The following is a 71,389-nucleotide window of genomic DNA, read 5'->3' as shown; positions in this document are numbered from 1 at the left end:
TCTGTTCGGTTTCCCGAGCTACATCCATAGCGACCGGGGATCCTCCTTCATGAGTGATGAGCTGCGTCAGCACCTGCTCTCTAAAGGCATAGCCTCGAGTAGGACTACCAGCTACAACCCCAGGGGAAACGGACAGGTAGAGAGGGAGAATGCGACAGTCTGGAAGGCCGTTTTACTAGCACTACGGTCCAAAGGTCTTCCAGTCACCCGCTGGCAAGAGGTCCTCCCTTATGCACTGCACACAATTAGGTCACTCCTGTGTACGGCTACCAATGCCACCCCTCATGAGCGGATGTTTGCTTTCCCTAGGAAGTCCTCCTCGGGGATCTCACTACCATCGTGGCTGACGTACCCAGGCCCGGTCCTGCTCCGGAGGCATGTGCGGCCCCATAAGTCGGACCCCCTGGTCGAAAGGGTCCAGCTCCTCCACGCCAACCCCCAATATGCCTATGTGGCGTACCCCGATGGGCGGGAGGACACGGTCTCTATCCAGGACCTGGCGCCTGCGGGTGACCCGGAGCCCACTATGACCCCCACCCCACACCCCTAGACCCCTCTGTTGTTCAGGTAGCACCAGGTCCGCTTACTTCTCTGTCCCCCGTGTGCAGCTCGCCTGAGCCCCCGGAGTCACCACGCAGTACCCGACCAGAAGGGACGACGGCGGACTCGAGCGGATTCACCCTGCCACCTGAAACAACACCACAACCGGTACTACGGCGGTCGCAGCGACGGATCAAACCGCCCGACAGGCTGAACCTGTGAGGTGTCGACATCTTACTTCAGCCATGACTTTTGTATATATTCCGTGACTTTGTATATATTGTTCCACCCATCTCACCCCCGCCGGACTCTTTTTTTAAACGGGGGGTGAATGTGGTGACCCACTGTAACTACGTATTATATGCCTGGACACACCCCTGCTGCGTCTGACCCGAGACTCCTCCCTTTCCACCTGATCGAGGTATAAAGGTGGTGGTTCCTCCCCTCTGCCGCAGTCTGGACCAAGCTAGCTACAAGGGTGTGTTCCAGTTCTTTGTGATTAAAAGCCTGTTTTATTTCACACTCGCTATAGTCCTTGTGAATTGATGGTGCATCACTGCAGGAACCCGGTGACCTTCCTTCCTGTAATGTTGCTGATGTGGAGATGCCAGCGTTGGACTGGGGTAAACACAGTAAGAAGTTTAACAACACCAGGTTAAAGTCCAACAGGTTTATTTGGTAGCAAAAGCCACACAAGCTTTCGGAGCTCCAAGCCCCTTCTTCAGGTGAGTGGGAATTCTGTTCACAAACAGGGCATATAAAGACACAGACTCAATTTACATGAATAATGGTTGGAATGTGAATACTTATTCTATTGTATAAGTATAGAATACTAATAATAAGTATAGAATACTTATTCTATGCGAATAAGTATTCTATACTTATTCACATAGAATAAGTAGAATAAGTATTCTATACTTATTATTAGTATTCTATACTTATACAATAGAATAAGTATTCGCATTCCAACCATTATTCATGTAAATTGAGTTTGTGTCTTTATATGCCCTGTTTGTGAACAGAATTCCCACTCACCTGAAGAAGGGACTTGGAGCTCCGAAAGCTTGTGTGGCTTTTGCTACCAAATGAACCTGTTGGCCTTTCACCTGGTGTTGTGAAACTTCTTACTGTAATATTGCTCCCAAAGCAGAAGGTGGTGATAGATCACTATGTTTGAGATGAATTCAGTGCAAAACTTCAACAGCCAAATGCTGTTATTAAACTAGAAAATAGAAGGAGCAGTTAAAGAAACAAGTGAATTAGTTTAAAATAATTTAGAAACATGAAATTATTGTTGTCCTTTTTATTTATACCTTGATGCAGACTCTGGATCCTTAAATTCTCCACACACAATTCAAAGGGACTGATTTTTAAATTTCAGCCCCCTGTTCTAAACTGAATGATACTTGGGGCAGCATCGTAGTACAGTGGTTAGCACTGCTGCCTCACACTCCAAGGAGCCGGGCTCAATTCCGGTTTTGGGTCACTGTCTGTGTGGAGTTTGCACATTCTCCCCATGTCTGCGTGGGTTTCCTCTGGGTGCTCTGGTTTCTTCCCACAGTCCAAAGATGTGCAAGTTAGGTGGATTGGCCATGCCAAATTGCCCTTCGTGTCCAAAGACATATCGGATATGAGAGGTTAGTGGGGTAAATACGTGGAGTTAGGGGATAGGGTCTGGGTGGGATGCTCTGTTTAAGGGTTGATGCAGACTTGATGGGCCAATTGGCCTCTTCTGCACTGTAGGGATTCTATAATGATGGTTTGCCTGGAAATGACATTAAAATTTACCTTGGTCCTTTAATTTTTACTACTTTGGGGAAGATCCTCGGATGGCCGTGGGAATGAGGGACTCTTTTGGGGGAAGCTTTATAATGTGCAAACCCAGAGAGCCGTGATTCTAATTTTAAAAATACTGGGTGGAGTTTACATCACATTAGCGGAGAAATTCTAGTCCTGCATCTTTCTCTTATCTCTCAAACTGTCTTCTTTCATTCTGCTGTCAACAGAATGATAAAAACAGACTCCTGACATCGGTTAAATTTTGCTTTCTGATTTATATTAAATTTAACTCGTGTCCACAGCTTTCAAATCCATTTCTTATTCTTTCTTCATTGAAGTTTCAACATTTTATGGTGAAACTTTCTTCAGTCCTGGTTTATTGATTTTTCCATTTTTAATCTATTGGGGAAACCCATCTGTCGGACGTAAAGATTGAGGTCAGCGTTTCTTAAAAATGCATCAAATGGAATAATCAGAGGAGTGTTGTGAGTGCTGCAGAAGGAGGCCATTTGGCCCACTGTGTCTATACCAGCTCTCCAAAAGGAGCATTGTGACGTAGTGCCATTATCCTGCCCTTTTCCCCTACCCCTGCACATTGTTTCTATTCAAATAATTATCTAATGCCCTCTTGAATGTACTGATTGAACCTGCCTCCACTCCACTTCCCAGGCAGTGCATTGCAGATCCCAACAGCTCTTTGTGTGAAAAGATTTTTTCTCACGTCACACTTGCTTCTTCTGCAAATCACTTTCTACCTGAGCCCTCTCTTTGATCCCTTTACAAATGGGAACAGATTCTCCCTATTTACTCTGTTCAGCCCCTTCATGATTTTGAACATCTCCATCAAAAATCCTCTTCGCTTTCCTCTCTCCAAGAAGATCGGTGCTTCAGAAATAGGTTTATTATTTGATAACTTTCTTCATTAATTATGTGAATATTAAATATTCAGCTGCAGAAAATAACAGAAACATTTCCATCTGCCACTTTATAAAGTTGCTCAGTATTTGTTATTCATTTGTGGGACATGGGTGTTGCTGGCTGGCTGGTATTTATTGATGTGGAGATGTCGGTGTTGGACTGGGATGAACACAGTAAGAGTTTTAACAACACCTGGTTAAAGTCCAACAGGTTTATTTGGTAGCAAATACCATCTTGCTACCAAATAAACCTGTTGGACTTTAACCAGGTGTTGTTAAGACTCTTACTGTATTTATTGCCCATCCCGAGTTGCCCTTGAACTGAGAGGCTTGCTCGGCCATTTCAGAGAACATGTCAAGTGGAGTCTCAGTTGCTCCAACATTCTCCTAATACAGACAAACACAAACCTGTCACAACAAGTGAGTCGCTGACATTCAGCAGAAGGAACTCACTCAAACTTGCCGGATGGGAGAACAGGGATATCTAAAGTTACATTCTGAACTCCGGCCAATCCGCTTCTCCCGTCTCGGAAACCCGCCCTCCTCACTCTGAGTGACAGCCGCTCTGACCAATCCGCTTCCCGGGAGGCTCGAAGGCCCGCCTCTCTCATCGCTGAGTGGCAGATGTTTTGAGCAATCAGCTTCCCCTCAAATCCACCCCCATATCTTAGTGACAGGCGCTTTGACCAAACCGCTTCGCTGTAGCCTCGGAAACCCGCCTCCCTCAGTCTGAGTGACAGGCACCCTGACCAATCCGCTTCTCCAGAGTCTCGGAAACCCGCCTCCATCATTCTGAGTGATAGGCCTTCCAGCCAATCCGCTCCCACAGGGACCTCCCCTGGAAAACTGTCTCTATTCTCATTAGAAAAGGACATTTTCAGACCATCCAAATCTCTTTGAAAACAATGTTTCTCTCAGTGTTACAATGTAGGAATTGTCAGCAATCTTTCCAGCTCCAGATTAGTTTGTTTGCAGCTGGAGAAAGTTTCTCTCAGATCTTCACTCTTTCGTTTGCTAATTAACTGGAACCCAATTCCATCTTGTTCTGGAAGCTTCCAGCAATGGGAACAGTTTCCCATCTCCTCAGTGCAGAGCCCTCAGGGTTTTGAAAACCTGCAGCAAATCTCCTCGGAACCTCTTGTCCAAAGAAAATCAATCAATCTGTGAAAGGGAAGTTTCTCAGCCCTGGGACCAACCTGGGGAAACTTTCCTGTCTCTCTCTCTGATACCTTCACACATTTCCTGAAATGTGACACTCTTAACTGGACACAATTTTCCAGCTGATGTAGAACCAATCTTATACAGAAATTTAACATGTTTTCCTCGCTTTTCTACTGTAAGCTCCTGTTAATAGTCTAAGGTTTCTAAGATAGGTTTTATTAATAGCTCTATCAAACTCCCCATCACATTCCTTTATCCACAGATATACCCATGTCCTCTGCTCCTGTACCAACTTTAGAATTGTACCCTTTGCTCAATATTGTCTCCAAAATAAGAGCACCCAGAGGAAACCCAAGCAGACATGGGGAGAAGATACAGACTCCGCACAGTTACCCAAGGCTGGAATTGAACCCGGGTCTCTGGGCTTGTGAGGCAGTATGCTAACCACTGTGCCACTGTAAATTCCTGTAAATGGAATACATGACCGGTTAATACAGTGGATGACTTTAGAAATGAAAATGCAGCAGACAAAAACACTCAGCAACAAACGACAAAGAGTGAATGAAATGAATGACCAGTTAATCTCTTTCTTCAGTGAGATGGGGTGAGGGATGAACAAGCAGCACGTGAAATTCAATACAGAGAATTGTGAAGTGATTCACTTTGGTAAGAAGGATATAGAATCTGTATAGTGCTGAAGGAGGCCATTTGGCCTATCGTGTATGTGCCAACATTTACCCAGACCCAATCCTCATAGCCCCATGTATTCACCCCGTTAATCCGCCTTACCTGCATATCTTTGGACACTAAGGGGCAATTTATCATGGCCAATCCATCTGACCTACACATCTTTGGACACTAAGGAGCAATTGAACATCACCAATCGATCCAACCTACATACCTTTGGGCTGTGGAAGAAGTCGCTGCTGTTTGTAGCTTCCTGAGACTTGCCCAGTTTATTAATTTGCAGAGATACAACGCCTTTGCAATTCAATCAAGGCCACATTAAGCTCAAGTGGATGTTTCACATTTGAGAACAACGTGGAGCAAGAAAATTCTCTTCATCCCTCACCTCATCCCATTGAAGAAAGAGATTAACTGGTCGTTCGTTTCATTCGCTCTTTGCAGTTTGTTACTGAGTGTTTTTGTTTGTTGTATTTTCAGATCTAAAGGCACCTACTGTATTAGCCAGTCATGTATTCCAATCACAGGAAAGGTCTGGAATAAAACAGAAGATGCTGGAAATACCCAATGGCATCTTTAGAGAGAAAAACACAGTTGATTTCCCATATTTTTCTTCAGCCATTTCATTTTGTTCTCGAGGACTTAAAAAATTTTAAGTCGCAGATATTAAGCAAATACAGAGACAGGGAAAGCAGTAGCCGGGAGGGGAGTGTATTCTTTCCACAGTATTTCAGAGGTGATAGTATCTTGCTGTATTGCAACTAAAATAGAAACAGCCACACTTTTTCTATGGTTCACGGATGCTGGTTTTTCCTGTGTAGATATTCCTAGAAGTCTATGAAGTTGGAGAGGAGGATATCAGTGGGAATATATTTTGAATGTACTCCTCCTCCTTCCATGTACCGAGTGGTGATTTGTCAGGAAATGTCTGACTGTCCTTTTGCACTTGCTGATGTGTTCTGGTACATCTCCGGCTTTTAACTGACTGAGTTTGAATCTTGTAAGAGCCTGTCTCCAGGCAGAATTGTCTCTGTAAATTTGGACCGAGGTATTCCCAGCATTCCTTACCTTTTGTCCAATTTCTGTGTCCTGTTTTTTTTAAAATTTTAGCTGCTGTGCTTGTATTTCTTTTTATGGTTGTAGTTGGTTCATTTTTAATGATTCTATTTTACTCGAGCAGTCACAGGCTGCTACAATATGCTTTGTGGGCCAAACAATGAGGGAGGCAGTGGCGTAGTGGTATTGTCGCTGGCCTAGTAATAATCCAGAGACCCAGGATAATGTTCTGGGGATCCCATCATGGCAGCTGGTGAAATCTGAATTCAATTAAAATCTGGAATTAGAAGTCTAATGATGACCATGAAACCATTGTCGTAAAAAAACCATCTGGTTCATTAATGCCCTCTCAGGAAGGAAATCTGTTGCCCTGACCGGGTCTGGCCTACATGTGACTCCAGATCCACAGCAATGTGGTTGACTCTCAAATGCCCTTGTGGATGGGCAATAAATGCTGACCCAGCCAGTGAAGCTCACATCCCATGGATGAGTTTTAAAAAATCAACAGATGCAAAATTGAACAACATCTGGCCTCAATTAGGGTGACCAGATCTGTACACAGCTATTATAGAAAGGATATTATTAAACTAGAAAGAGTGCAGAAAAGATTTACTGGGATGCTACCAGGACTTGATGGTTTGAGTTATAAGGAGAGGCTGGATAGACCGGAACTTTTTTCTCTGGAGTGTAGGAGGCTGAGGGGGGAATCTTACAGAGGTCTATAAAATAATGATGGGCATAGATCAGTGAGATAGTCTTTGTCTTTTCCCAAAGATAGGGGACTCTAAAACTAGAGGGCATAGGTTTAAGAGGAGAGGGGAGAGATATAAAAGGGTCCAGAAGGGCAATTTCTTCACTCAGAGGGTGGTGAGTGTCTGGAACAAGCTGCCAGAGGTCGTAGTAGAGGGGGGTACAATTTTGTCTTTTAAAAAGTGCTTAGTTACATGGGTAAGATGGGTATAGAAGGATATGGGCCAAATGCGGGCAATTGGGACTAGCTTAGGAGTTTAAATAAAAAAAAGGGCGGCATGGACAAGTTGGGACAAAGAGCCTGTTTCCATGCTATAAACCTCTATGACTCTAATTAGTTTCTGCTCATCTTTTGCGTATCCTTGGAGTTCTGGCCAATATTTTTCCTTCAGTAGGAAAAGTCACCATAGTCTCAGATGGCCATAGGCTGCTCTCCTCTTTGAGAGAGAGCGCAGACTGGTGATGATTTAACCTGAGGATCACCACACCTCAGCCAGTACGGGAATTGAAATCACGATGTTAGCATCACTCCACGTCATGAACCAGCTGTCGAGCTAACTGAGCTAACCAACCTCTGATATTGTCCTTCAATAAGCATTAGTCATACAAATTATTTGATCATCATCATGTTGCTGTTTTCTACATTTCAACAATTATTCTACTTCAAAACTGCATCATTTGCTGTGCAACCCTGAGGGACATGGGGTTGTCACAGATTCTGGATAGCATTGTAAGTTCTTATTCTTTTTATATTAATATATATTCAAATTAGTCTTATTTTTTAAAGTTGTAATTGTATTTCAGAGTTTGGTTTTAAATGTTGTATCCTGAAGAGTTTAATAGGATACAAAATGTATCATTGTAATTCCCTATTGAAAGTGTTGAATGTTTTGAGATGCTGTTTCCATTTTGAAATGTTGGCAAACATTAAGTAAACATTATGATTCAAGATTGAACAATACTGGTGATAATGATGAAACTTTATTGAGGATTAGTGAGATTTGAAACAGTATTTGATCATTTACTTACATTGAGAATCATATCACACCATTTATGCCTTGAGTAAAAGTCACGTTGATATGTAGCTGCACCTCTGGCCTAAACCCCTGGCTCATCCTCCAATAGTCTCGGAGTTTTCTACACTGATGTAAGAAGGAGCGTGGACTCTATTCAGGACAATTTCTACAAATCAAAACAATTGCATTGACTTATAACCTTCAACTTTATTATCCAAAGGTAGGATTCACTCAGGATTTGCCTCTATAAACCCTTGAGAATATTTGTTTTTCTGAGGTTGGATCTCTTATCAGTACAGGTGGCAATGCCAAGGGACATATTTTACACTTGTCGATGTGTGGTATCCATGATGGCCTAATGATTACTGCCAGAAGCTCCCTCCTCCAATTTCCTTGAACCGAGTCACCAATTCTCTCTAACTCCTTATCATGCTTCAATTAATGTGTCTGGTCTATGTTTCCATGGCAATGTAGCTACCTCTGCTTGCTGCTCTGTCCTTATTTGTCTGCTGTTATATACCATTGCAATGCAGACTGAGGCCATTCAGCCCACTGAATCCAGCTGGGCTCTTTGCACAGCAATCCACTCAGTTTCATTCGCCTCTTCACTCCTGCCTCACTTTGAAATTGAAGGTTTTGAGGGTTTTCCCTTTGGGAAATTTTATTCCCTCAAATCCTCATCCAAGTTCCTTTTGAAATCATTAACCATCTCCAGTTCCACAACCATCGTGAGCAGCCAGTTCCACGTTATTACCACTCACTGTATAAAAAGACCTTCCTCGTATCCCCCCCACAGCCCCCCGGTATCTCGAGCCTTACACTTAAATTTGTATCTCCGAGTGCTTGAACCAATAGCTAAAGGGAACAGACTTTCTTTGTATTGCTAATATAAACCTGTCATAATGCTGCACATGTTTATAAAAGCTTCCCTCAATCTCCTTTCGCCAAAGAGAACAACTCCAGCTTCTCCAACTTAACCTTCAGATAAAATCCTTTATCTCTGGAAGCATTCAGGTAAATCTCATCAGCCCTCTTTCAAACACCTTCCCACCCTTCTTAAAGTGTGGTGGCCAGAACTGGACACAATACTCTAGTTGTGGTGTAAATTCAATTTGATGAGACACACTACTGATTATATTGTATTTACATGTTCCGCTCCTCCTACTACCCTCCCACTTTGCTACAGTTTACACAACTGCAAGGCATAACGGTCTATTAGGTTAATACAGAGGCAAAATAATACAATTGGAAATATAAAACAACAACTTATATTTGTGTAGCTCACTTAAAGTGACAATGGTCTCGCTCGGGCAAAATCCCTGCCCGGGGTCAACGGAGATTTCCATTGTCGGACCCTCGCCTGCGCCGATTCCGCGGCTGGCGAGGCGGTAGAGTTCCACCAAAATGTTTCAAAGCACTTTATTTTAACATTATAGAACAAAACATAACATTGAACCAGACATAAGTGATCAGGGTACAAGATGTATATCTATGTACAGACAGTATTCGGATTGCATGGCATCTCTATTTTAACAGGTAAGCTTTCGAATTAAACATTTATCCTAATAAGCAACTATAGTGAATATCCTGGAAGAATCTCAGATACACTAACATCTTACATACAGAAATAAAAGCCCGTGTTTCATCTGTCTGAATTCTCTGTCTTCATCAGAAGGTGGTATCAGAATGGCCGAGCACTGCCTGGTGTGATCACTGAGACATACAGACCAGTCTGGGCTGGATTGTTACTGGGACACTCTATCTGAAGCAGGGTGACAGTGGAGGTGCAGAGATGGGCCTCAGTGTTGGCAAAAGAACCAAAGCAAGTGAATATCTGGAAAAGACTGCCTGAAGGATGGGGTGAGTTGTTTCAATAGTAACTTTCAGAGGATAATTGACTGACAATGTTACAGTTAAACCTATTGCAGCTCGACTGCAGTGGGCACTGGAGAGGGTGGAAGCAGTGGGTGTGGACCCAGCTGGCAAGTCAATTCATCGAGTCAGAGCAGGCAGCCAGACTGAGTGATCGTATGATTCAACAAGGCATCCCATCTGCACGAGGGGGTCTTACCCAGCACCCCTAATGTGGTGATGCCGCAGTGTCAGTGTAAACATTTGCACCATTTTCAGATTCCTGTCCCTCAGTTTATCAACATCCTGGGGGTTACCATTGACCAGAAGCTGAAGTGGACGAACCATATAAATACTGTGGCTAAAAGATCCAGTCAAAAGATAGAATCCTGTGGTGAGTAACTCACCTCCTGACTCCCCAAAGCCTTTTCACCATCTACAATGCACAAGTCAGGAGTGTGATGGAGTATTCTCACTTGTCTGGATGAGTGCAGCTCCAACAACACTCAAGAAGCTCAACACCACCAGGACAAAGAAGCCCGCTTGATTGCTACCCCTTCCACAAGCATCCACTCCCTCCACCACCGCGCACAGTGGCTGCCCTGTGTACCATTTACTAGGGACTTGCCAAGACTCCTTAGGCAACACCTTCCAAGCCCACTGTAGGAGTGAATTAATCGATTTATTAAGAGGGGGGATAGATCCTACACCCCTGTATGAGAGTAAGAGAATATGCTCGTCAAAGCTGATATCTCAAGGTTCTAACATCAGCAGAACTCACCAGCAAGTTTTTTTAATTGTTTGAAGAACAGACGGTTTCTCGATTACAAACCAGCTTTTGGGTTAAGGTTTAATTATAAATCTACATAAGGAAGATTGGAATTTTAATACAATGTTCAATGTATAACTAACTGTAAGCAGTTTGTATCTGTGACTTGGGAGCGAGACATATTAGAATGCTGTCCCTGTGATTGCTGTGTTAAAGAGATGTGTTAGAGCTGTGACTTTGAGCTGTGACAGTGTATCACAGGAAAGTGCTCTTCCAGAGGTTGCTCTGGAGTAGTTCTATTTAAATGATCTGCAAGCAGGGACAGAGTGTCACATAGAAAAAATTGTGGATGATACTAAAATAGGTGGGAAAACAGGCAGTGAAGAGGAAATAAAGATTTTACAGATGGATATAGATAGGCTCGGAGATTGGGTCAAAGTTTGGCAGATGGAGTTTAATGTGGATTGTGTGAGCTTATCCATTTTGGCAGAAAAAATAGAAAAGCAAATTATTATCTCAATGAAAAGCAGATTCGAAATGCATCTTGGGAGAGGGATCTGGGTGTCTTTGTTCATGAACCATAGAAAGTCGGTATGCAGGTACAGCATGGAATAAAAAATAACAAATGGGATGTTGGCATTTATTGCAAAAGGACTGGAATAAAAAAGTAGGGAAGTGTTATTGCAATTGTATAGGTGTTAGTGGGACCACATCTGGAGTACTGTGTCCAGTTTTGATCTCCTTATTTGAGGAAGGATGTGGTGCCATTGGAGGCAGTTCAGAGAAGGTTCACCAGATTGATTCTGGGGATAAAGGGGTTGACGTATGAGGAGAGATTAAACAGTTTGGGCCTATACTCACTAGAGTTTAGAAGGATGGGAGGGGATCTGATCGAGGCATATAAAATACTAAAATGGATTGATAAAGAAAACATAGACCAAATGTTTCCTCTTATGAGGTAATCTAGAACAAGAGGTCACAGGTATGGGTTGAGAGGCGGTAGATTTAAAACTGAGATGAGGAGGAACCACTTCTCGCAGAGGGTGGTGAATTTGTGAAACTCGCTGCCCCATAGCGCGGTGGAGTCTGAATCATTGAATGGTTTCAAGAAGGAGATAGATGTATTTCTAGTAAAAAAAAATGGATTAAAGGAATATGGGGAACAGGTGGGGAGGTGGATTTGAGACCAAGAAGAGATCAGCCATGATCTTATTGATTGGCGGAGAAGGCTCAAAGGGCTGAATTTGCCTACTATTGCTCCTCATTCCAATGTTACCTCTGTGCTGAATCATGAATAAACTATTGTAACCTGTCCCTGGGTCTCCTGTGGTTAGTTGGAATAAATTCACCATAACACCAGGACGACTACCATCTAGAAGGACAAGGGCAGCAGATACCTGGGAACACCACCAACTGGAGGGCCCCCTCCAAGTCACTCACCATCCTGACTTGGGGATATATCAGCCATTCCTTCACTGTGGCTGGGTCAAAATCCTGGAGCTCCCTCCCTAACAGCACTGTACCCACATCTTGGACTGCAGAAGTTCAAGAAGGCAGCTCAGTGCCAGCTTCTCAAGGGGCAATGAGGGATTGACGAGAAATGCTGGACTAGCCAGCGACACACACATCTTGTAAATGAATTTTAAAAATTATAATTGGGGTCAATGATTTTGGAATTTTCTTTTTAAGAATGCAAAAGCTAGAGCAAGGTAAAAATAAAGAAAATAGTATTGCATTGTGGTATTGAGATCTATTGAGGCACAAATTGTGTTTTAAGAGCTGTCTATTGTCTGAGACTCTTCCCCATCAGTTTACAGCTGGCAGGAGGCAGGGAGACGGTGTGAAATTATGGGATGGATCTGTTAGTGACCTTTAACCCCGCAGATTGTCAGTGGGGCCGAGTTTTTCCCACCGCCATTTGATCCTGTACTGAAGTAAGGAAAGATTCTTTCAGTGAAAGTGTGGGTGAAAGTGTGGAGATGGGACATGTTGTCCGCATTGTAAAATGACACCTGTCCACCCTCATAGTCCAGGAAAACCCCGATCGTCTGGGGATTCACTTTAGAGACACATCTGGTAGCAAAGTGGGCGGTAACAAATAAATCTCCATTTCTGATCCACACAATCCAATATCCAACCTCAGGGCTTGTATCAATTTTCCCTTTTCTTCTGACAGACTCTTGGGCCACTCCAATCTCCCAATCAGTCCTCTCCCCCACCTCCACCTCCCAGTAATGTCTCCCTGATGTGAATCCCTCTGATCCCAGGACACTGTGCCAGTAATCAAACCTCTGCGGGGTGTCAGGGAGCGGCTGCTGTTTGTCTCCGAGTTTCACATTGGTCCGGTCCTCAGACAGGATGAGCCGGGGATTCGCTGTGTTCGGATCCAGAGTCAGAGAGGCTGGAGCTGCGGGAAAGTTAAAATAACAGTCAGTGATTTAGAGAGAGGGGGAAATCGTATGGGGCAATGGGGAGGGTGGTAAAGAGGGAGGAGGAAGAGTGGGCAAGAAGGCGAGGAATGGGAGAACTGAGGGAGGAGGAAGAGAGAATAAGAGGGAGAGGTGAAGCAGGAAAGAAACCAAAGGATAAAGAAAGAGGGAGGTGCAGGGGCGTTCGATAAGGTCCCCCATGCAAGACTTCTTGAGAAAGTGAGAGGGCATGGGATCCAAGGGGCTGTTGCCTTGTGGATCCAGAACTGGCTTGCCTGCAGAAGGCAGAGAGTGGCTGTGGAGGGGTCTTTCTCTGCATGGAGGTCAGTGACCAGTGGAGTGCCCCAGGGATCTGTTCTGGGACCCTTGCTGTTTGTCATTTTCATAAATGACCTGGATGAGGAAGTGGAGGGATGGGTTGGTAAGTTTGCTGACGACACCAAGGTAGGTGGTGTTGTGGATAGTTTGGAGGGATGTCAGAAGTTGCAGCGAGACATAGATAGAATGCAAGACTGGGCGGAGAAGTGGCAGATGGACTTCAACCCGGATAAGTGTGTAGTGATCCATTTTGGCAGATCCAATGGGATGGAGCAGCAGTATAAAATGAAGGGTACCATTCTTAGCAGTGTAGAGGATCAGAAGGACCTTGGGGTCCGGGTCCATAGGACTCTTAAATCGGCCTCGCAGGTGGAGGATGCGGTCAAGAAGGCGTATGGCGTACTAGCCTTCATTAATCGAGGGATTGAGTTTAGGAGTCGGGAGATAATGCTGCAGCTTTATAGGACCCTGGTTAGACCCCACTTGGAGTACTGCGCGCAGTTCTGGTCACCTCATTACAGGAAAGATGTTGAAGCCATTGAAAGGGTGCAGAGGAGATTTACAAGGATGTTGCCTGGATTGGGGGGCATGCCTTATGAGGATAGGTTGAGGGAGCTTGGTCTCTTCTCCCTGGAGAGACGAAGGATGAGAGGTGACCTGATAGAGGTTTACAAGATGTTGAGGGGTCTGGATAGGGTGGACTCTCAGAGGCTATTTCCAAGGGCTGAAATGGTTGCTACGAGAGGACACAGGTTTAAGGTGCTGGGGGGTAGGTACAGGGGGGATGTCAGGGGTAAGTTTTTCACTCAGAGGGTGGTGGGTGAGTGGAATCGGCTGACGTCGGTGGTGGTGGAGGCAAACTCGTTGGGGTCTTTTAAGAGACTTCTGGATGAGTACATGGGATTTAATGGGATTGAGGGCTATAGATAGGCCTAGAGGTGGGGATGTGATCGGCGCAACTTGTGGGCCGAAGGGCCTGTTTGTGCTGTGGCTTTCTATGTTCTATGTTCTATGTTAACACGGGTCAGTATGGTCGGGGAGGAGAGGGAGCATGGGACAGAGGAGAGAAAGAATCTGGAGAATTGAAGAGAACAGATGCAGAGATGGAGAGATGAGTTAGAGAGCGAGTGGAAGACTGGAACTGGAAGGAGATAGCAGTCAGTGAGGGGTAAAGGGGGAGCACAGGAAGAGGAATAGAGAGCAAGAGATAGTGATGAAGGAGTGAGAGTGAGAATGGGAAGAGAAAGAGTGAAAGAGTTTATGAGAGTGGGAACGGTGAGACAGGAGAGGAGGGAAGATGAGGGAGAGCGCGAGAGTTTTAGGGTGAAGATGTTGAGGTGATGAGAGAATGATGCATGAGATTGGAAAGGGCAGTATGGAGAGTGGAGAGGGATTGCAGGATGTGGAGGAGAGAGGAAGCAGGGAGAGCAACAGAGAGAAGAGGTTTTGTAAGAGAGAGTGGAAGGAAAAGGGAAGAGATGGAAAAGATAAAAGAGAGAGCTGGTGTGGGAGAACAATGGCATTGGGTGAGAAGGAGAGAGCACTGATCAGGGGTTGAGAGAGTGCAGGACAGGGCAGGGAGTGTGAGAGGATAAGATAAAGGGTAAAGAGAGCGCACAGCGAGAAAGGGAGAAATAGTTCAGGGAAGGAATGTAAGATGTGGAGAATAGGGAGGGGACAGCGAACAGGAGGGGGAGAGAAAGTGCTGCATTATTAGTGAGGAAGAGAGAGGGAAAGGGAGGGGAGAAAGGGGTAAAAGAAATGCGAACAAGACTTGAGGTGAAAGTTACTGCCCTTTACATCAAGCCATCATTCGATCAGTGTGGTCTCACTGTGCGCTGACAAATTTGAAGTCAATTGGAATTGGGAAAGTCTCTCTGCTGGTTGGAGTCAGACGAGCACAAAGGAAGGTGATTGTGGTTGTTGGAGGTCAATCATCTCAGTCCCAGGACATCACTGCAGGAGTTCCTCAGGGTTAGTGTCCTCGGCCCAACCATCTTCAGCAGCTTCATCAATGACCTTCCTTCCATCATAAGGTCAGAAGTGGGATGTTCACTGATTTTTGCACAATTTTCATTACAATGTATAGACACTGAAGCAGTTCCGTTCTTATGCAGCAAGACCTGGACCAACAGTACAGCATGGGCTGACAAGTGGCAAGTGACATTCATCCCACACAAGTGTGAAGCAATGACCATCTCCAATAAGAGATAATCTATCTCACCATGACATTAAGTGGCATTAACATCACTGAATCCCCCACAATCAACATCCTGTGTATGAACATTCACCAGATTCACTTTGGAAGGAGTAACAGGATTACAGAGCACTGGGCTAATTGTAAGATAGTTGGTCGTGTGGATGAGCAGAGAGATCTCGGTGTCCATGTGCATAGATCCCTGAAAGTTGGCACCCAGTTTGATAGGGTTGTGAAGAAGGCATACGGTGTACTAGCTTTTATTGGTGGAGGGATTGAGTTTTGGAGCCATGAGGTCATGTTGCAGCTGTACAAAACTCTGGTGCAGCCGCACTTGGAATATTGCGTACAGTTCTGGTCGCCACATTATAGGAAGGATGTGGAAGCATTGGAAAGGGTGCAGAAGAGATTTACCAGGATGTTGCCTGGTATGGTGGGAAGGTCTTATGAGGAAAGGCTGAGGGACTTGAGGTTGTTTTCGTTAGAGAGAAGAAGGTTAAGAGGTGACTTAATAGAGGCATACAAGATGATCAGAGGATCATATTAGGGTGGATAGTGAGAGCCTTTTTCCTCAGATGGTGAAAGCGAGCATGAGGGGACATAGCTTTAAATTGAGGGGTGGTAGATATAGGACAGATGTCAGAGGTAGGTTCTTTACTCAGAGAGTAGTAAGGGCGGGGAATGCCCTGCCTGCAGCAGTAGTGGACTCGCAAACATTAAGGGCATTTAAATGGTCATTGGATAAACATGTGGATGATATTGGAATAGTGTAGGTTAGATGGGCTTTAGATTGGTTTCACAGGTCGGCGCAACATCGAGGGCCGAAGGGCCTGTACTGCGCTGTAATGTTCTATGTTCTAGAACCTGAAGTGGAATAGCCATATTTATACAGTGGCTACTGGAGCTGGAGTCTCTGTGGTCACTAAATCGCTCGCCTCCTGACTCACCCAAACCTGTTCACTGTCCACAAGTTAGAAGGCTCCACTTGCTCCAACAACCCTGAAGAAGCTCAACACCATCTGGACCAAAACAGCCGATTTGATCAGCACCCCATCCACCCAGTTGCAAAGTAGCTGTGTGTACAATCTACAAGATGCACTGCAGAAACTCACCAAGCATCTTTCAACAGCACCTTCCAAACCTGAGACCTCTATTAATGAGAACAAGGATGGCAGATAGATGAGAACACCACCAGATGGGAGTTCCTCTCCGAGCCACTCACCATTCTGACTTGGAAATATATCACCATTCCTTCACTGTCACTGGGTCAAAATCCTGGAACTCCCACCCTAACAGCATTGTGGGTGTACCTACACTTCAGGGACTGCAGCGGGTTCAAGAAGGCAGCTCACCATCACCACCTTCTCAAGGGGCAATGAGCAATAAATGCTGGTCTAGCAAGTGATGTCCTCATCACATGAAAAAAGTTAAAGAAAATCACAGATGCCAGTCTTTGCCAAATCAATTATTCCACAGGATATCCACAAACACTGAACACAGTGGATATGGGAAAGGCTCAAAACACTGACAACACCCCAGGTGTAACAGAAAAGACTTTTGGTCAGAGGAAGCTGTACGGATAACCATGCAGTTCCACTGCAGAAACAGCAACTGCCAAACAGCGTGAAAAGTTGCCCAGCTTTGTGCTGTCCACAAAAATCAGGACAAATCCAATCCGGCCAATTACTACCCCACCTGCCCACTCCCAGACATCAACCTCCTCAGCAATAATCTGTTGGCTGGTGCTAATTTTGGGACCCTCCAGGGTCACTTGTCTCCAGTCCTCATTACAACCTTGGTCCCAAAATGAACAGAATTTCTGAATTCTGAAAGGGCTGCATTTTAACCAAATGTAGCACAAAACAGCTCTAGTGAATGGTTGTCAATGGTAACCATGGGAACCTCTTCATAGGGACATATCTAGATAAAGAAGATGGTTGTGGTTGTTAGAAGCCAATCATCTCAGCCTCAGGATATCACAGCAGGAGTTCCTCAGGTTGGGATCCCAGACACAACTATCTTCAACCGTTTCTTCACTGACCTTCCTTCTAACATGAGGACAGAATTGCTGATGATCACACAATTCCTCAGTACAATTCCTAAACCCTGAGACACTCAATCACATAGTCACTGGGGGCTGCACGTGGCACAGTGGTTAGCACTGCTGCCTCACGCACCAGGGACCACAGGGACCCGGGTTCGATTCCTGGCTTGGGTCATTGTCTGTGTGGAGTTTGCACGTTCTCCCTGTGTCTGCGTGGGTTTCCTCCGGTGCTCTGGTTTCCTCCCACAGTCCGAAAGATGTGTTGGTTAGTTGCATTGGCCATGGTAAATTCTCCCTCAGTGTACCCGAACAGGCGTCTGAGTGTGGCGACTAGGGGATTTTCACAGTAACTTCATTGTAGTGTGAATGTAAGCCTACTTGTGACTAATAAATAAACTTTAAACTTTACGTTGAGTACGCTGTAAGGAAAAGCTCGACAACATTCAAATTTGGGCTGACAAGTTGTTAGTCAAATAAGAGGCAATCAAATGCCACGCAATGGCCACCTCATAGAAGCATAGAAACGGAGAAGATAGGAACAGGAGGAGGCCATTCGGCCCTTCGTGCCTGCTTTGCCATTCATCACGATCATGGCTGATCGTCCAACTCAATAGCCTAATCCTGCTTTTTCCCCATAACCTTTGATCCCATTCGCCCCAAGTGCTATATCCAGCCGCCTCTTGAATAAATTCAATGTTTTGGCATCAACTACTTCCTGTCGTAATGAATTCCACAGGCTCACCACTCTTTGGGTGAAGAAATGTCTCCGTCCTAAATGGTCTACCCCGAATCATCAGACTGTGATCCCTGGTTCTGGACTCCCCCCACCATCGGGAATATCCTCCCTGCATCTACCTTGTCTAGTCCTGTTAGAATTTTATAAGTCTCTGTGAGATCCCCTCTCATTCATCTGAACTCCAGTGAAAACAATGCTAAACTGGTCACCTCACTATAAGAAGGATGTGGAAGAGCTGGAAAGAGTGCAGAGGAGATTTACCAGGATGCTGCCTGGTTTGGAGTGTCGGTCTTATGAGGAAAGGTTGAGGGAGCTGGGGCTGTTCTCTCTGGAGCGGAGGAGATTGAGGGGAGACTTAATAGAGGTTTATAAAATGATGAAGGGGATAGATCGAGTGAACGTTCAAAGACTATTTCCTCGGGTGGATGGAGCTATTACAAGGGGGCATAACTATAGGGTTCGTGGTGGGAGATATAGGAAGGATATCAGAGGTAGGTTCTTCACGCAGAGAGTGGTTGGGGTGTGGAATGGACTGCCTGCAGTGATAGTGGAGTCAGACACTTTAGGAACATTTAAGCGGTTATTGGATAGGCACATGGAGCACACCAGGATGGTAGGGAGTGGGATAGCTTGATCTTGGTTTCAGATGAAGGTCGGCACAACATCGTGGGCCGAAGGGCCTGTTCTGTGCTGTACTGTTCTATGTTCTATGTTCTATAAACTAGTTAATCTCTCCTCATACATCAGTCCCACCATCCCCGGAATCAGCCTGGTAAACATTCACTACACTCCCTTGAGAGCAACAACATCCTTCCTCAGAAAAGGAGACCAAAACTGCACACAATATTCTAGATGTGGCCTTATCAAGGCCCTGTATAATTGCAACAACACATCCCTGCTCCTGTATTCAAAACCTCTCGCAATGAAGGCCAACATGCCATTTGCCTTCTTTACCGCCTACTGCACCTGCATGTTTACCTTCAGCGACTGGTGCACAAGGACACCCAGGTCCCGCTGCACACTCCCCTCTCCCAATTTACAGACATTCAGGTAGTAATCTGCCTTCTTGTTTTTGCTTCGAAAGCTACTTATCCAAATTATACTGCATCTGCCATTGATTAGCCCACTCACCCAACCTGTCCAGATCATTCTGAAGGATCTCTGCATCCTCGTCAAAGGTCACCCTCCCACCCAACTTGGTATAATTTGCAAACTTTGAGATGTTACATTTGTTACCTCTTCCAAATCATTGATATATATTATGAATCGCTGGGGTCCCAGCAACAATCCCTGTGGCAGCCCACTAGTTAGTGCCTGCCAATTTGAAAAGCACCCATTAATTCCTACTCTTTGTTTCCTCTCTGCCAACCAGTTTTCTATCCATCTCAACACACTTCCCTCAATCCCATGCACTTTAATCTTGCATGATAATCTCTTGTGCGGGACTTTGTCAAACGCTTTCTGAAAGTCCAAATATACCACATCGACTGGTTCCCCCTTGTCAACTCTACTCGTCACATCTTCAAAGAATTCCAACAGATTTGTCAAGCATGATTTCCCCTTCGTAAATCCTTCCATAACTAATAATCTACTTTTGAAACTGAGGGCATCATCATCGCTCAATCCATTCCCATCAACATCCTGGAACTTATATTGACCAGAAACTTAACCGTTCCAACCAAATAAATAATGTATCTAAAAAGCCCTCAAAGTTATATATCGGAGTATCGAGTATAAAAGTTTGAGTGTTATGGTAAGGTTATATAAGGCATTGGTGAGGCCAAATTTGGAGTATTGTGTACAGTTTTGGTCACCTAGTTACAGGAAGGATGTAAATAAGGTTGAAAGAGTGCAGAGAAGGTTCACGAGGATGTTGCCGGGACTTGAGAAGCTGAGTTACAGAGAGAGATTGAATAGGTTGGGACTTTATTCCCTGGAGCGTAGAAGATTGAGGGGAGATTTGATAGAGGTGTATAAGATTTTGATGCGTATAGATAGAGTGAATGCAAGCAGGCTTTTTCCTCTGAGGCTAGGGGTGAAAAAGACCAGAGGGCATGGGTTAAGGGTGAAAGGAGAAAAGTTTAAAGGGAATATTAGGGGGGGCTTCTTCACGCAGAGAGTGGTAGGAGTGTGGAATGAGCTGCCGGATAAAGTGGTAAAAGGGGTCACTTTTAACATTTAAGAAAAACTTGGATGGGTTCATGGATGAGAGGGGTGTGGAGGGATATGGTCCAAGTGCAGGTCAGTGGGACTAGGCAAAAAATGGTTCAGCACAGACAAGAAGGGCCAAAAGGCCTGTTTCTGAGCTGTAATTTTCTATGGTTCTATGGTTCTACATCATCCTGGCTGAAAACATATCGCTCTTCATTTGTTGTCATTGGTCAAATTCACAGAACTTTCTTCCTAACAACACTGTGGGTGTACCTACACCACATGGACTGCAATGTTGAAGAAGGAGACTCATCACCAACTGGTCAAGAGCAATCAATTATGATCTCAGCTCACATTAATGTTGGACAAGTCAGATCCCAGGGTAAAACCTTGCTTCATAGATCATCACTTTGTTTTAAAACTGTGGATCAAAGTTACTGAACAAATACACAGGATTCTGTGGGTGAACTTTTAACACAAAAAGTGAAATATTTGTTAAACAGGAAAAATATTACACCAGACAAAAATGCTGGAAAGATCATAAAAGAAGCATAAGCAGATGATTCAAATCACACTCTTACTTTTACAATAAGGGGAAAATTCTCGAATCCATTATAGCGGAGCATTTAAAAAGCAGTGGCAGGATCAGACAGAGTCAGCATGGATTTATGAAGGGGAAATCATGCTTGACAAATCTGTTGGAATTCTTTGAAGATGTAACTAGTAGAATTGACAGGGGGAGCCAGTCAATGTGGTACATTTGGACTTTCAGAAAGCGTTTGATAAAGTCCTGCACAAGAGATTATCACGCAAGATTAAAGTGCATGGGATTGGGGAAGTGTGTTGAGATGGATAGAAAACTGGTTGGCACAGAGGAAACAAAGAGTAGGAATTAATGGGTCCTTTTCAAATTGTCAGGCTGTAAATAGTGGGCTGCCACAGGGATTGTTGCTGGGACCCCAACTATTCACAATATATATCAATGATTTGGATGAGGTAACAAATGGAACGTCTCAAAGTTTGCAGATGATACCAAGTTGGGTGGGAGGGTGAACTGTGACGAGGATGTAGATATCCTTCAGAATGATCTGGACAGGTTGGGTGAGTGGGCTAATCAATGGCAGATGCAGTGTAATTTGGACAAATATGAGGTTGTTCACTTTGGAAGCAAAAACAAGAAGGCAGATTACTACCTGAATGGCTGTGAATTGGGAGAGAGGAGTGTGCAGCAGGACCTGGGTGTCCTTGTGCACCAGTCGCTGAAGGTAAGCATGCAGGTGCAGCAGGTGGTAAAGAAGGCAAATGGTATATTGGCCCTCATTGCGAGAGGTTTTGAGTACATTGGGGATGTGTCGTTGCAACTATGCAGGGTCTTGGTGAGGCCACACCTAGAATATTGTGTGCAGTTTTGGTCTCCTTTTCTGAGGAAGGATGTTGTTGCTCTCGAGGGAGCGCAGCGAATGTTTACCAGGCTGATTCCGGGGATGGCAGGACTGATGTATGAGGAGAGATTAACTAGGTTAGGATTTCACTGGAGTTCAGATGAATGAGGGGAGATCTCATAGAGACTTATAAAATTCGAACAGGACTAGACAGGGTGGATGCAGGAAGGAAGTTCCCGATGGCTGGGGTGTCCAGAACCAGGGGTCACAGTCTGTTGATATAGGGTAGACCACTTAGGACAGAGATGAGGAGACATTTCTTCACCTACAGGTGGGCCTGTGGAATTCATTACCACAGGAAGTAGTTGATGCCAGAACACTGAATGTATTCAAGTAGCGGCTCGATATAGCACTAGGGGCGAATGGGATCAAAGATTATGGGGTGAAAGCAGGGTTTGGCTATTGAGTTAGATGATCAGTCATGATCGTGATGAATGGCAGAACAGGCTCGAAGGGCCGAATGGCCTCCTCCTGCTCCTGTCTTCTATGTTTCTATATTAATATCTCCAAAGACACATAACCCAGTGAAGATATACCATTATCTTGGCACCAAGACTTATTGCTTGAGCTGGTACAGTTGCAAACAGTCTGCTTTTGTTGAATTTGTGAGTATCCACTCGATGCTTTTCACCCAACTGGTATCTCTCTCTAAGATACCCAAAACTGCACTCTAACCTCACAGTTGCTCTAACCACAGAGTGAACACGAGAGTTAATTGAACTTGCTCTCGGGTCACAAAAACTGCAAGATTACTGGGGGATCTGCGAACTCCTGTCTTCAGTTTTAGCCTTACACGGTCTGAACTTCTTTCTGTATTTCTGTGTCTCTGTATGTCACTGGATCGAACACATGAACAAGGAATAGGAGCAGGAATGGGCCATTCAGCCTCTCATGCGAGCTCTTCCATTTAATAAGATCATGGCTGATCTGGTAGTAACCTCAAATCGATATCCCGCCTACCCCCGATAACTGACCATTCCCTTGCTTAGCAAGAATCTACCTCGCTCTGACTTAAAAACTCTGCTTCCAGCACCTTTTCAGGAAGAGAGTTCCGATCTCTGGGCAGACAGTTCTGCCAGTGAGCTTAACACTGCGCTCACCTCTAGGCGGTGTGAGTCACACCCCCTTGATATTTTTTGTCAGAGTGCTGGAATCTAGAGAGAAAACCCAACGGTTTGCTGGAGAGAAACACACTGGGTTTCTCACCAGAAACACACTGGTTTTGCCCAGTGAAGACTTTGGCACGAATGGGCCTTCAATGCAATGTTGGTCTTTCATTGGATGGTGCATGAGCTGTGAAAGTCCCACCTAATGGAATGGATTAAAATGGTCGAGGCAGTCGCCTGAAATAAAACTCATCAGAAATAATACAATTGTTAGTCCTCCTGGTGCCCTATGTATCTTACAACTAAACCAAGCAAACTGATAACGTTACCGTTATCACAGAGTTGCTGGCACTGCTTTGATGTTGTGAATTTGATTAGTCTCACTTCCTACATTACAACAATGAATATTCCTCAATAACACTTCATTTTGTGAAGCACTTTAGACCATGCTATGTGATGAATTTCCTGTCTCCCACCACCCTCCTCAAACGTCACCAAGCCCATTCCAACACGAGTGTAAACCCTGGAAGCTGAGCCTGCAATATTGTCCTGAAGACTCTCAGAATGGATTGGGCCTTTGTCCAAGTTCATAGTCAAGCTGTGGTCACTCAGAAACAAACTTGCTCAGTTGAAAGTGCTTTTGTCTGGCCTCCTGATACATCTATGTTCAGCACAATTCCTATATTGTTCCAAACTTTTATGATGTTCGTCTTCTCTATTCTGTTTTGAACCTTGAATATTTCAATAAATCACCATACATAAGAACATAAGAACTAGGAGCAGGAGTAGGCCATCTGGCCCCTTGAGCCTGCCCCGCCATTCAATAAGATCATGGCTGATCTTTTCGTGGACTCAGCTCCACTTACCTGCCCGCTCACCATAACCCTTGATTCCTTTACCGTTCAAAAATTTATCGATCCTTGCCTTCAAAACATTCAATGAGGGAGCCTCAACTGCTTCACTGGGCAGGGAATTCCACAGATTCACAACCCTTTGTGTGAAGAAGTTCCTCCTCAACTCAGTCCTAAATCTGCTCCCCCTTATTTTGAGGCCATGCCCCCTAGTTCTAGTTTCACCCGCCAGTGGAAACAACTTCCCTACTTCTATCTTATCTATTCCCTTCATAACCTTATCTGTTTCTATAAGATCTCTCCTCATTCTTCTGAATTCCAATGAGTATAGCCCCAGTCTACTCAGTCGCTCCTCATCAGTCAACCCTCTCAACTCCAGAATCAACCTAGTGAATCTCCTCTGCACCCCCTCCAGTGCCAGTATATCCTTTCTCAAGTAAGGAGACCAAAACTGTACACAGTACTCCAGGTGTGGCCTCACCAGCACCTCATACAGCTGCAAAATAACCTCGCTGTTTTAAAACTCCATCCCTCCAGCAATGAAGGACAAAATTCCATTTGCCTTCTTAATTACCTGCTGCACCTGCAAACCAACTCCTTGTGATTCTTGCACAAGGACACCCAGGTCCCTCTGCACAGCAGCATGCTGCAATTATTTACCATTTAAATAATAGTCCATTTTGCTGTTCTTCCTCACAAAATTGATGACCTCACATTTACCAACATTGTACTCCATCTGCCAGAACCTCGCCCAGTCACTCAGACTATTTATATCCCTTTGCAGACTTTCCTCTGCAACTTTGCTCTGCCATCCATCTTAGTGTCATCTGCCAATTTTGACACACTGCACTTGGTCCCCAACTCCAAACATCTATGTAAATCGTAAACAATTGCGGTCCCAACACTGATCCCTGAGGCACATCACTAGTCACTGATCGCCAACTCTTTGCTTTCTGTTAGTTAACCAATCCTCTATCCATGCTAATACATTACCCATAACACTGTGCACCTTTATCTTATGCAGCAGTCTTTGGTGCGGCACCTTGTCAAATGCCTTCTGGAAATCCAGTTACATCACATCCACAGGTTCCCCATTGTCCACTGCACATGTAACGTTCTCAAGGAGTTCCACCAAATTAGTCAAACATGACCTGCCCTTCATGAACCCATGCTGCATCTTACCAATGGGACAATTTATACCCAGATGTCTCGCTTCTTCTTCCTTGATGATAGATTCAAACATTTTCCCTACTACAGAAGTTAAGTTAACCGGCCTATTTGTCTATCTCCTTTATTAAACAGTGCCGTCACATTTGCGGTTTTCCAATCTGCGGGAACCACCCCAGAGTCCAGCAAATTTTGGTAAATTACCACTGGTGCATTTGCTAGTTCCCTGCCATCTTCTCTTATCCAAATAAAGGTGTGGTGAACCATTGTTGGTTCCCACCAGGTAGTACTGAGCCAGGGTCTGGCCAGTACTATGAGTCTGTATATATGTTACTGTTGGGGTTAGGGTTGGGCTGTTCTACATGTTACTGTTGGGGTTAGGGTTGGGCTGTTCTACCTGTAATAGAGTTATTATGGTAAATCCCAGTCGGGCTCCGCCTCCTGGGAGAGGTATAAAGGTCACTGCTCTGTCTGGGAGCCTTTAGTCTGGGATCGTGTATTATATATGGTAGCTCTATTGTTGTAGTCAATAAAAGCCTTTATTTCCCCGAGCACCTCTGGCCTCGTGAGTTATATTGCGCATCAAAAGGCAAAATGCAGATGCTGGAACCTGAAACAAAAACAGAAAATGCTGGAAAATCTCAGCAGGTCTGACAGCATCCGTGGAAAGAGAATAGAGCCAATGCTTTGAGTCTAGATTATCCTTCCTCAGAGCTGAGACCAAAGAGAATCAGTAGAGATTTATACTATGAGGGGGGCGGGGCGGGGGGGGGGCAGTAATAGGACAAAGGGAATGTAAATGAGGATACAGAGGCTGAGAAGGTGCTGAAAGTGTCCATTAAGTGATCAGAATGTGTGAATGGCAGAACAGAGGTACAGATTGTTAAAGGACTGCCTGAGGAATGTGGTAGTTGCCCCGAACGGAGTGGGGCAGGGGGAGGGGTTGGAGGGGGGGATTGAATTCTGATAGCAGAGTGAGGAGAGGGTGTGTTGAGTCGTGGCATCATTCTGGAATTGGCGGAAATGGCGGAGGACGATCCTTTGAATGAGGAGATTGGTGGGGTGAATAGTGAGCACAAGGGGGACTCTACCCTGGTTCTGGAAGGACAGGGAGTGGATGAAAGCAGTGGCCAGGGGAATGGGTTGGACGCGGTTGAGAGCCCTGTCAACCACAGTGGGAGGAAAACCACGATTGAGGAAGAAGGAAGACATATCGGCAGCACTACTTTGGAAAGTGGCATCATCAGAACAGATGCAGCAAAGGCGAAGGAACTGAGAGAATGGGATGGAGTCCTTACAGCATGTGGGGTGTGAAGAGTTGTAGTCCAGATAGCTGTGGGAGTCGGTGGGTTTGTAATAGATATTAGTGGACAGTTTATCACCAGAAATGGAGACAGAGATGTAAAGGAAGGGAAGAGAAGTGTTGGAGATGAACCATGCGAAGGTGACAGAGAGGTGGAAATTGGAAACAAAATTGATAAGTTTTTCCAGGTCCAGACGAGAACGTGAAGTGGCACCGAAATAGTTCTCGATGTACCGATAAAGGAGCTGTGGGAAAGGACCGCCGCAGGACTGGAACAGGGAATGCTCGACATAACTCAGAAAGTGATCGGCATAACTGGGACCCATGCGGGTGCCCACGGCCACACCTGTTATTTGGAGGAAGTGAGCCGAGTTAAAGGAGAAAGTATTGAGTGAGAGAACCAGTTCAGCCAGACGGAGGAGAGTGCTGGTGGATGGGAATTGTTCAGGTCTCTCTGCTCGAGGAAGAAGCGAAGAGCTTTGAGGCCACCTTGGTGGGGAATGGAGGTGTAGAGGGATTGGACATCCATGGTGAAGAGGGGGTGGTTTGGGCCGGGGAACTGGAAGTCGATGATCTGGAGTCGGGCATCAGAGGAGTCGTGGATGCAGGTGGAAAGGAACTGGGCAAGAGGAGAGAGAATGGAGTCAAGATGGGAGGAAGTGAGTTTGATGGGGCAGGAACAAGCTGACATGATGGGCCTACCGGGGCAGTCTTGTTTGTGGATTTTGGGAAGCAGGAAGAAGTGGGCTGGTTTGTGAGACTATGAGGTTGAAGGCTGTGCAGTGAACATCTGCAGAGGAGATGAGGTCTTTGACAGTTCTGGAAACAGTGGCTTGATGTTCAGTGGTCGGGTTGTGATCCAGGGGGAGGTAGAAGGGAGTGTCTGAGAGTTAGCGCTCAGCTTCTGTGAGGTAGAAGTCCATGGGCCAGACACCAACAGCACCGCCCTTGTCGGTGGGTTTGATGACAAGGTCAGGGTTGGACCGAAGAGAGCAAAGTGCAGCAAGTTTGGAAGGAGACAAGTTGGATGGTGGAGAGGAGCGGAGAATTTGAGATGGCCGGTGTCATGCCGACAGTTCTCGATGAAAAGATCAAGAGCAGTAAGAGGGATTCAGATGGAGAGGGAATGCTGGAGGTGGGTGAAAGGATCTGTTGATCAGGGGAAGTGAGCATGCAGACGAAGGCGACGGAAGAAGAGTTCAGCATCATGTCGAGCCTGAAATATGTTGAGGTGAGGTGAGGTGAGGAATCAGGAGCTTTCAGAGCACTGCTCCTTCAGCAGGTGAGTGGAGAGTTGGGTTCACAAACACGGCATATATAGACAGAGACTCAATTGAAAGATAATGGTTGGAATCCGAGTCTTTACAGGTAATCAAGTGCAAGTGGAGAGAGGGATAATTACAGGTTAATGAGGTGTGACAAGCCAGGACAGTTAGTAGGATTTTGCAAGCCCAGACCAAATGGTGGGCGTTATATGTAGTGTGACATGAACCCAAGATCCCGGTTGAGGCCGTCCTCATGCGTGTGGAACTGATTACCTGTAAAGACTCACATTCCAACCACTATCTTGCAATTGTGTCTCTGTCTATATGTACCCTGTTTGTGAACACTCACCTGATGAAGGAGCAACGCTCCGAAAGCTCGTGATTCCAAATAGACCTGTTGGACTTTAACCTGGCGTTGTGAGACTTCTTACTGTGTTCACCCCAGCCCAATGCCAGCATCTCCACGTCATGAATGCAATTTATCAAATTGGATGTCTTTTTTGCATTGTCTCTGTCCCCCTGGTAAAACATTAATAAAATGTTTACCAAACCTCCAGATGGTGAGAGACCATTCTCCTCTACATATAAACTATCATAAAATCTTGAAATTCATGCTCCATTCCTCTGGATATACTAATCTAAGGATTGTCAACCAGCAATGAGGGCATTTATTGTGGGTCTTGGAGTTCCTTTAGTCCCTAAACAACCGGATTTATAATACAGAAGATTAATATAAGAGTTTTACCAGGGTTAATGGATTTGATCATTTCTCTCCACGTTGTGAACTGCAAAGGACCTCTGAACTTTCCGATCAACAAGGAGACATCAGCTCCAGAGAGTATCTGATCCTCCTCACTAATCCTGTAAACATTAAACAGTTGATGTTATAAATTCTACTTTATTAGAATAATAAAGGAAATTATATAAATGATCAAGTTATCCCAACATTCTTATCTTTCAGCACTTTTTGTATTAGAGAGAATGTGATGGAAAGTGAAATGTTAATCTTGTTTCTATAACTGAGTGAAAGATAATTTGGAAATTTGAGGGCAGAGAATGGAAATAAAATATTGTGCAGGATGGTCAGAGTTTCATTGCTGGGATATTACATATTGGGGGCTTTCCTGGTGCAGTAGAACGCATCCCTGCCTCTGAAGCCCAGGTTCAATTCCCACTCGAGGACTTGCTGACCAAGGAAAGTACATTCATAATCCAGCCTGTCAACCATTCCAACTCACACCAATGGCAGGCAGCAAGAATCATAGAATCATAGAAACCCTACAGTGCAGAAGGAGGCCATTCGGCCCATCGAGTCTGCTCCGACCACAATCCCACCCAGGCCCTACCCCCACATATTTACCCGCTAATCCCTCTAACCTACACATCCCAAGACTCTAAGGGGCAATTTTTTTTTAACCTGGCCAATCAACCTAACCCGCACATCTTTGGTGGGAGAGATTCCTGGTCTGCCTGTGATCAAAATAAAATTGGACCCTCAGTCATCACTATTGAATCCTCCTGCCTAGAATATTCCTTTTAAAGGTGCATATTGCCGTGGCAACATGGGCACCTTGGAGAGCCAGTCTGCTGGATTGCAGGTTGGATCTGATTGGTGTTAACACCATCGGGCTGGATCCATGTTCCGGCTGGTATGGATTGGGGACCTGTATCTTCACGCTACCATTGGAGGAGATTGTGGAGCTGTGGGTTGGAGCTCCCATTGTGTAGAGAGCTCAAGAAGATAGCACATTAACCAGGAGAAGATATACCTTTAACATACACACTTGCTATTTTATAATCAAAGTTGATAAAACTCAGACAAAGGATCAAACTATTAGAAGCATGTAAACATCTAAAAATTAGTCATTAGCATAATGTAACATGTGGGCCCAAACCCCTCTGCGAATCCTGAGCTCCTCAACCTCTGGCCTCTTAACCATCTTTGATTCCAGTTGGTCAGCTAACTGTGGCTGCGTCTTTAGTTGCCGAGTCCCTAAACTGGAATTTCAACCCTAAACATCTCAGGATCTCAACAGATCAACAGATCTCAACAGAAAGAGGCCCTTTGGCCCATTGAGTTTGCAACAACTCTCCAATAGAGCATCTTGCCCAGGCCCTATCCCCATAACCCCACATACTTACCTCACTAATTCCCCAATCCTACACATCTGGGACACTAAGGGGCAATTTAGCATGGCCAATCCACCGAACCTGCATATTTTTGAATGTTGGAGGAAACCGGAGCACCCGGGGGAAACCCACACAGACACGGGGAGAATGTGCAAACTCCACACAGACAGTGACCCAAGGCCGAATTGAACCCAGATCCCTGGTGCTGTGAGGCAGCAGTGCTAACCACTGTGTTACTGTGCCAACTAATTAGCAACCTTTTACCATACAGTATAATTTTGTTATTTCCCTTGGATTTATATTCCTGCACCATGTCTTGATGAGTGCAAGACAAAAAGCTTTGACAAAAAATGTTTATTTTTCAGCATTAATAAAGTTCCTTACTGCCAAACAAATTATTATTTTCCTCCATTAAGGGCATCCTCCAACACCTCCCTTCTCCATCTGTGATAATATCTCCTTATGTGGCTCAGCCTCAGTTTCTATTTTCTAAGTTCTAATGCTCCTATATTGTATTTTCTAGTATGTTAAAGGTGCTATACAAATGCAGATTGTTGCTGTTATGATTGCTGTCGGGACAGAGAAAGGTTGTATTATAAAAGAAAAATAGAACCCAGTTCTTCTTTATGGCGAGGCTTTCTCGGGTCTGTCAGGGACTGTACAGATGTTTGAATGGTCCACACCTTGGAAACATGGACCGTGTGTCTCTCTCAGGGTCAGTCGGAAGGTCACTGCCTAACAGGCAGACTACAGCTTGTAAATCATCACTGAGGGACTTGCAACTTGGTTATGTTATTTCCATGTCATCTTGTCATTTAATACAATATGGGAGAGCAGTTATTAATCACTGTATTAAAGGGTGTCACCACAATGAAAACATCCTGCATGCATCACAACTGAGTTACTGTCACTCAACTCATAACTCTTTTGAAAATAGGCTCTATAAACAGGAAACAAATCTAACAATCAGAACAACATAACTGTTTTTACACAGACTGTGCAGGGTTTCAGTAAAGAACATGTCCTACCTTCTCTTCTGACAAGCTTCCTCCTGAAAGAAATAAATTATAAATAGTGAGGATGACAGTAACAGATATATTTGTGAAGGGTTCAATTTGACTTGATTTTATTTATTATTGTCATGTATTGGTATACAGTGAAAAGTATTGTTTCTTGTACACTATACAGACAAAGCATACCGTACAGAGAGTACATAGGGGAGAAGGAAGGGAGAGAGTGCAGAACATAGTGTTACAGTCATAAGTAGGGTGTAGAGAAAGATCAACTTAGTGAGAGGTAGGTCCATTTGAAAGTCTGATGGCAGCAGGGAAGAAGCTGTTCTTGAGTCAGTTGGTACGTGACCTCAGGCTTCTGTATGTTTCTCCCGAGGGAAGAAGGTGGAAGAAAGTAAATCAGGGTAAAGCACTGGGCAGTGGAGCTAATTGGAGAGTTCTTTCACTGAGCCAGCACAGACAAGATGGAGGGAGTTGTTTCCTAAGTGTTGTAGAATTGATGATATTATTAAGATGATTTTTGTATCGGATACTGGAACTCAACATCAATCCTGCTAACAAACACAGTCGCTGGAACGCTACCACCTCGCTCACCACGGAATCGGCGCGGGCGAGGTTCCGACAATGGAAATCTCTGTTAAGCTCGGGCGGGAATTTCCAGTCTCACCCGAGTGAGGCTGTAAAATTCTGCCCAATGACTCTCACACCCACAGTACCAGACACACCCACACACTCACAACATGGAACTGGAACTGATTACAATGGGAGTTCCAGGAGAAAATTACACTAAGGGAGCAAGGAAATAATTCCAAACAAGTGTCCAGATCAGGATAATACAAAATTGGTTTAATTTTGTTTCTATCTTTCAGTAAATTCTATATTCCGTGAAGTTTCCCTGAACTGAGCCGCAATATATTCCCTCACCTTCAGAAATATCAGCTCCTCTTTTTGCTCCATCTGTTTCTGCAACTTTGAGAGTTTCTTCTCAATAGAATTTAAATTCTCCTGAATCTCTCGAAGGTTTCTCTCCATTGATTCCAGAATCCTCTCCTCTTCTTCCCTGACATCTCTGAGTAAACGCTGCTCTTTCTCAGTGAGAATCTGGCGCATTTTAGTGAACTCGGATGTGATGTGGGTCTGCAGACTGCTCGACTGTTCCTACCCAATGAAATGTGAAACATAATTAATGTCCCGCGATAAAGGGAGCAAAACTAACCGAGATCCCAGAAAATCAGCACAGGGAGATCTTACCCTAACTTCAGAAATCTTCCCTTTCTGTTTCTGTTCCATTTCTAGAAACATCAATTTCTTCATTTGGAAAGAATCTAAGGAAGGTTTCAGCTGATCCTGGGATTGGGAGGGAAAATCACAGAATGAAAGTTTTAAACTATAAAAATGTGATAAAACTATCAGGTAAATAATATTTCCCTTTTACCTTGTAGATTTCAACAGCTTCATCGATGGGCAGGAAGCGGTGCTCTCTGTGTTCCCGCGAATCTCTACAAATCAGACAGATCAATTTCTTGTCAGTTTCACAAAACAGCTTCAGTTCTTCCTGATGTTCCTCACAGTGAAGTTTACTTTTCTTCTCTTTCGGATTCAGCTTTATTTGTCGAGCTTTCTCGGCCAGATTCGCTAAGGCCCGATTTATCCTGAGGTTTCTTTCCGGAAACTCCTCTCTACATTCCGGGCAGGGGTTTATCTCCTTCTTTTCCCAACACTTGGTGATACAGGAGCGGCAGAAGCTGTGTCCACAATCCAGCATTACCGGATCAGTGAAGATATGGAACTGGATGTTGGCCTATATTGCGAGGGGGATAGAATATAAAAGCAGGGATGTCTTGATGCACCTGTACAGGGCATTGGTGAGGCCGCAGCTGGAATACTGTGTGCAGTATTGGTCCCCTTATATGAGGAACGATATATTGGCATTAGAGGGAGTGCAGAGAAGGTTCACCAGGTTGATACCGGAGATGAGGGGTTTGGATTATGAGGAGAGGCTGAGGAGATTGGGTTTGTACTCGTTGGAGTTTAGAAGGATGAGGGGGGATCTTATGGAGACTTATAAGATAATGCGGGGGCTGGGATAGGGTGGAGGCGGAGAGATTCTTTCCACTTAGTAAGGAAGTTAAAACTAGAGGACACAGCCTCAAAATAAAGGGGGGTCGGTTTAAGACAGAGTTGAGGAGGAACTTCTTCTCCCAGAGGGTGGTGAATCTCTGGAATTCTCTGCCCACTGAGGTGGTGGAGGCTACCTCGCTGAATATGTTTAAAGCGCGGATGGATGGATTCCTGATCGGTAAGGGAATTAAGGGTTATGGGGATCAGGCGGGTAAGTGGTACTGATCCACGTCAGATCAGCCATGATTTTATTGAATGGCGGGGCAGGCTCGAGGGGCTAGATGGCCTACTCCTGCTCCTATTTCTTATGTTCTTATGTTCTTATATCGTAACAAATGGGGCAAGTTGCTTCCTCGGTCCAACACTCTGCTTGTTGACTGGAAGCCATGTTCACACTCAGCACTTCCTGATTCAAACCAGTTTTAGTTTGGATGTTACTGATTCCTGAACACTTTAAATTCTGCGATTTCCCGATGAAGTTCACTAGAATAGTCTGAGAATTATTATTAAAAGCTATTTTACTGTCCTGTCGACTTTTTCACAGGCAGAAACAAAACCGGAGTGTGTTGAAGGACAAACAGGTTTAGAAAATGGAGGGAGGATTGAACCCTGGCCGAGAGGTTAAAGTCCATGGGGTGTTGGCAGCGGAAGATAGAGATGCGGAGATGGGTGGGGACTGAGATTTTATTGCTCTTTTCTCTCGCTGCTGAATAACAACTCTCAGGTAAAACATGGGCTAAGATCCAGATTCAGAAATTGAATCGTGTTCATGTTTGCAGCCGCTTAATATTTAACACAAAGAGACAGAAAAGTCAAGCAGTCATTATGGATTACAGCTGGAGAACGTCTTTACAGGAATTGGAGCTGTGAGGTTCAGAAACTTTTGCAAATATATAGTGCCTTTCGCAACCCTGGGTGGCCCAGGCATGTTGAAGGCCACTAGTTATTTCTGAAGTATAGACACGTTTGTCACAGTGTCTTATCATAGAGTTTTACTGCAGAGAAAGATTAGCTTCGGTCCATCGTGTCTGTGCCGACCGTCAAGTATATATCTATTCTAATCTAATTTTCCAGCACTTGGTCTGTAGCTTTGTATGCTATGGTATTTGAAGAGCTCATCTAAATGCTTCTTAAATGTTGTGTGGGTTCCTGACTCTGCCACCCTTTCAGGCAGTGGGCTCCAGATTCCAACCACCCTCTGGGTGAAAACGTTTTTCCTCAAATCCTCTCTAAGTCTCCTGCCACTTAACTCAGCAATGCTCCCTGATTATTAACCTCTATACTAAGGGGAAAAGTTTATTTCTATTTACCTTATCTATGCCCCTCATAATTTTGTACACCTCAATTAGGTTCCTCTCAGCCTTCTCTGCTCTAAGGAAAACAACCCCAGTCTATCCAATCTCTTTTGAGAGCTCAAACGCTCCAGCCCAGGTAATATCCTGGTGAATCTCCTCTGCACATTCTCTAGTGCAATCGCTTCCTTCTTTATAGTGTGGTGATCAGAATTACACACAAAACCCCAGCTGTGACCGAACCAATATTTATCCAGCTCCTTCATAAACTCTCTGTTCTTATATTCTATGCCTCAGCTAAAAAAGGGAAGTATCTCATATGTCTTCTTAACCATCTTGTCTACCTGCCTTGCTACCTTCAGGGATCTTTGGACATGCGCACAAAGGTCTCACTGGTTCTCCCTACTTCCTAGGGTCCTACCATTCATTGTATATTCCATTACCTTGTTAGTCCTCCCAAAATGCATCACCTTACGCTTTTCAGGGTTAGATTCCATTTGCCACTATTCTCCCATCTGGCCAGCCCATCTGTATTGTCCTAAAACTTTCATCCTCACTATTTCCCACACCTCCAAGTTTTGTGTCAGCTGCAAACTTACTGATCAAGCCTCCCAATTCCCCTCTCAGTCATTAATATACACTGCAAACAGCAGGAGAGCCAGCACCGATCCCTGTGGAACACCACTGGACACAGGCTCCCAGGCATCAGAACAACCTTTGGCCCTCACCCTCTATCTCTTTGCACTAAGTCAATTTTGAATCCAATTTGCTAAATTGCCCTGCATCCCGTGGACTCTTACCTTCTTCCTCAGTCCCTCATGTTGGACCTTGTCAGAATCCTTACTGAAGTCCATGCAGAGTACATCAACTACACTACCCTCACCTACACATCTAGTCACCTCCTCAAAAAATTCAATTAAATTTGCTAAACATGGGCCAGAATTCTCTGATCTCGTTCACCCCACCACCACTGCCAGTCAGAACGGTAAATTTGGCACTCGGCCAAATCTCCATTCACTGCAGGAGGACCATAAAATCCCAGTTACCGGTGAGATCGGAGAATCCTGGCCATGATCTCCCCCTGACAAAACCATGCTGACTATCCTTGATTAGCCTTTTCATTGAGTGATAGAGCAAAGAGATCCTTCGGTCCATCATATCCATGCCAGCCATCAAGCACCTACCTATTCTAATCCCATTTTCCAGCACTTGATCTGTAGCCGTTTTCACTATGGCATTTCAAGTGCTCATCTAAATGCTTCTTAAATGTTGTGAGGTTTCCTGTCTCCACCACCCTTTCAGTCAGTGGGTTCTAGATTCCGTCCACCCTCCTGGTGAAAAGGTTTTCCCTCAAAGCCCCTCTAAATCTCCTGCCATAGAGTCATAGAGTCATGGAGGTTTACAGCATGGAAACAGGCCCTTTGGCCCAACTTGTCCATGCTGCCCATTTTTAAAAAAAACCCCTAAGCTAATCCCAATTGACCACATTTGGCCCATATCCCTGTATACCCACCGTACCCATGTAACTATCTAAATGCTTTTTAAAAGACAAAATTGTACCCGTCTCTACTACTACCTCTGGCAGCTTGTCCCAGACACCTACCACAATTTGTGTGAAAAAATTGCCCCTCTGAACACTTTTGTATCTCTCCCCTCTCACCTTAAACCTATGCCCTCTAGTTTTAGACCCCCCTACCTTTGGGAAAAAATATTAACTATCAAGCTGATCTGTGCCCCTCATTATTTTATAGACCTCTATAAGATCACCCCTCAGCCTTCTACGCTCCAGAGAAAAAAGTCCCAGTCTATCCAACCTCTCCTTATGCCCCTTACCTTTAATCTATGCCCCCTGATTATTGATGATCTGCAAAGAGGAACAGTTCATTCCTATCCACCCTATCAATGGCCCTCATAATTTTATACACCTCAAGTTCCCCTCAGCCTTTTCTGCTCTAAGGAAAACAACCCCAGCCTCTCTTCATAGCTGAAATGCTCAAGCCCAGACAGCATTCTGGTGAATCTCCTCTGCACCCTCTTCAGTGCAATCACACCCTTCCTATAGTGTGGTGACCAGAACATTACTCAGTATCAAGTGAAGATTAATTCTGTCCTAACTTTTTTCCAAGAATTTCGCAACCAATTATGTTATTTTGACTCACTGTTCTGTCATTACCTTGTTTCTCCTTACTTCCCTTCCTGAATAATGGTATCACATTAATATTGGTCCCATAATACCATTATTTGCTGATTTGGAACCAGCTAATGTTGGGAAATACATCAGTCACTTTAAGTACAGCAATGAAACAAGTGACCAGAGCAGCTGCTTTCCGTGTTGTTGAGGGATAAATTTAAGTCACAATACTGGGAATATATTCCCATTTTCATATTGAAATTATGCCATGGTATTATTTATTCCTGCCTGACAGACCAGACTGGGCAATGGCTTTACATCTGATCCGAGAAACACTACATTTCATGTAGTCGGTAAAAATACCTCTTGAGACTGGTATGAGTCAAAATAGAGTAGGCTTTATTCTCACAAGCTTGCGGGAGAACTTGACCCCTTGAAAGCGGAAGCCAAAGTTCTCCCTGAACACAGAAAAGTGGGGATATATATATACAGCATGGCTTCGAATACTGGTCACGAATCAACCCCAGACCAATCACGACTCAGAAATACAATTTACAACTGCTGGTCACGAAGCAAACTTCCAGACCAACTACAAAAAATACATTGATAACTTCTTGACCGTAAACCAGTGTATCTGGCATTCTCAGCTCATGAAGTGCAGGTCTTCTGTTTCCTGTGCTTCCCGCGGTTTCCCTTTGAAGTTCCGACGCTCTTCCAGCTGCCCCAGCGGGAGTTCCTCTTCAAACGGCCGATATCGCGATCCACACCATGGAATCGCTTGTCTTCCGCAAACCACACACAAACTTGTAGGAAAAGTAAGACTTCACAAACACATTCACGGTTATATTGACTATCTATTGTTATAAAAATAAAAGTTAACTGGTATTAATGTCAGAAGCAGTACAAACAAGAATAACTTTTATTCATGTCAAAAGCAGTATAAACCTGAGGGAAAGCAGTATAAACCTGAGGAGGTTAGCCACAATGAAGGGTTATGTTTGTGATACATTCTAAGTACAAAAAACATTAACCCTTTCCCTTCTTCATTTCACATTCCCTCGCTGCTGTACTGGAGTGTCCGTCTAAATTACATGTACAGATCTCGATCACCTAACTCAGTTCAGAGGTAAGAGCACAACCACTGAACGATAACTGGATCTGAGGCAATTTCCCACCCACCTCTGGAATGTTTTTTACAGAGGGAATCTGGAGAGGGGTGGCACGGTAGCACAGTGATTAGCACTGCTGCTTCACAGCGCCAGGGACCCGGGTTCGATTTCCAGCTTGGGCCACTGTCTGTGTGGGGTTTGCACATTCTCCCTGTATCTGCATCGGTTTCCTCCGGGTGCTCCGGTTTCCCCCCACATTCTGAAAGACGTGCTGGTCAGGTGCATTGACCCGAACAGGTGCCAGAGTGTGGCGACGAGGGGAATTTCACAGTAACTTCATTGCAGTGTTAATGTAAGCCTTACTTGTGACAAATAAGTAAACTTGAGAGATGACACAGTGGGAGTGGATGTTCTGTCAATGCCATGACCGCCCAGACAGCTTCATAACGCACATTGAATGGATCATTCCCACTGACAATGATTCAGATAAAAGACACTTAAAAAGCCAGAGTCTTAAGTAATTCCAACAATGTCAACAAAGTGAAGGAGATAGTCATCGACATCAAGAAGCGTAGTCTACATCAACAGGGACGAAGTAGAAAGGGTTGAGAGCTTCAAGTTTTTAGATATCCAGATCACCAACAACCTGTCATAGAATTTCTATAGTGCAGAATGAGGCCATTCGGTCCATCAAGCCTGCACCGACAACAATCTCACCCAGGCCTATCCCCATAACACCACGTATTTACCCTACTAATCCCCCGACACTAAGGGGCAATTTAGCATGGTCAATCAACCTAACCCACACATCTTTGGACTGTGGGAGGAAACTGGAACACCTGGAGAAAACCCATGCAGACATGGGGAGAATGTGCCAACTCCACACAGACAGTGACCCAAGTCCAGAATTGAACCAGAATCTCTGGCGCTGTGAGGCAGCAGTGAGGCACCACTGTGCCACCATCCTGGTCCCTCCAGGCTGATGCTATAGTTAAGAAAGCCCACCAAAGCCACTACTTTCTCAGGAAACTAAGGAAATTTGGCATGTCTCACCAAAAGATGCATCATAGAAAGCATTCTCTCTGGTTGTATCACAGCTTGGTATGGCTCCTGCTCTGTCCAAGTCCGCAAGAAACTACAAAGGGTCGTGAATGAAGCCCAGTTCATCATGCAAACCGGTCTCCCATCCATTGAAACTGTCTACACTTCCCGCTGCCTCGGAAAAGCAGCCAGCATAATCAAGGAACCTGCGCACACCGGACATACTATCTTCCACCTTCTTCCATCGGGAAAACATATAGAAGTCTGAGCACACGTACCAACCAACTCTGCTGTCATTAGACTTTTAAATGGACCCACCTCGCACTAAGTTCATCTTTCTCTACACCCTAGCTATGATTGTAACATTACATTCTGCACTCTCTCCTTTCGTCCCCTATGTATGGTATGCTTTGACTGGATAGAATGCAAAAAACAATACTTTTCACAGTATGATAATACATGTGACAATGGGGAATTGGGGATTTGAGTTGAGTTGAATGTTGGGGATTTGGGGATTAGAGTTGAGTTGGTTGTTGGGGATTTGGGGATTAGAGTTGTGTTGAATGATAGGGATTTTGAATTAAAGTTGAGTTGAACATTGGGGATTTGGGATTATTTTGAGCTGAATGTTGGGAATTTGAGTTTAATTGAATGTTGGGGATTTTGGGATTAGAGTTGAGTTGAATGATGGGGATTTGGGGATAGAGTTGAGTAGAATGTTGGGATATGGGATTAGAGTTGAGTTGAATGTTGGGGGGTTGGGATTAGTGTTGAGTTGGATGTTAGGGCTTTGGATTTGATTTGAGTTGAATGCTGGAGATATGGGGATTAGAGTTGAGTTGAATGTTGTGGATTTGGGGATTATAGTTGAGTTGAATGTTGCGGACTTGGGGATTAGAGTTAGTTGAATGTTGGAGATTTGGGATTAGAGTTGAGTTGAATGTTGGGGTTTTGGGATTAGAGTTCAGTTGAATGTTGGGGATTTGGGATTAGAGTTGAGTTGAATGTTGGGGATTTGGGATTAGAGTTGAGTTGAATGTTGGGGATTTGGGGATTGGAGTTGATTTGAATGTTGGGGAATTGGGGATTAGACTTGAGTTGAATGTTGGGGATTTGGGATTAGAGTTGAGTTGAATGTTGGGGATTTGGGATTAGAGTTGAGTTGAATGTTGGGGGTTTGGGATTAGACTTGAGTTGAATGTTGGGGATTTCGTATTTGAGTTGACTTGAATATTGGGGATTTGGGATTAGAGTTGAGTTGAATGTAGGGGATTTGGGATTAGAGTTGATTTGAATGTTGGGGCTTTGGGATTAGAGTTCAGTTGGATGGTGGGGATTTGGGATAAGAGTTGAGTTGACCGTTGGGGATTTGGGGATGAGAGTTGAGTTGAATGTGGGGGAAATTGGGGATATAGTTGAGTTGAATGTTGGGGATTAGAGTTGAGTTGAATGTTGCAGACTTGGGGATTAGAGTTCAGTTGAATGTTGAGGGATTTGGGATTAGAGTTGAGTTGAATGTTGGGGATTTGGCGATTGGATTTAAATTGAATGTTGGGGATTTGGGATTAGAGTTGAGTTGAATGTTGGGGATTTGGGGATTAGACTTGAGTTGAATGTTGGGGATTTCGGATTTGAGTTGAGTTGAAAGTTGGGGATTTCGGATTCGAGTTGAGTTGAATATTGGGGATTGGGGGATTAGAGTTGAGATGACTATTGGGGATTTGGCATTTAGAGTTGAGTTGAATGTTGGGAATTTGGGGACTTGAATTGAATTGAATGTTGGGGATTTGGGGATTAGAGTTGAGTTGAATGATGGGGATTTGGGGATAGAGTTGAGTTGAATGTTGGGAATTTGGGGATTCGAGTTGAGTTGAATGTTGGGGGTTTGGGATTAGAGTTGAGTTGGATGTTGGGGATTTGGGATTTGAGTTGAGTTGAATGTTGCCGGCTTGGGGATTCGAGTTCAGTTGAATGTTGAGGGATTTGGGATTAGGGTTGTGTTGAATGTTGGGGATTTGGGGATTAGAGTTGAGTTGAATGTTGGGAATTTGGGGATTAGAGTTAAATTGAATGTTGGGGAGTTTGGATTAGAGTTGATTTGAATGTTGGGGATTTGGGGATTAGACTGGAGTTGAATGTTGGGGATCTGGGATTTGAGTTGAGTTGAATGTTGGGGATTTGGGGATTAGAGTTGTGTAGAATGTTGGGGATTTGGGATTAGCGTTGAGTTGAATGTTGGGGATTTTGGATTAGAATTGAGTTGAATGTTAAGGATTTGAGGATTAGAGTAGAGTTGAATGTTGGGAATTTGGGGATTAGAGTTAAATTAAATGTTGGGGATTTGGGATTATAGCTGAGTTGAATGTTGGGAATTTGGGGATTAGACTTGAGTTGAATTTTGGGGATTTGAGGTTTCGAGTTGTGTTGAATGTTAAGGATTTGGAATTAGAGTTGATTTGAATGTTGGGGATTTGGGATTAGAGTTGAGTTGAATGTCAGCGATTTGGAATTAGAGTTGATTTGAATGTTGGGGATTTGGGATTAGAGTTGATTTGAATGCTGGGGATTTGGGATTAGAGTTGATTTGAATGTTGGGGACTTGGAATTAGAGTTGAGATGAATGTCAGCGATTTGGAATTAGAGTTGAATTGAATGTTGGGGTTTGGGATTAGAGTTGAGTTGAATGGAGGGGATTTGGAATTAGAGTTGAGTTGAATGGAGGGGATTTGGGATTAGAGTTGAGTTGAATGATGGGGATTTGCGGATTAGAGTTAAGTTGAATGTTGGGGATTTGGGATTAGAGTTGATTTGAATGTTGGGGATTTGGGGATTAGACTTGAGTTGAATGTTGGGGATTTGGGGATTAGACTTGAGTTGAATGTTGGGGATTTGGGATTAGAGCTGAGTTGAATGTTGGGGATTTGGGGATTAGAGTTGAGTTGAATGTTGGGGATTTGAGGTTCAGAGTTGTGTTGAATGTTAGTGATTTGGAAGTAGACTTGAGTTGAATGTTGGGTATTTCGGATTTGAGTTGAGCTGAATGTTAGGGTCTTGGGGATTAGAGTTGAGTTGAATGTTGAGGGATTTGGGATTCGAGTTGAGTTGAATGTTGGGGATGTGGGATTAGTGTTGAGTTGAATGTTGGGGCTTTGGGGATGAAAGTTCAGTTGAATGTTGGGGATGCGGGGATATAGTTGAGTTGAATTTTGGGGATTTGGTGATTAGAGTTGAGTTGAATGTTGGATCTTTGAGATTAGAGTTGAGTTGAATGTTGGATCTTTGAGATTAGAGTTGAGTTGAATGTTGGATCTTTGAGATTAGAGTTGAGTTGAATGTTGGATCTTTGAGATTAGAGTTGAGTTGAATGTTGGGTATTTGGGGATAGAGTTGAGTTGGATGTTGGGAATTTGGTCATTAGAGTTGAGTAGAATGTTGGGGATTTGGGATTAGAGTTTAGTTGTAGTTGGTGCTTTGGGATTAGAGTTGAGTTGAATTTTGGGGATTTGGTGATTAGAGTTGAGTAGAATGTTGGGAATTTGGGATTAGAGTTGAGTTGGATGTTGCCGGCTTGGGGATTCGAGTTCAGTTGAATGTTGAGGGATTTGGGATTAGGGTTGTGTTGAATGTTGGGGATTTGGGGATTAGAGTTGAGTTGAATGTTGGGAATTTGGGGATTAGAGTTAAATTGAATGTTGGGGAGTTTGGATTAGAGTTGATTTGAATGTTGGGGATTTGGGGATTAGACTTGAGTTGAATGTTGGGGATCTGGGATTTGAGTTGAGTGGAATGTTGGGGATTTGGGGATTAGAGTTGTGTAGAATGTTGGGGATTTGGGATTAGCGTTGAGTTGAATGTTAGGGATTTTGGATTAGAGTTGAGTTGAATGTTAAGGATTTGAGGATTAGAGTAGAGTTGAATGTTGGGAATTTGGGGATTAGAGTTAAATTAAATGTTGGGGATTTGGGATTATAGCTGAGTTGAATGTTGGGAATTTGGGGATTAGACTTGAGTTGAATTTTGGGGATTTGAGGTTTCGAGTTGTGTTGAATGTTAAGGATTTGGAATTAGAGTTGATTTGAATGTTGGGGATTTGGAATTAGGGTTGAGTTGAATGTCAGCGATTTGGAATTAGAGTTGATTTGAATGTTGGGGATTTGGGATTAGAGTTGATTTGAATGCTGGGGATTTGGGATTAGAGTTGATTTGAATGTTGGGGACTTGGAATTAGAGTTGAGATGAATGTCAGCGATTTGGAATTAGAGTTGAGATGAATGTCAGCGATTTGGAATTAGAGTTGAGTTGAATGTTGGGGTTTGGGATTAGAGTTGAGTTGAATGGAGGGGATTTGGGATTAGAGTTGAGTTGAATGGAGGGGATTTGGAATTAGAGTTGAGTTGAATGGAGGGGATTTGGGATTAAAGTTGAGTTGAATGATGGGGATTTGCGGATTAGAGTTAAGTTGAATGTTGGGGATTTGGGATTAGAGTTGATTTGAATGTTGGAGATTTGGGGATTAGACTTGAGTTGAATGTTGGGGATTTGGGATTAGAGCTGAGTTGAATGTTGGGGATTTGGGGATTAGAGTTGAGTTGAATGTTGGGGATTTGAGGTTCAGAGTTGTGTTGAATGTTAGTGATTTGGAAGTAGACTTGAGTTGAATGTTGGGTATTTCGGATTTGAGTTGAGCTGAATGTTAGGGTCTTGGGGATTAGAGTTGAGTTGAATGTTGAGGGATTTGGGATTTGAGTTGAGCTGAATGTTAGGGTCTTGGGGATTAGAGTTGAGTTGAATGTTGAGGGATTTGGTATTCGAGTTGAGTTGAATGTTGGGGATGTGGGATTAGTGTTGAGTTGAATGTTGGGGCTTTGGGGATGAAAGTTCAGTTGAATGTTGGGGATGCGGGGATATAGTTGAGTTGAATTTTGGGGATTTGGCGATTAGAGTTGAGTTGAATGTTGGATCTTTGAGATTAGAGTTGAGTTGAATGTTGGGTATTTGGGGATAGAGTTGAGTTGGATGTTGGGAATTTGGTCATTAGAGTTGAGTAGAATGTTGGGGATTTGGGATTAGAGTTTAGTTGTAGTTGGTGCTTTGGGATTAGAGTTGAGTTGAATTTTGGGGATTTGGTGATTAGAGTTGAGTAGAATATTGGGGATTTGGGATTCGAGTTGAGTTGAATATTGGGGATTTGAGGATTAGAGCTGAGTTGAATGTTCAGGGATTTGGGATTAGAGTTGAATTGTGTGTTGGGGATTTGGGGATAGAGTTGAGTTCAATGTTGGGACTTTGGGGATTAGAGTTGAGTTGAATGTTGTGGATTTGAGGTTTCGAGTTGTGTTGAATGTTAGGGATTTGGAATTAGAGTTGAGTTGACTGTTGGGGATTTGGGGATGAAAGTTCAGTTGAATGTTGGGGATGCGGGGATATAGTTGAGTTGAATGTTGGGGATTTGCGGATTAGAGTTGAGTTGAATGTTGGATCTTTGGGATTGGAGTTGAGTTGAATGTTGGGGCTTTGGATTAGAGTTGAGTTGAATGATGGGGATTTGGGGATAGAATTGAGTTGAATGTTGGGAATTTGGTCATTAGAGTTGAGTTGAATGTTGGGGGTTTGGGATTAGTGTTGAGTTGGATCTTGGGGATTTGGGATTTGAGTTGAGTTGAATGTTGTGGATTTTGGGATTATAGTTGAGTTGAATGTTGTGGATTTGGGGATTATAGTTGAGTTGGATGTTGGTGATTTGGGATTAGAGTTCAGTTGAATGTTGGGGATTTGGTGATTAAAATTGAGTAGAATGTTGGGGATTTGGGATGAGAGTTGAGTTGAATATTGGGGATTTGAGGATTAGAGTTGAGTTGAATGTTCAGGGATTTGGGATTAGAGTTGAGTTGAATGTTGGGGAATTGGGACTAGAGTTGAGTTGAATGTTGGGGATTTGGGATTAGAGTTGATTTGAATGTTGGGGAATTGGGATTAGACTTGAGTTGAATGTTGGGGATTTGGGATTAGAGTTCAGTTGGATGGTGGGGATTTGGGATTAGATTTGAGTTGAATGTAGGGTATTTGGGACTAGAGTTGAGCTGAATGTGGGGGAATTTGGGGATATAGTTGAGTTGAATGTTGGGGATTGGAGTTGAGTTGAATGTTGGGGCTTTGGGATTAGAGTTGAGTTGAACATTGCAGACTTGGGGATTAGAGTTCAGTTGAATGTTGAGGGATTTCGGATTAGAGTTGAGTTGAATGTTGGGGATTTGGCGATTGGATTTGAGTTGAATGTTGAGGATTCGGGGATTAGACTTGAGTTGAATGGTGGGGATTTGGGATTAGAGTTGATTTGAATGTTGGGGATTTGGGGATTAGACTTGAGTTGAATGTTGGGGATTTGGGATTAGAGTTGATTTGAATGTTGGGGATTTGGGGATTAGACTTGAGTTGAATGTTGGGGATTTGGGATTTGAGTTGAGTCGAATGTTGGGGATTTGGGGATTAGACTTGAGTTGAATGTTGGGGATTTGGGATTTGAGTTGAGTCGAATGTTGGGGATTTGGGGATTAGAGTTGTGTAGAATGTTGGGGATTTGGGATGAGAGTTGAGTTGAATTTTGGGGATTTGGGGATTAGAGTTCAGTGGGATGTTGAGGGGTTTAGGATTAGAGTTGAGTTGAATGTTGGGGATTTGAGATTTGAGTTGAGTTGAATGTTGCGGACTTGGGGATTCGAGTTGAGTTGAATGTTGAGGGATTTGGGATTAGAGTTGAGTTGAACGTTGGAGATTTTGGATTAGAGTTGAGTTGAATGTTAAGGATTTGAGGATAAGAGTTGAGTTGAATGTTGGGAATTTGGGGATTAGAGTTAAATTGAATGTTGGGGATTTGGGATTAAAGCTGAGTTGAATGTTGGGAATTTGGGGATTAGACTTCAGTTGAATTTTGGGGATTTGAGGTTTCGAGTTGACTTGAATGTTAGGGATTTGGAATTAGAGTTGATTTGAATGTTGGGGATTTGGAATTAGAGTGGAATTGAATTTCAGCGATTTGGAATTAGAGTTGATTTGAATGTTGGGGATTTGGCGATTAGAGTTGAGTTGACTGTTGGAGTTTGGGATTAGAGTTAAGTTGAATGTTGGGGATTTGGGATTAGAGTTGATTTGAATGTTGGGGATTTGGCGATTAGAGTTGAGTTGACTGTTGGGGTTTGGGATTAGAGTTAAATTGAATGTTGGGGATTTGGGATTAGAGTTGATTTGAATGTTGGGGATTTGGCGATTAGAGTTGAGTTGAATGTTGGGGATTTGGGATGAGAGTTGAGTTGAATGTTGCGGACTTGGGGATTAGAGTTGAGTTGAATGTTGGGGATTTGAGGTTTAGAGTTGTGATGAATGTTAGGGATTTGGAAGTAGAGTTGAGTTGAATGTTGGGTATTTCGGATTTGAGTTGAGCTGAATGTTAGGGATTTGGGGATTAGAGTTGAGTTGAATGTTGGGGGATTTGGGATTAGAGTTGAGTTGAATGTTGGGGCTTTGGGGATTAGAGTTGAGTTGAATTTTGGGGATTTGAGGTTTCGAGTTGTGTTGAATGTTAGGGATTTGGAATTAGAGTTGAGTTGACTGTTGGGGATTTGGGGATGAAAGTTCAGTTGAATGTTGGGGATGCGGGGATATAGTTGAGTTGAATGTTGGGGATTTGCGGATTAGAGTTGAGTTGAATGTTGGATCTTTGGGATTGGAGTTGAGTTGAATGTTGGGGCTTTGGATTAGAGTTGAGTTGAATGATGGGGATTTGGGGATAGAATTGAGTTGAATGTTGGGAATTTGGTCATTAGAGTTGAGTTGAATGTTGGGGGTTTGGGATTAGTGTTGAGTTGGATCTTGGGGATTTGGGATTTGAGTTGAGTTGAATGTTGTGGATTTTGGGATTATAGTTGAGTTGAATGTTGTGGATTTGGGGATTATAGTTGAGTTGGATGTTGGTGATTTGGGATTAGAGTTCAGTTGAATGTTGGGGATTTGGTGATTAAAATTGAGTAGAATGTTGGGGATTTGGGATGAGAGTTGAGTTGAATATTGGGGATTTGAGGATTAGAGTTGAGTTGAATGTTCAGGGATTTGGGATTAGAGTTGAGTTGAATGTTGGGGAATTGGGACTAGAGTTGAGTTGAATGTTGGGGATTTGGGATTAGAGTTGATTTGAATGTTGGGGAATTGGGATTAGACTTGAGTTGAATGTTGGGGATTTGGGATTAGAGTTCAGTTGGATGGTGGGGATTTGGGATTAGATTTGAGTTGAATGTAGGGTATTTGGGACTAGAGTTGAGCTGAATGTGGGGGAATTTGGGGATATAGTTGAGTTGAATGTTGGGGATTGGAGTTGAGTTGAATGTTGGGGCTTTGGGATTAGAGTTGAGTTGAACATTGCAGACTTGGGGATTAGAGTTCAGTTGAATGTTGAGGGATTTCGGATTAGAGTTGAGTTGAATGTTGGGGATTTGGCGATTGGATTTGAGTTGAATGTTGAGGATTCGGGGATTAGACTTGAGTTGAATGGTGGGGATTTGGGATTAGAGTTGATTTGAATGTTGGGGATTTGGGGATTAGACTTGAGTTGAATGTTGGGGATTTGGGATTAGAGTTGATTTGAATGTTGGGGATTTGGGGATTAGACTTGAGTTGAATGTTGGGGATTTGGGATTTGAGTTGAGTCGAATGTTGGGGATTTGGGGATTAGACTTGAGTTGAATGTTGGGGATTTGGGATTTGAGTTGAGTCGAATGTTGGGGATTTGGGGATTAGAGTTGTGTAGAATGTTGGGGATTTGGGATGAGAGTTGAGTTGAATTTTGGGGATTTGGGGATTAGAGTTCAGTGGGATGTTGAGGAGTTTAGGATTAGAGTTGAGTTGAATGTTGGGGATTTGAGATTTGAGTTGAGTTGAATGTTGCGGACTTGGGGATTCGAGTTGAGTTGAATGTTGAGGGATTTGGGATTAGAGTTGAGTTGAACGTTGGAGATTTTGGATTAGAGTTGAGTTGAATGTTAAGGATTTGAGGATAAGAGTTGAGTTGAATGTTGGGAATTTGGGGATTAGAGTTAAATTGAATGTTGGGGATTTGGGATTAAAGCTGAGTTGAATGTTGGGAATTTGGGGATTAGACTTCAGTTGAATTTTGGGGATTTGAGGTTTCGAGTTGACTTGAATGTTAGGGATTTGGAATTAGAGTTGATTTGAATGTTGGGGATTTGGAATTAGAGTGGAATTGAATTTCAGCGATTTGGAATTAGAGTTGATTTGAATGTTGGGGATTTGGCGATTAGAGTTGAGTTGACTGTTGGAGTTTGGGATTAGAGTTAAGTTGAATGTTGGGGATTTGGGATTAGAGTTGATTTGAATGTTGGGGATTTGGCGATTAGAGTTGAGTTGACTGTTGGGGTTTGGGATTAGAGTTAAATTGAATGTTGGGGATTTGGGATTAGAGTTGATTTGAATGTTGGGGATTTGGCGATTAGAGTTGAGTTGAATGTTGGGGATTTGGGATGAGAGTTGAGTTGAATGTTGCGGACTTGGGGATTAGAGTTGAGTTGAATGTTGGGGATTTAGGGATTTGAATTGAATGTTGAGGATTTGGGGATTAGAGTTGAGTTGAATGTTGGGGATTTGGGGATTAGAGTTGAGATGACTATTGGGGATTTGGGATTTAGAGTTGAGATGACTGTTGGGAATTTGGGGATTTGAATTGAATTGAATGTTGGGGATTTGGGGATTAGAGTTGAGTTGAATGTTGCAGACTTGGGGATTAGAGTTGAGTTGAATGTTGGGAATGTGGGATTAGAGTTGAGCTGAATGTTGGGGATAGAGTTGAGTTGAATGTTGGGAATTTGGGGATTAGAGTTGAGTTGAATGTTGGGAATTTGGGGATTAGAGTTCAGTTGAATGTTGGGGGATTTGGGATTAGAGTTGAGTTGAATGTTGGGGATTTCGGATTTGAGTTGAGTTGAATGGTGGGGATTTGGGATTAGAGTTGTGTTGAATGTTGGGAATTTGGGGATTAGAGTTAGTTGAATGTTGGGGATTTGGGATTAGAGTTGATTTGAATGTTGGGGATTTGGCGATTAGACTTGAGTTGAATGTTGGGGATTTGGGATTAGAGCTGAGTTGAATGTTGGGAATTTGGGGATTAGAGTTGAGTTGAATGTTGGGGATTTGAGGTTCAGAGTTGTGTTGAATGTTAGGGATTTGGAAGTAGACTTGAGTTGAATGTTGGGTATTTCGGATTTGAGTTGAGCTGAATGTTGGGGACTTGGGGATTAGAGTTGAGTTGAATGTTGAGGGATTTGGGATTCGAGTTGAGTTGAATGTTGGGGATGTGGGATTAGAGTTGAATTGAATGTTGGGGCTTTGGGGAATAGAGTTGAGTTGAATTTTGGGGACTTGAGGTTTCGATTGTGTTGAATGTTAGGGATTTGGAATTTGAGTTGAGTTGACTGTTGGGGCTTTGGGGATGAAAGTTCAGTTGAATGTTGGGGATGCGGGGATATAGTTGAGTTGAATTTTGGGGATTTGGTGATTAGAGTTGAGTTGAATGTTGGATCTTTGAGATTAGAGTTGAGTTGAATGTTGGATCTTTGAGATTAGAGTTGAGTTGAATGTTGGATCTTTGAGATTAGAGTTGAGTTGAATGTTGGATCTTTGAGATTAGAGTTGAGTTGAATGTTGGGTATTTGGGGATAGAGTTGAGTTGGATGTTGGGAATTTGGTCATTAGAGTTGAGTAGAATGTTGGGGATTTGGGATTAGAGTTTAGTTGTAGTTGGTGCTTTGGGATTAGAGTTGAGTTGGGTGTTGCCGGCTTGGGGATTCGAGTTCAGTTGAATGTTGAGGGATTTGGGATTAGGGTTGTGTTGAATGTTGGGGATTTGGGGATTAGAGTTGAGTTGAATGTTGGGAATTTGGGGATTAGAGTTAAATTGAATGTTGGGGAGTTTGGATTAGAGTTGATTTGAATGTTGGGGATTTGGGGATTAGACTTGAGTTGAATGTTGGGGATCTGGGATTTGAGTTGAGTGGAATGTTGGGGATTTGGGGATTAGAGTTGTGTAGAATGTTGGGGATTTGGGATTAGCGTTGAGTTGAATGTTAGGGATTTTGGATTAGAGTTGAGTTGAATGTTAAGGATTTGAGGATTAGAGTAGAGTTGAATGTTGGGAATTTGGGGATTAGAGTTAAATTAAATGTTGGGGATTTGGGATTATAGCTGAGTTGAATGTTGGGAATTTGGGGATTAGACTTGAGTTGAATTTTGGGGATTTGAGGTTTCGAGTTGTGTTGAATGTTAAGGATTTGGAATTAGAGTTGATTTGAATGTTGGGGATTTGGAATTAGGGTTGAGTTGAATGTCAGCGATTTGGAATTAGAGTTGATTTGAATGTTGGGGATTTGGGATTAGAGTTGATTTGAATGCTGGGGATTTGGGATTAGAGTTGATTTGAATGTTGGGGACTTGGAATTAGAGTTGAGATGAATGTCAGCGATTTGGAATTAGAGTTGAGATGAATGTCAGCGATTTGGAATTAGAGTTGAGTTGAATGTTGGGGTTTGGGATTAGAGTTGAGTTGAATGGAGGGGATTTGGGATTAGAGTTGAGTTGAATGGAGGGGATTTGGAATTAGAGTTGAGTTGAATGGAGGGGATTTGGGATTAGAGTTGAGTTGAATGATGGGGATTTGCGGATTAGAGTTAAGTTGAATGTTGGGGATTTGGGATTAGAGTTGATTTGAATGTTGGAGATTTGGGGATTAGACTTGAGTTGAATGTTGGGGATTTGGGATTAGAGCTGAGTTGAATGTTGGGGATTTGGGGATTAGAGTTGAGTTGAATGTTGGGGATTTGAGGTTCAGAGTTGTGTTGAATGTTAGTGATTTGGAAGTAGACTTGAGTTGAATGTTGGGTATTTCGGATTTGAGTTGAGCTGAATGTTAGGGTCTTGGGGATTAGAGTTGAGTTGAATGTTGAGGGATTTGGGATTCGAGTTGAGTTGAATGTTGGGGATGTGGGATTAGTGTTGAGTTGAATGTTGGGGCTTTGGGGATGAAAGTTCAGTTGAATGTTGGGGATGCGGGGATATAGTTGAGTTGAATTTTGGGGATTTGGCGATTAGAGTTGAGTTGAATGTTGGATCTTTGAGATTAGAGTTGAGTTGAATGTTGGGTATTTGGGGATAGAGTTGAGTTGGATGTTGGGAATTTGGTCATTAGAGTTGAGTAGAATGTTGGGGATTTGGGATTAGAGTTTAGTTGTAGTTGGTGCTTTGGGATTAGAGTTGAGTTGAATTTTGGGGATTTGGTGATTAGAGTTGAGTAGAATGTTGGGGATTTGGGATTCGAGTTGAGTTGAATATTGGGGATTTGAGGATTAGAGCTGAGTTGAATGTTCAGGGATTTGGGATTAGAGTTGAATTGTGTGTTGGGGATTTGGGGATAGAGTTGAGTTCAATGTTGGGACTTTGGGGATTAGAGTTGAGTTGAATGTTGTGGATTTGAGGTTTAGAGTTGTGATGAATGTTAGGGATTTGGAAGTAGAGTTGAGTTGAATGTTGGGTATTTCGGATTTGAGTTGATCTGAATGTTAGGGATTTGGGGATTAGAGTTGAGTTGAATGTTGGGGGATTTGGGATTAGAGTTGAGTTGAATGTTGGGGCTTTGGGGATTAGAGTTGAGTTGAATTTTGGGGATTTGAGGTTTCGAGTTGTGTTGAATGTTAGGGATTTGGAATTAGAGTTGAGTTGACTGTTGGGGATTTGGGGATGAAAGTTCAGTTGAATGTTGGGGATGCGGGGATATAGTTGAGTTGAATGTTGGGGATTTGCGGATTAGAGTTGAGTTGAATGTTGGATCTTTGGGATTGGAGTTGAGTTGAATGTTGGGGCTTTGGATTAGAGTTGAGTTGAATGATGGGGATTTGGGGATAGAATTGAGTTGAATGTTGGGAATTTGGTCATTAGAGTTGAGTTGAATGTTGGGGGTTTGGGATTAGTGTTGAGTTGGATCTTGGGGATTTGGGATTTGAGTTGAGTTGAATGTTGTGGATTTTGGGATTATAGTTGAGTTGAATGTTGTGGATTTGGGGATTATAGTTGAGTTGGATGTTGGTGATTTGGGATTAGAGTTCAGTTGAATGTTGGGGATTTGGTGATTAAAATTGAGTAGAATGTTGGGGATTTGGGATGAGAGTTGAGTTGAATATTGGGGATTTGAGGATTAGAGTTGAGTTGAATGTTCAGGGATTTGGGATTAGAGTTGAGTTGAATGTTGGGGAATTGGGACTAGAGTTGAGTTGAATGTTGGGGATTTGGGATTAGAGTTGATTTGAATGTTGGGGAATTGGGATTAGACTTGAGTTGAATGTTGGGGATTTGGGATTAGAGTTCAGTTGGATGGTGGGGATTTGGGATTAGATTTGAGTTGAATGTAGGGTATTTGGGACTAGAGTTGAGCTGAATGTGGGGGAATTTGGGGATATAGTTGAGTTGAATGTTGGGGATTGGAGTTGAGTTGAATGTTGGGGCTTTGGGATTAGAGTTGAGTTGAACATTGCAGACTTGGGGATTAGAGTTCAGTTGAATGTTGAGGGATTTCGGATTAGAGTTGAGTTGAATGTTGGGGATTTGGCGATTGGATTTGAGTTGAATGTTGAGGATTCGGGGATTAGACTTGAGTTGAATGGTGGGGATTTGGGATTAGAGTTGATTTGAATGTTGGGGATTTGGGGATTAGACTTGAGTTGAATGTTGGGGATTTGGGATTAGAGTTGATTTGAATGTTGGGGATTTGGGGATTAGACTTGAGTTGAATGTTGGGGATTTGGGATTTGAGTTGAGTCGAATGTTGGGGATTTGGGGATTAGACTTGAGTTGAATGTTGGGGATTTGGGATTTGAGTTGAGTCGAATGTTGGGGATTTGGGGATTAGAGTTGTGTAGAATGTTGGGGATTTGGGATGAGAGTTGAGTTGAATTTTGGGGATTTGGGGATTAGAGTTCAGTGGGATGTTGAGGGGTTTAGGATTAGAGTTGAGTTGAATGTTGGGGATTTGAGATTTGAGTTGAGTTGAATGTTGCGGACTTGGGGATTCGAGTTGAGTTGAATGTTGAGGGATTTGGGATTAGAGTTGAGTTGAACGTTGGAGATTTTGGATTAGAGTTGAGTTGAATGTTAAGGATTTGAGGATAAGAGTTGAGTTGAATGTTGGGAATTTGGGGATTAGACTTGAGTTGAATGTTGGGGATTTGGGATTAGAGTTGATTTGAATGTTGGGGATTTGGGGATTAGACTTGAGTTGAATGTTGGGGATTTGGGATTTGAGTTGAGTCGAATGTTGGGGATTTGGGGATTAGACTTGAGTTGAATGTTGGGGATTTGGGATTTGAGTTGAGTCGAATGTTGGGGATTTGGGGATTAGAGTTGTGTAGAATGTTGGGGATTTGGGATGAGAGTTGAGTTGAATTTTGGGGATTTGGGGATTAGAGTTCAGTGGGATGTTGAGGAGTTTAGGATTAGAGTTGAGTTGAATGTTGGGGATTTGAGATTTGAGTTGAGTTGAATGTTGCGGACTTGGGGATTCGAGTTGAGTTGAATGTTGAGGGATTTGGGATTAGAGTTGAGTTGAACGTTGGAGATTTTGGATTAGAGTTGAGTTGAATGTTAAGGATTTGAGGATAAGAGTTGAGTTGAATGTTGGGAATTTGGGGATTAGAGTTAAATTGAATGTTGGGGATTTGGGATTAAAGCTGAGTTGAATGTTGGGAATTTGGGGATTAGACTTCAGTTGAATTTTGGGGATTTGAGGTTTCGAGTTGACTTGAATGTTAGGGATTTGGAATTAGAGTTGATTTGAATGTTGGGGATTTGGAATTAGAGTGGAATTGAATTTCAGCGATTTGGAATTAGAGTTGATTTGAATGTTGGGGATTTGGCGATTAGAGTTGAGTTGACTGTTGGAGTTTGGGATTAGAGTTAAGTTGAATGTTGGGGATTTGGGATTAGAGTTGATTTGAATGTTGGGGATTTGGCGATTAGAGTTGAGTTGACTGTTGGGGTTTGGGATTAGAGTTAAATTGAATGTTGGGGATTTGGGATTAGAGTTGATTTGAATGTTGGGGATTTGGCGATTAGAGTTGAGTTGAATGTTGGGGATTTGGAAGTAGAGTTGAGTTGAATGTTGGGTATTTCGGATTTGAGTTGAGCTGAATGTTAGGGATTTGGGGATTAGAGTTGAGTTGAGTGTTGGGGGATTTGGGATTAGAGTTGAGTTGAATGTTGGGGCTTTGGGGATTAGAGTTGAGTTGAATTTTGGGGATTTGAGGTTTCGAGTTGTGTTGAATGTTAGGGATTTGGAATTAGAGTTGAGTTGACTGTTGGGGATTTGGGGATGAAAGTTCAGTTGAATGTTGGGGATGCGGGGATATAGTTGAGTTGAATGTTGGGGATTTGCGGATTAGAGTTGAGTTGAATGTTGGATCTTTGGGATTGGAGTTGAGTTGAATGTTGGGGCTTTGGATTAGAGTTGAGTTGAATGATGGGGATTTGGGGATAGAATTGAGTTGAATGTTGGGAATTTGGTCATTAGAGTTGAGTTGAATGTTGGGGGTTTGGGATTAGTGTTGAGTTGGATCTTGGGGATTTGGGATTTGAGTTGAGTTGAATGTTGTGGATTTTGGGATTATAGTTGAGTTGAATGTTGTGGATTTGGGGATTATAGTTGAGTTGGATGTTGGTGATTTGGGATTAGAGTTCAGTTGAATGTTGGGGATTTGGTGATTAAAATTGAGTAGAATGTTGGGGATTTGGGATGAGAGTTGAGTTGAATATTGGGGATTTGAGGATTAGAGTTAAGTTGAATGTTCAGGGATTTGGGATTAGAGTTGAGTTGAATGTTGGGGAATTGGGACTAGAGTTGAGTTGAATGTTGGGGATTTGGGATTAGAGTTGATTTGAATGTTGGGGAATTGGGATTAGACTTGAGTTGAATGTTGGGGATTTGGGATTAGAGTTCAGTTGGATGGTGGGGATTTGGGATTAGATTTGAGTTGAATGTAGGGTATTTGGGACTAGAGTTGAGCTGAATGTGGGGGAATTTGGGGATATAGTTGAGTTGAATGTTGGGGATTGGAGTTGAGTTGAATGTTGGGGCTTTGGGATTAGAGTTGAGTTGAACATTGCAGACTTGGGGATTAGAGTTCAGTTGAATGTTGAGGGATTTCGGATTAGAGTTGAGTTGAATGTTGGGGATTTGGCGATTGGATTTGAGTTGAATGTTGAGGATTCGGGGATTAGACTTGAGTTGAATGGTGGGGATTTGGGATTAGAGTTGATTTGAATGTTGGGGATTTGGGGATTAGACTTGAGTTGAATGTTGGGGATTTGGGATTAGAGTTGATTTGAATGTTGGGGATTTGGGGATTAGACTTGAGTTGAATGTTGGGGATTTGGGATTTGAGTTGAGTCGAATGTTGGGGATTTGGGGATTAGACTTGAGTTGAATGTTGGGGATTTGGGATTTGAGTTGAGTCGAATGTTGGGGATTTGGGGATTAGAGTTGTGTAGAATGTTGGGGATTTGGGATGAGAGTTGAGTTGAATTTTGGGGATTTGGGGATTAGAGTTCAGTGGGATGTTGAGGAGTTTAGGATTAGAGTTGAGTTGAATGTTGGGGATTTGAGATTTGAGTTGAGTTGAATGTTGCGGACTTGGGGATTCGAGTTGAGTTGAATGTTGAGGGATTTGGGATTAGAGTTGAGTTGAACGTTGGAGATTTTGGATTAGAGTTGAGTTGAATGTTAAGGATTTGAGGATAAGAGTTGAGTTGAATGTTGGGAATTTGGGGATTAGAGTTAAATTGAATGTTGGGGATTTGGGATTAAAGCTGAGTTGAATGTTGGGAATTTGGGGATTAGACTTCAGTTGAATTTTGGGGATTTGAGGTTTCGAGTTGACTTGAATGTTAGGGATTTGGAATTAGAGTTGATTTGAATGTTGGGGATTTGGAATTAGAGTGGAATTGAATTTCAGCGATTTGGAATTAGAGTTGATTTGAATGTTGGGGATTTGGCGATTAGAGTTGAGTTGACTGTTGGAGTTTGGGATTAGAGTTAAGTTGAATGTTGGGGATTTGGGATTAGAGTTGATTTGAATGTTGGGGATTTGGCGATTAGAGTTGAGTTGACTGTTGGGGTTTGGGATTAGAGTTAAATTGAATGTTGGGGATTTGGGATTAGAGTTGATTTGAATGTTGGGGATTTGGCGATTAGAGTTGAGTTGAATGTTGGGGATTTGGGATGAGAGTTGAGTTGAATGTTGCGGACTTGGGGATTAGAGTTGAGTTGAATGTTGGGGATTTAGGGATTTGAATTGAATGTTGAGGATTTGGGGATTAGGGTTGAGTTGAATGTTGGGGATTTGGGGATTAGAGTTGAGATGACTATTGGGGATTTGGGATTTAGAGTTGAGATGACTGTTGGGAATTTGGGGATTTGAATTGAATTGAATGTTGGGGATTTGGGGATTAGAGTTGAGTTGAATGTTGCGGACTTGGGGATTAGAGTTGAGTTGAATGTTGGGAATGTGGGATTAGAGTTGAGCTGAATGTTGGGGATAGAGTTGAGTTGAATGTTGGGAATTTGGGGATTAGAGTTGAGTTGAATGTTGGGAATTTGGGGATTAGAGTTCAGTTGAATGTTGGGGGATTTGGGATTAGAGTTGAGTTGAATGTTGGGGATTTCGGATTTGAGTTGAGTTGAATGGTGGGGATTTGGGATTAGAGTTGTGTTGAATGTTGGGAATTTGGGGATTAGAGTTAGTTGAATGTTGGGGATTTGGGATTAGAGTTGATTTGAATGTTGGGGATTTGGCGATTAGACTTGAGTTGAATGTTGGGGATTTGGGATTAGAGCTGAGTTGAATGTTGGGAATTTGGGGATTAGAGTTGAGTTGAATGTTGGGGATTTGAGGTTCAGAGTTGTGTTGAATGTTAGGGATTTGGAAGTAGACTTGAGTTGAATGTTGGGTATTTCGGATTTGAGTTGAGCTGAATGTTGGGGACTTGGGGATTAGAGTTGAGTTGAATGTTGAGGGATTTGGGATTCGAGTTGAGTTGAATGTTGGGGATGTGGGATTAGAGTTGAATTGAATGTTGGGGCTTTGGGGAATAGAGTTGAGTTGAATTTTGGGGACTTGAGGTTTCGATTGTGTTGAATGTTAGGGATTTGGAATTTGAGTTGAGTTGACTGTTGGGGCTTTGGGGATGAAAGTTCAGTTGAATGTTGGGGATGTGGGATATAGTTGAGTTGAATGTTGGGGATTTGGGGATTAGAGTTGCGTTGAATGTTGGGGCTTTGGGGTTAGAGTTGAGTTGAATGATGGGGATTTGGGGATTAGAGTTGAGTTGAATGTTGGGTATTTGGGGATAGAGTTGAGTTGGATGTTGGGAATCTGGTCATTAGAGTTGAGTTGAATGTTGTGGATTTGGGGATTATAGTTGAGTAGAATGTTGGGGATTTGGGATTAGAGTTGAGTTGAATTTTGGGTATTTGGTGATTAGAGTTGAGTAGAATGTTGGCGATTTGGGATTCGAGTTGAGTTGAATATTGGGGATTTGAGGATTAGAGCTGAGTTGAATGTTCAGGGATTTGGGATTAGAGTTGAGTTGTGTGTTGGGGAATTGGGGATAGAGTTGAGTTCAATGTTGGGACTTTGGGGATTAGAGTTGAGTTAAATGTTGTGGATTTGAGGTTTAGAGTTGTGTTGAATGTTAGCGATTTGGAAGTAGAGTTCAGTTGAATGTTGGGTATTTCGGATTTGAGTTGAGCTGAATGTTAGGGATTTGGGGATTAGAGTTGAGTTGAATGTTGGGGATGTGGGATTAGAGTTGAGTTGAATGTTGGCGATTTGGAATTAGAGTTGAGTTGAATGTTGAGGGATTTGGGATTCGAGTTGAGTTGAATGTTGGGGATGTGGGATTAGAGTTGAGCTGAATGTTGGGGCTTTGGGGATTAGAGTTGAGTTGAATTTTGGGGACTTGCGGTTTCGAGTTGTGTTGAATGTTAGGGATTTGGAATTAGAGTTGAGTTGACTGTTGGGGATTTGGGGATGAAAGTTCAGTTGAATGTTGGGGATGCGGGGATATAGTTGAGTTGAATGTTGGGGATTTTTGGATTAGAGTTGAGTTGAATGTTAGGGATTTGGGGATTAGTGTTGTGTTGAATGTTGGGGATTTGGGGATAGAATTGAGTTGAATGTTGGGAATTTGGTCATTAGAGTTGAGTTGAATGTTGGGGGTTTGGGATTAGTGTTGAGTTGGATGTTGGGGAATTGGGATTTGAATTGAGTTGAATGTTGGGGATATGGGGATTAGAGTTAAGTTGAATGTTGTGGATTTGGGGATTATAGTTGAGTAGAATGTTGGGGATTTGGGATTAGAGTTGAGTTGAATATTGGGGATTTGAGGATTAGAGCTGAGTTGAATGTTCAGGGATTTGGGATTAGAGTTGAGTTGAATGTTGGGGACTTGGGATTTGAGTTGTGTTGAATATTGGGGATTGGGGGATTAGAGTTGAGTTGAATGTTGGGGATTGGGATTAGAGTTGATTTGAATGTTGGGGATTTGGGGATTAGAGTTGAGTTGAACGTTGGGGATTTGGGGATTAGAGTTGCGTTGAATGTTGGGAATTTGGGGATTAGACTTGAGTTGATTGTTGGGGATTTGGGATTATACCTGAGTTGAATGCTGGGGATTTGGGTATTAGAATTGAGTTGAATTTTGGGGATTTGAGGTTTCGAGTTGTGTTGAATGTTAGGGATTTGGAATTTGAGTTGAGTTGACTGTTGGGGCTTTGGGGATGAAAGTTCAGTTGAATGTTGGGGATGTGGGATATAGTTGAGTTGAATGTTGGGGATTTGGGGATTAGAGTTGCGTTGAATGTTGGGGCTTTGGGGTTAGAGTTGAGTTGAATGATGGGGATTTGGGGATTAGAGTTGAGTTGAATGATGGGGATTTGGGGATTAGAGTTGCGTTGAATGTTGGGGATTTGGGCATAGAGTTGAGTTGAATGTTGGGGATTTGGGCATAGAGTTGAGTTGGATGTTGGGAATCTGGTCATTAGAGTTGAGTTGAATGTTGTGGATTTGGGGATTAGAGTTGAGTTGAATGTTGGGGATGTGAGATTAGAGTTGAGTTGAATGTTGGCGATTTGGAATTAGAGTTGAGTTGAATGTTGAGGGATTTGGGATTCGAGTTGAGTTGAATGTTGGGGATGTGGGATTAGAGTTGAGCTGAATGTTGGGGCTTTGGGGATTAGAGTTGAGTTGAATTTTGGGGACTTGAGGTTTCGAGTTGTGTTGAATGTTAGGGATTTGGAATTTGAGTTGAGTTGACTGTTGGGGCTTTGGGGATGAAAGTTCAGTTGAATGTTGGGGATGTGGGATATAGTTGAGTTGAATGTTGGGGATTTGGGGTTAGAGTTGAGTTGAATGTTGGGGATTTGGGGATTAGAGTTGAGTTGAATGATGGGGATTTGGGGATTAGAGTTGCGTTGAATGTTGGGGCTTTGGGGTTAGAGTTGAGTTGAATGATGGGGATTTGGGGATTAGAGTTGAGTTGAATGTTGGGGATTTGGGCATAGAGTTGAGTTGGATGTTGGGAATCTGGTCATTAGAGTTGAGTTGAATGTTGTGGATTTGGGGATTATAGTTGAGTAGAATGTTGGGGATTTGGGATTAGAGTTGAGTTGAATTTTGGGGATTTGGTGATTAGAGTTGAGTAGAACGTTGGCGATTTGGGATTCGAGTTGAGTTGAATATTGGGGATTTGAGGATTAGAGCTGAGTTGAATGTTCAGGGATTTGGGATTAGAGTTGAGTTGTGTGTTGGGGAATTGGGGATAGAGTTGAGTTCAATGTTGGGACTTTGGGGATTAGAGTTGAGTTAAATGTTGTGGATTTGAGGTTTAGAGTTGTGTTGAATGTTAGCGATTTGGAAGTAGAGTTCAGTTGAATGTTGGGTATTTCGGATTTGAGTTGAGCTGAATGTTAGGGATTTGGGGATTAGAGTTGAGTTGAATGTTGGGGATGTGGGATTAGAGTTGAGTTGAATGTTGGCGATTTGGAATTAGAGTTGAGTTGAATGTTGAGGGATTTGGGATTCGAGTTGAGTTGAATGTTGGGGATGTGGGATTAGAGTTGAGCTGAATGTTGGGGCTTTGGGGATTAGAGTTGAGTTGAATTTTGGGGACTTGCGGTTTCGAGTTGTGTTGAATGTTAGGGATTTGGAATTAGAGTTGAGTTGACTGTTGGGGATTTGGGGATGAAAGTTCAGTTGAATGTTGGGGATGCGGGGATATAGTTGAGTTGAATGTTGGGGATTTTTGGATTAGAGTTGAGTTGAATGTTAGGGATTTGGGGATTAGTGTTGTGTTGAATGTTGGGGATTTGGGGATAGAATTGAGTTGAATGTTGGGAATTTGGTCATTAGAGTTGAGTTGAATGTTGGGGGTTTGGGATTAGTGTTGAGTTGGATGTTGGGGAATTGGGATTTGAATTGAGTTGAATGTTGGGGATATGGGAATTAGAGTTAAATTGAATGTTGTGGATTTGGGGATTATAGTTGAGTAGAATGTTGGGGATTTGGGATTAGAGTTGAGTTGAATATTGGGGATTTGAGGATTAGAGCTGAGTTGAATGTTCAGGGATTTGGGATTAGAGTTGACTTGAATGTTGGGGATTTGGGATTTGAGTTGTGTTGAATATTGGGGATTGGGGGATTAGAGTTGAGTTGAATGTTGGGGATTGGGATTAGAGTTGATTTGAATGTTGGGGATTTGGGGATTAGAGTTGAGTTGAACGTTGGGGATTTGGGGATTAGAGTTGCGTTGAATGTTGGGAATTTGGGGATTAGACTTGAGTTGATTGTTGGGGATTTGGGATTATACCTGAGTTGAATGCTGGGGATTTGGGTATTAGAATTGAGTTGAATTTTGGGGATTTGAGGTTTCGAGTTGTGTTGAATGTTAGGGATTTGGAATTAAAATTGAGTTGAATGTTGGGGAGTTGGGGATTAGACTTGTGCTGAATGTTGGGGATTTCAGGTTTAGAGTTGTTTTGAATGTTAGGGATTTGTAATTAGAGTTGAGTTGAATGTTGGGGATTTGGGATTTGAGTTGAATTGAATGTTGGGTATTTGGGGATTAGAGTTGCGTTGAATGTTGGGGAGTTGGGGATTAGAGTTGCGTTGAATGTTGGGGAGTTGGGGATTAGAGTTGCGTTGAATTCTGTGGATTTGGAGATTAGAGCCGTGTTGAATGTTAAGGATTTGCGATTAGAGTTGAGTTGAATGTTGTGGAATTGGGAGTTGTGTTGATCTGAATGTTGGGGATTTGGGGATTGGAGTTGAATTGAATGTTGGGGATTAGAGTTGAGTTGAATGTTGGGGATTTGGGGATTAGAGTTGAGTTGAATGTTGGTGAGTTGGGGATTAGAGTTAGAACATAGAACATAGAAAAGCTACAGCACAAACAGACCCTTCGTCCCACAAGTTGCGCCGAACATGTCCCTACCTCCTAGGCTTACCTATAACCCTTTATCTTACTAACTTCCATGAAGTTATCCAAAAGTCTCTTAAAAGACCCTATCGAATCCGCCTCCACCACCACTATCGGCAGCTGATTCCACGCACCCACCACCCTCTGAGGGAAAAACTTACCCCTAACATCTCCTCTGTACCTACTCCCCACCACCCTAAACCTGTGACCTCTTGTGGCAACCATTTCAGCCCTGGGTAAAAGCCTCTGAGAATCCACTCTATCAATACGCCTCAACATCTTATGCACCTCCATCAGGTCACCTCTCATCCTTTGCCTCTCCAAGGAGAAAAGACCTAGCTCTCTCGACCTATCCTCATAAGGCATGCCACCTATTCCAGGCAACATCCTTGTAAATCTCCTCTGCACCCTTTCTGTGGCTTCTGTATCCTTACTGTAATGAGGCGACCAGAATTGGGCACACCACTCCTGGTGGGGTCTGACCAGGGTCCTATACAGCTGCAGCATTATCTCCCGATTTCTAAACTCAATTCCTCTATTGATGAAGGCCATTATTCCATATGCCTTCTTAACCACAAATCCCCAACATTAAACTCTCCGACTGTGACGCACTTCAACCTATTATTGAGCTCGAGGACATTCAGTTTTGCTGAATGTTAGGGATTTGAGGTTTAGAGTTGTGTTGAATGTTAGGGATTTGGAATTAGAGTTGAGTTGAATGTTGGGGATTTCGGATTTGAGTTGAATTGAATGTTGGGGATTTGGGGATTAGAGTTGAGTTGAGTGATGGGGATTTGGGGATTAGAGTTGAGTTGAATGTTGAGGATTTGGGGATTAGTGTTGTGTTGAATGTTGGGGATTTGGGGATTAGTGTTGTGTTGAATGTTGGGGATTTGGGGATTAGTGTTGTGTTGAATGTTGGGGATTTGGGATTGGATTTGAGTTGCATGTTGGAGATTTTGGATAAGAGTTCAGTTGAATGTTGGGGAATTCGTATTCGAGTTGAGTACAATGTTAGGGTTTTGGGATTAGCATTGATTTGAATGTTGGGGATTTGGAATTAGAGGTGAGTTGAATGTTGGGGATTTGGGGATTGGAGTTGAGTTGATTGTTGGGGATTTGGGGATTAGATTTGAGTTGAATGTTGGGGATTTGGGATTAGAGTTGAGTTGAATGTTGGGCATTTGAGATTAGACTTGAGTTGAATGTTGGGAATTTGGGAATTAGAGTTAAATTGAATGTTGGGGATTTGGGGATTAGAGTTGAATTGAAAGTTGGGGATTTGGGGATAGAGTCGAGTTGAAGGTTGGGGATTTGGGATTAGAGTTGAGTTGAATGTTGGGGATTTGGAATCAGAGTTGAGTTGAATGTTGGGGATTTGGGATTAGATTTGAGTTGTATTTTGGGGATTTGGAAGTATTTCAAAGAAGAATTTGGAAAAATTTAAAGTAGGAAGTCAAGCAGCTTGTGCTTTTCGATATCTTGGTCTTGATAAGGTCTTGACAAGGTACATCTGGTGGAATGATGAGTCAACAGGGACATCTAAGCGGTATTGGTCCCATTTCCATCACCAAAGAAAGGTTAATGGAAAAAGAGGAACGGGCCAACGAAAAGAAACAGAGTTGTTGAGGAGTATGATAGGACAGCTAAATTGGCTGTGCACACAGACAAGACCAAATGGGAGCTATACTGTTCCAGAGCTCAGGAATGGGTTGAAGCGCGTCACAGTCAGAGAGTTCAATGTTGGGGATTTGGGATTTTTTGAGAGAGACGGAGTGAGTGTCTATCTGGCAGAGAGAGGTGAGGGTATCTGATATCAGAATCAGCTCTTCAGCATCATGCCTCCCAGTGAAAATAACGAAGGGTGAGACTTAAGTATTTTTAAATAACAGAACCTTTTAATTATTACCAGGTAACCCACTCTTAAAGTTGGTGTTATTTCTGGGGGTTAATATTAAGGGACCGTGGGAGGGTGGCTTAGCCAGGGGTTAATGTCAGGGGGGCCATGTAGCTGGTGAATGTATTTGTGACTGAGTGCCTCTTCCTAATATATGCGTGGATTTGATATCTGTGTTTGCACCTATTTGGTGGTTTAAAAAGGGGTTGTCATTATCAGTGTTTGGGGATCTTCGATGCTTTTCAGAGGTTACTAGGGGTTCCGTCACTGAAAAAGTTTGGGAATTCCTGATCAAAGTCAGCCATATAGATTCAAAATAGCTGAGACCTAAGCACTGATCCTGTGGAACGCGACTAGCTGTAGTTTGTCAGCCTGTAAATGACCCATCTATCTTGGCCCCCTTAGTGAGCCAATCCTCTATCCATACTAACCATCAGCCCCAGGACGATGACTACTCGGGGTCAGGGGTTTCTGCTGTGGATCATCATGTAACTGAACAAGCTGATCCTCGACCCCGCACATCCTGGGACACATTTGGCAGGAAGTCCCACGCGTGGTGAGATCCAGGGAACAGTTTCCTCTCCTTCTCTGCCGCTGCTCTGCCTCATCATCAAGGTGTTTGGAAGCAAAGTGCGATGCACCTTGATGGACAAGTTGCCACCATTTTGAATGGCGGGCAGCAAGCCCCTCCCAGTCGGTAACATTAATGCTGCTGTGCTCCACTGTAAGATTAAATGTCTCTGAAATGTTTTTTGTTCCTTCTCTGACCATTTGAGTGTTGAACAGAGCTTAGCAGGGGAGACACATTTTCAACATACACACACAATTTCCAGTCCATTTTGGTTGATTTTGTCAGAGTTTTACCCAAATTCTTGTGCAGTTTGCTGTGAAAGAGACATTGGGGTTTGTCTGACGGTCTTCCTATGGAATCTGGGGAATGTGGTGGATACGTTGCTAGTAGAATTTGCTCCTATCCTTCACTGATACACAGTCCAAGTCTCATTGCTGTACACTGGTGACAATTATTGCTCACTACTGTCGTGACTTGTGGAGATCCTTGTCAAACACTCGCTACTGTGGTTTATAGATGGCTGAGCTGGAGGAGCTGATCCAGTTTTGGATCTCCCCATCATTGGTGGTATTTGAGAGAGATAATTGCCAAAGTATAGGAGGTGCTCCAAATATTTGATGCTAATTTCTCACCCCCCCCCCCCTCCCCCCCCATCCCGACTATCCACCGCACATACTGAACATGAGTAGCTCATGTCCAGCAGTAACCTTGAATGAAACATCTTATGGAGTGACTTTGGGAATCCAAATACTCCACATCTACTGGTTCCGCTTTATTCACCCTGTTACATCCACAAAAATTTCTAATAAATTTGACAAACTGGTGGAGTGATTAGAATTGGGGAAACTCGAGATGCCACAATTAAAGGAGTGCAGAGATCTCTGGGGGTTACAGGGCTGGAGGAGAGTACAGAGATAGGATGGCATGGTGGCACAGGAGTTAGCACTGCTGCCACACAGTGCCAGGGACCCGGGTTCAATTCCAGCATTGGGTCACTGTCTCTCGGGAGTTTGGACATTCTCCTTGTGTCTCCCGTGGGTTTCCTATGGGTGATCTGGTTTCCTCCCACAGTCACAAAGATGTGCAGGTTAGGTAGATTGGTCATGCTAAATTGCCTCTTATTGTTGAAAAATGTGTTGGTTAGGGGAATTAGCAGGGAAAATAAGAGGGGTTATGGGGAGAGATCGGGGTTGGGCCTGGGTAAGATGCTCCAGCAGGTCGTCGGTAGAGAGTTGATGGGCCAAATGTCCTCACTCTGCACTGTAGGGATTCTATGAGTCCATCCTACGAGAGGGGGGGATGAGGCCATCGTGGGATTTGAAAACAAGGACAAGCATTTTGAACTCGAGGGATTGCTGGTTTGGGAGCCAATGTAAATATGTGGAGGGAGAGGGGAGGGGTGAGGGGTGAAAGAGGTTCGGTGGGAGTTTGGATAGGGGCTGAAGAGTTTTGGACACGGTGAAGTTTATAGAAGGTGAGAATAGCATTGAGCTCGTCAAATCTGGAATCAAAGATGTGGATGAGACCTTCAGTAACAGGCGAGCCGAGACAGAGATAGAGTTGGGCGATGCTACAGGGGTCAGTGACAGGGTGGAGGTGTGGTGGGAAGATCTGAACAAGGATGAGATCTGGAGTCACGGCTGGTTGAAAGAGTTCTGGATCTCATTGACTGCTGGACGAGATCCCCTAGGAGAAACAGGCAGAGAATCTCCACGCATTCAAAGATTATTGACCAATAGGTGTGCTGTCCCTGATTGCACCCATTCAGAGGAAAATATCCAGGGTGAAATAGTTAACCGAGCTTCCCCGAGTGTTTCCAGAACATCCCATGGTCATCGCACCCCCAGTATTGCGGTCTGATTTCCAAATAAAATCAAAAATAAAACAGATTCAGAATGAGAAAATCTTTTAAAGGCCCCCTTCTTTCACTGGCACTGGGTCAAAACTCTCTCCCTAACAGCGCTGTGGATGTACCTAGACCACATGGACTGCAACAGTTCAAGATGGTGGCTCACCACCATCTTCTGAAGGGCAACTAGTTGTGGGCCTAGCCAGTGAGGCCCACTTCACTTGAATGTATTAAAAAAGTAACATCTTTGGACAATAAGGGGCATATCTTTGTGACTGTGGGAGAAAACCCACGCAGACATAGGGAGAAAATGGGATTAGCGCAACATAATGGTAGTTATTGTCGGTGCTCACTCAGTGGGCTGAAGGGCCTTTCCTGCGCTGTACAACTCTATGACTCTGTATTGGCCTTTATTACAAGAGGATTTGAGTACAGGAGTAAAGATGTCTTACTGCAATTAACAAGTGTCACAATACCAGGTTAAAGTCTAACAGGTTTATTTGGAATCACGAGCTTTCGGAGCACTGCTCTTTCCTCAGGTGAGGAAGGAGCAGCGCTCCAAAAGCTCGTGATTCCAATTAAACCTGTTGGACTTCAACCTGGTGTTGTGAGACTTCTTACTGTGCCCACCCTAGCCCAATGCCAGCATCTCCACATTACTGCAATTATACAGAGACTGCAGCTGGAGTATTGTGTGCAGTTTTGGTCTTTTTACCTAAGGAAAGATATACTTACCATGGAGGGATTCCTGGGATGGAGGGATTGTGAGAAAATATAAATAGACAGGGCCTTTATTCTCTGGAGTTCAGGAGAATAAGAGAATAAGGAGAATAAGAGAATAAGATCCTGACATGGTGGATGTGGAGAGGATGTTTCCTTTTGTTGGAGAATCTAACACTAGGGGTCACTGTTTAATAATAATGTCTTGTCACTTCAGGCAGAGATGAGGAGATTATTTTTCTCGCAGAATCTCTGGGACTCTCTTCCTCAAAAGGCAGTGGAAGCACAGTCTTTGAATATTTTAAAGACAGACCTAGATAGATTCTTGATGAACAAGGGGGTGAACGGTTATTGGGGTTGAGGGAGGTTAAGTCAGATCAGCCAGGATCTTATTGAATGGCAGAACAGGCTTGAGGGGCTGAGTGGCCTACTCCTGCTCCTAATTCATACGTTCAAACATATAAAATTCTTACAGGGCTTGACAGAGTAAACACAGGAAGGAAGTTTCCCTGTTTGGGTGTCTAAATGTGAAAGATGCCCTCATAAGAACAGGATATGGCGCTCGACTCATCGATCGATAGTTCCAACGCGCCACAGCGAAAAACCGCACCGACCTCCTCACAAGACAAACACGGGACACGGTGGACAGAGTACCCTTCGTCGTCCAGTACTTCCCCGGAGTGGAGAAGCTACGGCATCTCCTCTGGAGCCTTCAACATGTTATTGATGAAGACGAAGATCTCGCCAAGGCCATCCCCACACCCCCACTGCTTGCCTTCAAACAACCGCACAACCTCAAACAGACCATTGTCCGCAGCAAACTACCCAGCCTTCAGGAGAACAGTGACCACGACACCACACAACCCTGCCACAGCAACCTCTGCAAGACGTACCAGATCATCGACACGGATGCCATCATCTCACGTGAGAACACCATCTACCAGGTACACGGTACCTACTCTTGCAACTCGGGCCAACATTGTCTACCTGATACGCTGCAGGAAAGGGTGTCCCGAGGCATGGTACATTGGGGAAACCATGCAGACGCTACGACAACGGACGAATGAACACCGCTCGACAATCACCAGGCAAAACTGTTCTCTTCCTGTGGGGGAGCACTTCAGCGGTCACGGGCATTCAGCCTTTGATCTTCGGGTAAGCGTTCTCCAAGGCGGCCTTCACGACACACGACAGCGCAGAGTCGCTGAGCAGAAACTGATAGCCAAGTTCCGCACACGAGGACGGCCTAAACCGGGATGTTGGGTTTATGTCACACTATCGGTAACCCCCACAGCTTGCCTCCTGGACTTGCAGAATCTCACTGGCTGTCCTGTCTGGAGACAATACACATCTCTTTAACCTGTGCTTAATGCTCCCTCCACTCACATTGTCTGTATCTTTAAGACCTGGGTGGCTGTAGAGATTTGCATTCTAATCAGTATTCTGTAACTTGATTTTGTGTCTCTGTGCCCCGTTTGAGAGCACATTTCCACTCCATGTGACGAAGGAGCAGCGCTCCAAAAGCTAATGGCATTTGCTACCAAATAAACCTGTTGGACTTTAACCTGGTGTTGTTAAAACTCTCACTGGGTGTCTAAAACCAGGGAAGACAGTTTCAACAAAGAACAAAGAACAGTACAGCACAGGAAACAGGCCCTTCGGCCCTCCAAGCCTGTGCCGCTCCTTGGTCCAACTAGACCAATCGTTTGTATCCCTCCATTCCCAGGCTGCTCATGTGACTATCCAGGTAAGTCTTAAACAATGTCAGCGTGCCTGCCTCCACCACCCTACTTGGCAGCGCATTCCAGGCCCCCACCACCCTCTGTGTAAAAAACGTCCCTCTGATGTCTGAGTTATACTTCGCCCCTCTCAGCTTGAGCCCGTGACCCCTCGTGATCGTCACCTCCGACCTGGGAAAAAGCTTCCCACTGTTCACCCTATCTATACCCTTCATAATCTTGTATACCTCTATTAGATCTCCCCTCATTCTCCGTCTTTCCAAGGAGAACAACCCCAGTCTACCCAATCTCTCCTCATAGCTAAGACCCTCCATACCAGGCAACATCCTGGTAAACCTTCTCTGCACTCTCTCCAATGCCTCCACGTCCTTCTGGTAGTGCGGCGACCAGAACTGGACGCAGTACTCCAAATGTGGCCTAACCAGCGTTCTATACAGCTGCATCATCAGACTCCAGCTTTTATACTCTATACCCCGTCCTATAAAGGCAAGCATACCATATGCCTTCTTCACAACCTTCTCCACCTGTGTTGCCACCTTCAAGGATTTGTGGACTTGCACACCTAGGTCCCTCTGTGTTTCTATACTCCTGATGACTCTGCCATTTATTGTATAACTCCTCCCTACATTATTTCTTCCAAAATGCATCACTTCGCATTTATCCGGATTAAACTCCATCTGCCACCTCTCCGCCCAATTTTCCAGCCTATCTATCTCCTGCTGTATTGCCCGACAATGCTCTTCGCTATCCGCAATTCCAGCCATCTTCGTGTCATCCGCAAACTTGCTGATTACACCAGTTACACCTTCTTCCAAATCATTTATATATATCACAAATAGCAGAGGTCCCAGTACAGAGCCCTGCGGAACACCACTGGTCACAGACCTCCAGCCGGAAAAAGACCCTTCGACCACTACCCTCTGTCTCCTATGGCCAAGCCAGTTCTCCACCCATCTAGCCACTTCTCCTTGTATCCCATGAGCCTTAACCTTCTTAACCAACCTGCCATGTGGGACTTTGTCAAATGCCTTACTGAAATCCATATAGACGACATCCACGGCCCTTCCTTCATCAACCGTTTTTGTCACTTCCTCAAAAAACTCCACCAAATTTGTAAACCATGCTGTCTGTCACTAATGAGATTGTTTCGTTCTAAATGCACATACATCCTGTCTCTAAGAATCCTCTCCAACAACTTCCCTACCACGGACGTCAAGCTCACCGGCCTATAATTTCCTGGGTTATCCCTGCTACCCTTCTTAAACAACGGGACCACTTTCGCTATCCTCCAATCCTCAGGGACCTCACCCGTGTCCAAAGAAGCGACAAAGATTTCCGTCAGAGGCCCAGCAATTTCACCTCTCGTCTCCCTGAGCAGTCGAGGATAGATGCCATCAGGCCCTGGGGCTTTGTCAGTTTTAATGTTCCCTAAAAAACCTAACACTTCCTCTCTTGTAATGGAGATTTTCTCTAACGGGTCAACACCTCCCTCCGAGACACTCCTGGTTAACACGCCCCTCTCCTTCGTGAATACCGATGCAAAGTATTCATTTAGGATCTCCCCTATTCCCTTGGGTTCTAAGCATAATTCCCCTCCTTTGTCCCTGAGAGGTCCGATTTTCTCCCTGACAACTCTTTTGTTCCTAATATAAAGGGAAGATCATTGGGGACTGAGATGAGGAGGAATGTCTTCATTCAGAGGGTGGTCAATATTTGGAATTACTTGATTTGATTTATTATTGTCACATGTATTGGGATACAGTGAGAAGTATTGTTTCTTGCGCATTATACAGGCAATGCATACCGTTCATAGAGAAGGAAATGAGAGAGTGCAGAATGTAGTGTTACAGTTATAGCTAGGGTGGAGAGAAAGGTCAACTTAATGCAAGGCAGGTCCATTTAAAAGTCTGATGGCAGCAGGGAAGAAGCTGTTCTCGAGTCGGTTGGGACGTGACCTCAGACTTTTGTATCTTTTTCCTGATGGATGAAGGTGGAAGAGAGAATGTCCGGGGTGCGTGGGGTCCTTAATTATGCTGGCTGCTTTTCTGTGGCAGCGGGAAGTGTAGACAGAGTCAATGGATGGGAGGCTGGTTTGCGTGATGGATTGGGCTACATTCACAATCCTTTGTAGTTTCTTGCCGTCTTGGGCAGAGCAGGAGCCATACCAAGCTGTGATACATCCGGAAATGGTGCTTTCTATTGGGCATACGTGAAAGTTTGCCGTCGTGTAAATTCAGACCTTACTCTGGGAGAGATCAGTCCTCTCTCTCTATCTCTTTGGGGGAGTCTTTCTCCCAGTGTAAACTTAGAACCAACCAGCCTACCCTGAGGTACATCAGCCCACTCTCTCTCTCCCAACATAAACTCCGGCTCCAGGGGGAGTCTCTCTCTGTAAACTCAGACCCTGTCCTGCCCTGGTCAGTCCTCTCTCCCTTTTTCTTTCCTTCACTCTCCCAACCCCACAGTGGAATTGGCCTCATGTCAATGTCTGTACACTCCCTTTAAAGTACCATCTCCTGCCGGTGGAGAGAATAACAGCAGCTTTTGGCCGACACTTCAAGTGACTTTAATATTGAAAGTGAAACCTGCAGTTGGGGCGAAGTCCGCTTGCTGGTTTGGACGGGAGGCCTGAGATCGGGGAAAATGTGGTGAAAAAAGGGGTAAAAATATGTCTTAGCCAGGCGGAAGAAGCAATCGGGGTAAGTTCGAAATCTCCTTTCAAGATATTGCAATGCAGAGAGCCAGTCTGCCAGAGATTCACAAAGAAACTCAATAGATCACTGCCTCATTTCCGGGACCTGGTCCACCCAGTTTAATGTAACTTTGATCCAGTTATTATTTTATTCCGACATATTCCCTGGCGTTGATTTGCCGCGGAGGTCACTCCTGTCTGACTCAGGGTGATATTGAGAAGCTGCGGAGTCGCTCAATGGATTGTGTCAATTTCCAAATTGGATACATTGTGGCGCGCCTCCTTCCCTTCCTGTCTCTCTCTGCTCCTGTCTCAATGTTACAGACACGAATTTCATTCTGACCACGTCTTAGTGTGGACAATTTGGGCAGCTTTTAAACCTCAGGTGAGCTCCCCTCCCTGCCTCCCACCACCCCAATAAACCCGACCTCACCCCAAACTGCTGCCTCCACCCTAACTGGCTCCTCCTCCACGATCTCTGTGCCCCTCCAGTCCTGCCCTCTATGTGTGTATACCCTGAGTCGGTGACCTTGCCTTCATCTGCCTAAGACCCTAAACTCTGTATTTCCTCTTTCAACTGCCTCCCTCCCTGATTCACAAAGTGTTCCCTAACATTTATCTCAGTAAGTGGGGAGGGAGGGGTGGAATTCTCCCTCCAAGTGTCCTGGGGCATTATTCACCCCTCAGCCAACCTCACCAAAGACAGATTTATCTGGCCATGGTGGCACTGCTGTTTGTGGGATCTTGCTGTGCGCCGATGGACTTTCCATACTTCCCGCCATGGGCCGCTCTCTCTGTTGAAATATGACGGGGTCAAATCCCAGCCTCAGAGACCTGAGCACACATTCTGGACTGCGGGAGTGTGACACTGTCAGAGGTGCCATCTTTTTGAGGAAGTGGGAAACTGAGCCTCCGAACTCCAACCCTCACTTCCCCCCAAACTCCATCTGCCTGCTCAGTTGGATGAGTACGATCCC

The 71,389-nt window shown here is 43.8% G+C and overlaps 2 protein-coding genes across 2 annotated transcripts in view; one reads left to right on the top strand and one right to left on the bottom strand.

The window, feature by feature from the left end:
• Positions 1-12,385: 12,385 nt before the first annotated feature.
• LOC144497628 (zinc-binding protein A33-like) lies at positions 12,386-34,942 on the bottom strand. The gene is made up of 7 exons (XM_078219069.1): positions 34,889-34,942; positions 32,111-32,476; positions 31,927-32,022; positions 31,600-31,833; positions 30,691-30,713; positions 28,278-28,393; positions 12,386-12,930 (listed from the first exon to the last, which is right to left on the bottom strand). The coding sequence occupies exons 1-7, from the start codon at positions 34,940-34,942 to the stop codon at positions 12,386-12,388; spliced, it is 1,434 nt and encodes a 477-aa protein (XP_078075195.1).
• A 35,264-nt stretch (positions 34,943-70,206) lies between these two features.
• LOC144497627 (butyrophilin subfamily 3 member A1-like) overlaps positions 70,207-71,389 on the top strand; it is a 101,923-nt gene continuing 100,740 nt past the window's right edge. Inside the window, exon 1 of the mRNA XM_078219068.1 lies at positions 70,207-70,419. The gene's annotated coding sequence lies outside the window, so the exon portion shown is untranslated. The remainder of the gene's footprint in view (positions 70,420-71,389) is intronic.

This window comes from Mustelus asterias, chromosome 8, assembly GCF_964213995.1.
Source record: "Mustelus asterias chromosome 8, sMusAst1.hap1.1, whole genome shotgun sequence".
NCBI lineage: Eukaryota > Metazoa > Chordata > Chondrichthyes > Carcharhiniformes > Triakidae > Mustelus > Mustelus asterias.
The sequence above is the reverse complement of the archived record's forward strand: the minus strand, read 5'-3'. Positions and strand labels throughout refer to the sequence as shown.

Coding starts and splice junctions, on each gene's coding strand:
- LOC144497628 (XM_078219069.1), bottom strand. CDS start 34,942: ATGGACTTCAGTAAGGATTCTGACAAGGTCCAACATGAGGGACTGAGG. Junction 32,023..32,110: donor AAGCTGTTGAAATCTACAAG/GTAAAAGGGAAA, acceptor TCCCAATCCCAG/GATCAGCTGAAACCTTCCTT. Junction 28,394..30,690: donor GAAGCTTGTCAGAAGAGAAG/GTAGGACATGTT, acceptor TAATGTTTACAG/GATTAGTGAGGAGGATCAGA.